Source organism: Equus quagga, chromosome 16 (genome assembly GCF_021613505.1).
Source record: "Equus quagga isolate Etosha38 chromosome 16, UCLA_HA_Equagga_1.0, whole genome shotgun sequence".
NCBI classification, from domain to species: domain Eukaryota; kingdom Metazoa; phylum Chordata; class Mammalia; order Perissodactyla; family Equidae; genus Equus; species Equus quagga.
In genome coordinates, this window is record NC_060282.1 from 32,077,699 (window position 1) to 32,149,787 (window position 72,089).

A 72,089-nucleotide genomic window follows, 5' to 3' on the forward strand; every position below is an offset into this window, starting at 1 on the left:
TCTTGGACCTTGAAACAGAAGAATTCTGAATCATCAAAACTTTGTACACTAAATTGTCTTTTACTTACAAATCACCCAAATAAAAGTGACTCCAGACCTTTTCAGGATATTCAAAGCTATTACATAGGATCAGGGGAATAATAGGAAAATCCTTATGTATATGTCTGTCTCTTTGAAACTAATCACCTGTAGGAAATGTCAGTGAAAGGATGGAGTACAGACCCAAAGTGTTCAGGGTGTACTCTGTTCCCCTTATGCTTAACCTTGTGACATGCATTAGCCCTGTGATACCAGGACTCTGGAAAATTGACTAAGTAGCACTCCTCACTATGTGTTCACCTAGGACAATGGTGTAGGAATGCATTAAAGTGTATTCACCTAGGACACTTAGCCACAAGAGACAATGCAAACAAACTGTGTTGAAATCCAGCATCCATTTTTATTCTATTTTTTTAAGATGCAAACTCTCTGCAGGTCTCTTTGTATACTTATGTACAACCAAATAAAAAAAGAATTTATTCTCCTCCTAAGAAGTATGGCTAAGCAAGTCATTAAGGGTCAATTCTAAAAGCATTTCTCTAGGACCACTCTGTGCTTGTTGAGCTCATCCTCCAAGGTCTTCTTCCTCATCCAAGCCCTACACTCCTGAGTTCTTAGAAGGGGTCTGGCAGTGGTGGTGGTGGTGCTTGTACCAATGCATTTACTCAAAGTCAGATGTTATTGGATCCTTATTTTTTTTCCCTCCAACCTCACCTTCACCTAATTCTGTACAACCCGCTCCAACTCTTTCTAGGTGGCCAATATTAAACACTAGTATGCATCCTTCCACATTTTTCCCCATCATCATAGAATTACACACATGTGCACACACATGCACACACATGTACCTGGGTTTGAGGAATTATTTTACACAAGTAATTTTCATATTGTAGTCTACATCTATCATTTCACACTTAACACATGGAAATCTCACCAAGAAAGTTGACACAGATCTAACCCATTCTTTGGTCACACGTACATATTTGCTGCTTTAGTCTTAAATTCTACCTCATCCAATAATATTGCCAGTCCCTTTTTTTTGTTTGCCCTTGTCTGATTGCTCTGTCCATCCTGCTATTTTCATACTTTATCACTTTAAGTGTGTTTCATTAAACTGAGTATATCTGTTTTCTTTTTTTTAAAACCCAATCTCTCTGTTTCTATCTTTCAATAAGAGAATTTGGCCAAGTCATATTTAATGTAACAATTTATATCCTTTATTATTACTTTATTCCTTACGTCTTACTCATGTTTTACTTTGTTAGAGCTTACACTTCTTTTTTTTCTTCTGCCAGTTATTCCATCTTTCCCCTGAATTTAATTTGAAACTCTATACTTTTACATTCTACCAATATTCACCCTCTCTTTCCAACACTCTTCATCAAATACTTACTTGTCTCTTTGTATATGAAACCAAAATAACAACTATTTCTCCTAACTGAGATGAGCTATTTCTCTACCATGTTTTCTTTCCCTTCCCCAACAAGACCACTAAAAGACTTACATCTTGATAAAGAATTCTGTAGAATGCTTCTCTGTGCTTTACTCCACCAACACCTAAATTCTTAAGGTTTTAGGCAAACATTTAGTAACTGCAGTTTCCTTTTTCTGTATGTCCCTTCTTTTTCAAGAATTTCTATCTAGCACTTAAATTATGCATTCAATTATGCATAATTAAATTATGCATAATTAAATTATGCATACCTTGTTACATTATCACCATTTGCATGCATTTGATACTATTTGCATATATCTACATATATTGATATACATTTTAAAGTTTATTGCTTGCCATTCTTTCTTCTCCTCTTTGCCTTCACCTATGTTGAGATGTCTTCTGACATAAGGTTTTTTTATAAGTATCTTTTCCATTTGGAGTATGTGCTTGACATATTCTCTGAATCCTCACAAACCCTCAAATCTTTCTCTTCCCTTAGCAGACGCATTATATCGACATCCTCAGCAGGCAAGCGTTTCCTCCTAGTGGTCTGTAGCAGTTAGTTCACCATCTTCCTGCTTCTAGAATCCCAGTATCATTTTTCCTCCTTTGTAAGTGGTCTATTTTTCAATCTGGAAACTGGAAAGGTTTTCTCTTTGCATCTTCTACCTTCTCAAAAAATTTTCTGGGCCTATTCTTCACATTTTCCAACCTTTTCTGTTGTCTTTTACATTTTCTTGAGTTTCTTCTAATTACTCAGTTAAGACCTCGCAAAACTAAAAATTTTCCAATTATACATTATTTTTTCACTGAACCCGCCCTCCTCTTTCAGTCTGTTACCCACTCTCTCTGTTCTCTTCTCCTCACACTTCTTAAATGAGAAATATGCAATGAGAGTTCACACATTCATTCATTCTCCAGTATGTGTTCAGTGCATGCTGGGTGTCATGAATTCTTTCAGAATCTGGGGATACAATAATGCATTTTATAAAGACAAAGTGCTTGCTCTTATTGAACTTGCCATTTTCATTTTCTCTCTCCCACTCATTCTTCTACCCACTGAAATCTGCTTCCACCCTTCCGCTCATCCAGGGCTGCTCTAGCAAAGATCGGGAATGAACTGTAATTGCTAATCCTCTGCCTACCTCAGCAATCTGTAGCATTTAACACTTTGCTCAATGTCTTGATTGTGATAATGTGACTGTATCAGTTAGGATGACTTCCACTGCAGACAAAGGAAAACTCAACTAAAATTGGCCTAAACAATAATAATTTATAAGTTAATATCACTGAAATTTTCAGTTGAGGCAGATTTCAGAGCTGATTTGATTAGGCAGCTCATCAAGAACCTGGTTTCTTTCCTTGTATTCTGCCTCTCTGGTGTCAGTTTCATCCTAGGCTGCAACAGTTCCAAGCTTCACATTAACACGCCACACCTCTCCGAATGAGAAGATTGTCTTTCAGGAGTTTTTTCCCAGAAGCCTCCAGCAAATTTCCCATCATGTCTGATTAAATTTAATTGGGTCTTTGCCCCTTCCTAAACTCTCACCCTGGAAATGTTATGTTCTGATTGTCCTTAGGCTTGGGTTATTTGAACTCATCATTATGGCAATGGTATACGATTACTCTGAATGCCTATGCAAACCAGGGCTCATCCCTAGAGCCGGGTTTGAGTCAGCTTCTTAGAAAACACATCAGCAGCATAATGGAAAGACATGTGGATACCCAAACAAAAATCCGGGTACTGTTAGGGGGAAAGGGGGAAATTATTGCTGGGTTGACCATAGACAAATGCCAATCAGTTTCCTCCCAGACCATGAATTAAATTTTGTGGCTTTCTAGAGTTTCATTACAGCAATTTTGGGTATTTTAATTCACTACTTCATGGCTTTAACTACCAACCATATGATAGGAACTCTCAAATTTATATCTGCAATCTCAACTTCTTTCCTGGAATCTAAATTTGTATTTCCAGCTACAAGATAATTACCTTGGCTCATCAGTTCTTCAGACTTAACCTGTCCAATACCTGCATAGACGTCATCAGTAATTCAAGACAGAAATCTCACAATAATCTTTGACAATCATCCCTTTTGCTTGTTAATACCTTCTCCAAAATTGGGGAGCTTCTTACTCACTGTACCAAATAATTGAAACTTCTATATCAATATGCACCTTACCTAGCTGCATATTACAGTCAGTTAGGCACCTAAGAGTTCTGTCAAGGAGAAACTTAACCTTTAAACTCTGTTCCAATATCAAGTCAACATGGTAAGTCAGCTAAGCAGTATAGAAAGGTTAACGTCATTACCCTTTGTTCTTAGGCCTTCCTAGGAGTCTTGACCAGAGCTAAGTAATTAAAAACACCTTACTCTTTCTTTAGATCACTCTCTGTTCTCTCTGGATAGAATTTTCTTTTCTCATTGGGCTCCTGCATGAAGTCTTCCCTGACTCACGTCCAACCCTCTGACAGAGTTACTGACTCTATCTTTCCAAACACACAGACTTCATCCTCTAATACAGAAATTATCTACCAATGTCGAGACACACTGCATCATAATTACTCAGTTTTATGTCTATCTCCATAGCAGATAGCAATGTCCTTGTTAGGTATGTAAAGACACAATAAATGTAAGAATGGAAGGAGGGGTGTGTTATAGTAATAAAGAGTAACCTGTATTGTGACCTTAGGTATTGTCTTCAATTTTTAGTAGACAGATTTTTATATGAACAAAACAGAATAATTTGAGAAGGAAAACAAGGATCTAAATCTAAATTCTTCTATTAATTACAATACATATTAGGGCCCCAGGCCCAGCAAATTCTCTTTTCGCTCCAGGTCCAACATCAATAATTTACAAATATGGATAATTCTACTCAGCCAAAATTTGTAGGCTGGCTCTGGAGCATTGTGAGATATGCAGTTCGGTGAAATATTATGTCTCAAATGAAGCACGTTACATGGGTAACGTGTATCTGGTTTCACGTGCTGCAGTACAGATCTGCATAGGCACTAAACTAGACACAAAAATCACAAGAGGATAGCAGATATCTTTCTGACCCATTTAACAAACACAACTTTTTCTCATTTATTGGAGACTGAGCTCTTGTTTCACTTTCTTATTGCCTATCAATCAGCTTGAGAAGACATCTGCAATTGTATTTCCTTCATAAAAACATAACTTCTGGCAGCAGTAGCAATGCTCATCTCAAAGCCCCATCCTAAATTACCTTTGTCAGACTGTATAGAAAGTTAAAGGCACACTTTAGTCTTATTTGATTAAATCAGGGAATGTGCCAGCTAGCCAAAGAATGGAAAGTCCTTTCCATTTACATGCTCCATTAACTGCACTTCACTGAAAAAATAAATCTCAGTGCAATTCTTTACCTCTGCTCCTCTAATTGCTACTTACAAATTCTTTTCTCTCAATCACGCTATCTCTCATAAATCAGGAAGCAAAAGAATTTGCGGCTGAGTCCCTGGCTCTAATTTGACATGATATGCCACTATGCCGCTATTAATGCCAAAGACAAATAATATATCAAGTTACCATGGGAACCAGGGCATGAAAAGGTGAAAGCACTTCCTTACACAAGGTGGGTGGGACTTCTGTGGAGCCCTGTGCCGCAGCAAAATCAGAGGCCATGTCATTTTGGCAAAATTGCTCAGACTCAGCCCATTCCCAACCCCAGAGATGTATTGATCCATCCTGCATCTCCTGAAACTTAATATGTAATTGGTCCATACCTCCAAAGGAGAAAAATTACCAGATAATCATTCACATTACAAATAGATTCTTCATTGTCAATTCACTTTCAAAAAGCATAGCATATGACAAAATACTAAAAGACCAACTTGGAAAAGAGATTAACTGAGGGTTATTATTACCAATAAATAGTATATTTGGGGGTCCTGCCTGGTGGCGTAGTGGTTAAGTTTGCACACTCCATTTCAGCGGCCCAGGGTTCAAGGGTTTGCATCCTGGGTGCAGACCTTTATACCACTTGTCAAGCCATGCTGTGGTGGCATTCTACACACAAAATAGAGGAAGACTGGCACAGATGTGAGCTCAGGGACAATCTTCCTCAAGCAAAAAGAGGAAGATTGGCAAAGGACGTTAGCTTAGAGCCAATCTCCCTCACACGCACACACAAAAAAATAGTATATTTTGCTTTATGAAAGTACTCACCCATCTCAAGGTTCTGTAAAGTGTATAGTATTCTTACCTTCCAATTCTTATGTATACATAGAAGATACATAACTTCAATGTTGGAAAATGTGGTCACGTTGTTAAAAATTGGTCAGAAATAAAAACTAAATATCTTTATAGTTATAAATCAATGGGAAGAAATTATCCTATTTTCCAAAACATTAATTCACACAGTGCTTCAGTGATAAGGCTTGTTTCCAGTGGAGTAAAACGACTCCAGCACATGCAGCCATGCCTGTGCCTCCTCCACACAGAGACAGAGCTCCTGTACCACTCTTCTGCCCCCCGAGTACTTCATTGTCAGCCTCTCCACTTATATATTATTTGCTCTGATTTGGCCTCATGCAGACATAAAATGCCAATTATAAGGAAAGAAATTGTTGAATTTCCACCATAAGGAAAATATTTCTTTAGAAGAGAAGAAAAACAAAATGCAAGGCACAGTACTAACATGATAATATGTCATTGTTTTGGAGAAAAGTCAACTCAATTGTACATATGGTATTGAATGATATCATTCATTTATTTTCCTGCAAAGTTTTCTCCATTTTGATGATTTTTAAATCATTATGATTTTAATCATTTAAAAACGATTTCAAGAGCTGAGCTGAAGTAAGCAACTACATTCTCTTTTGTTATTGTTCTGTAAAATTTCAAGACGAAATTGCACAAATGAGTTGCTGGTTACCAGAGCAGACAAATCTTTGCCACACATGTTGATTTCATTGGGATTCAAATTATTGCTAACAGTCTTGAGTTGATTAAATTCGAAACATATTTTACGGAATATTTTGGTCCTTCAATTTTAAAACCATGTGTGCTTTAATGAAAATTTTAACTCAGGAAAATTTAATTCTATTTGAAATCAATAAGATTCAAGTGAAGTTCTTGATGCTGATTAGCAAGTTCAGCTACACCTACAAAATAATGCTGAGCGAGATGATCATCAGTTAATATGAGGGCAGAGTTAGAATTAGTGCTCTATTAAAGGAGTGGAAGCAGTCGTCTATGTATACAGCAACAAGTTAACTGTGAAACTTTGTGGATCAGAGCAGATTAGAGGGTGCAGAGCTATTGCAAAGGGTCTTCCAATAATTTGGCACACCTATCTTGCCTCTTTAGTAGACTAAATACATATTATCTCTCACATATCTTTTCTAGTTGTGTGCATATGTACGAGTGTGTGTACGCAATATATTAATAAAACACAAATTCATTGAATAGGCTTGCTTTTTCAATTCTTTTTAAGTAAGTCATTTCTTTAGATGACTGTTCAAGTATTAGGTGAACAATGAAGATAGCAAAAGACATTATGCTAGAATTAATACTAATAATAATAGATAAAATATATTGAGAACTTACCATATGACAAATGCCCTGCTATAAACTACCCCAAAATCATCTCATTTAATCCTCAAAACAACTCAATGAGGTAAACATAAACCATACCTCATACCTTTTCCAAGGTCATATAGATTTTCTATTGATCCGTTATAAAGCAGTTTACAAAAGAATGCAAGAAAATAAGACATACTGAGAAACTTTTGTTTCAGCTTTCATCACCTCAAACAGTAGTCATCATAGACAATACAGGAAGAAAGAGATGCTTCCTATTTGTGCCAGGTTCAAGGCCAGATAGTCTGGTAGATAGATAGAGTCATACAGTTTAGGTGCTAAACACGGTACCAGGCTCAATCAAGCAAAACCAAAAATACAAGAGGTAAGACTCTTTGTTTGTAGCAATCTTATATATTGTATTATTATTCAAAATATTCACTGCACCTCTGTGGGAGGATTATATATGCCATTGTGTTGACAACAGGTTTAGACATGTGACTTGCTTTGGACAACGAAATGTGAACAGAAGGTGATGCATATCATTCCTCAGCAAGCTCAGATCCAGCACAAGCATCACCATGCTTCTTTTTTCCCTCTATTATGAGCACAGCAATTGCCCTGAAAGAAGCTTCTCCATCAGCCTAGGTCCAGGATTGAAGACACCACATGGTAAAGCCCCAGCCAGCCCATGGGGAACATTTAAAAATGAATGAGAAATCAACTTTTTGTGTCTGTGTGTGAGGAACATTGTCCCTAATATAACATCTGTGCCAATCTTCCTCTATTTTATATATGGGATGCCTGTCACAGCATGACTTGATAAGTGGTGTGTAGGTCCATGCCTGGGATCTGAACCTCTGAACCCCAGGCCACCAAAGTGGAGCATGTGAACTTAACCACTACGCCACTGGGCCAGCCGTGAGAAATCAACTTTTGTGGTTTAAAGCCCCTAAGTTTGGGAGGTCATTTGTTACTGCACATTGACTTTGTCTACCCCTTACTGATACAAACAATAGAACAGTGAGTAAGAGGATGAGATCAGCAAGCTGCCTGGCCTCAAATCACAATTCTGCCACTATTGTTTATGCTATTGAAATTCAGTTCCAAAAGTCTAATCTTTGAATAAGCCAAAGTGATTGTATAACAAGTTAGATTTGCTCCCTTGAATACTCTCACTGGCTAATATGGAAAAACAAGTAGGATAATTTACAATTGGTTTACGTTAAGCAAAATAGATTACAAAGTACATACATCTCAAACATTTTTGTAAAAGTTTTTCCAATACATAACCATGTTTTAAATTTCAAACTATAAGTGACTTTGGTGCCCTAATTCCTTCCAATAATTTGGTGCCCAATCCTTCCCATGAATTGTGTATCTACTTCTTTCTCTTTCCATTATTGCAATGATATACCACTAAGATTTCTCTATTTCTGATCTTCTTCATACTTTGGAGTCCCATACTCCGAAAATAATGGTATGTGATTTTCTGGTATGTCATTTTGGCATAGTTGATAATTCCTTGTTTTTCATTGCCTATCAAACTTATAAGTTTTGATAAGGAAAAATAGAGCATCTGTTCAGATAATTATATCCCATATGCTTTCAAAATGATTTGGAGTTGCTTACAGAAATATAGATACCACACCAGAGCCAAAAGCAAATTGGGAAATGAGTGCAAAGGAGAATAAAGGCAGGCCTATTAGATGGATTCAGTACATAAAATTGAATCCAATAGGAGCTTACATGGTGACTAAAGTGCTTTGCAAATTCAGTTTTGAGATTCTTAGTGCCCGAAGCAAAGACAGATACATAATCACTTATCAGATGCGTAATGTCCCAAGAATTTTAAAAAGCAATCACTCAAGAGAAGCACAACTTTTCATGTCAAGGAAATCTGTCAAACATCTCTGTGAGTCAACATAAAAAGAAAATATGAGATAGCATCCTTAGCAATGTCCTTATCCTACAAACACAATAGCAAAAATACAGGAGATTTCCTACTCTGTATTCTACTAAGACTTGAATTTCATTGTTATGTCTTGAGAAAATATCCAATCCAAGCTGATAAATTTTTCTAAGTTATTTATTTACAGTAAACTTATGTAGCCATTTATATGTTCCTATATAATATTCCGTGTGGCATTTCTGAACCAAATACAAAAATAGAGATTGAAACGTTGATCATCGTTGTAGATAGTCTGTGGTGTGTGAGCTACAATTTACTTAGGATTAGATGATGGAAAACATTCTGGTTTGTCTTCAAAAGAATTTTGCCTATGCAAGATCAAATTCTTTTATTCAGTTCAATTCAAGATCATATTCTCTTATTCAATTCAATTCAAGATCATATTTTTCTAGTCAATCCAACAATCTCTACTTTCCTTGCCATCAACATTTTTTTCTATTGTCATCTCTCATTGCACAGTTTTATTTTTTCTAATTTCAATTTCCTGAAGTCATTCTTCTTTCTATAACTGCCATCACTGGCTGGTCATTCTCTTAAGGTGACAAGCACATAAAACTATCCAATGCATATAATTCATTACACATGTTCTCTCTGTGTGTTCATATAGAGATTATACAATAATATTGCCATTGGCCCTTCTCTACAAAGTGTTTTATGCTCTGTAGAATTTTCTGGTCCTGCCTGTCTTCCTACATAAATGTCAATTATTTTCATAATAAAATTGGGCGTTGGTGAAGAGTATCAACAAAAACAGTCTAGAAAAAGGGAGGAGGGGCAGGAAGATCAGCAAAATAATGTATGGATTTGAGTACCTCTTTGAAATCTCAGACTTGAACTTGGGAAAGTGGTTTCCAGAAGCCATCTAATGAACTGATATGAAAAATTTTCCTTTAGATTTGTAAGGTCACCTTGGTTCTGCTACTCATTTCTAAATACATAATGATTTGTCAAATGCTTCATTTTGGAAATATAATATCGAGACATGTTGTTCCTATCCTCAATTGTTTGTTTGACCCAGAACAAGTTGGTTTATCTCCTTGTGCCTCTGTTTCTTCATCTTTAAAATATACGTTATAACAGGGCCTGCCTCATGGGGTGGTTGTGAGGATGATTACATGGGTTAAAACTCATGAACCATTTACAGTCGTGCTTGGCACAATGTGACTACTATAAAGTGCCTGCTATAATTACTATTTGTGAAAAATTTCTTATAATTCCCTAAATTTTTTCCTTATCAATTATTCAAAAGCATAAAATGATAGAAATTGGCACCAAGAAAATTAAAACACGCTTTTAACTTTTTAGATAAATGCCAAATTCTACCTCATTAGGAAGAAATGAAGCTGTATATTTTCCTTCTCTTGCACACACTGTTTTAATCAGAAGACACCATGACATTTCAATCAGTGATAATTCAAGAAAGATTTGTTTTTGCTAACGTCTTTTCACAAATTTGTGCTTTCTGTTAAAGTCCTAAATAAAGCCAATTCCAGTTTTAGACTTTTTTTAATTCGAAGACCCCTGCCTTCCATTCAGCTTGTCCCTAAAGGCCCTGTTTACCAATCCCTAGATTGCCAGCAGGTTACAATAAAAAGAGCACTGGTCTGGAAATCAAACGCTTATCCTGAACTGGCTGCATCACCCACTGGTTCTTTAGATTTAAACAAGGTATTTCCCCTTATTTGGCCTTAGTTTCCTGCAAGGGCTCAATGGAGATGATCCTTTATAAATATAAAATTCCAAATTCTCAGAAAGTTTTCACATTATCTACACTTGGACAATGTGACATTAACTCCTCCAAAGTTATGCATCCAACATGGAAACTGGTACTGAAGATGAATTCTCCTCATCTAGATCATTCATATATTACCCAGCTTTTTATGCTTTCTAGAAAGCACAGAAACTATTTCATATTTAAAGCTATCTAGTACTTTAATAAATAGAATATCCTTGACAGCATGGAAACTCTCATCCCTTTCTTTCTACAGAGCAAACACATAGATTTGACTGTTCTTTTTAGCTTTACAATCTTGTCTAGTTTCTGGCTGCTGCTTCCTGTTGGTCACAAATACAAGAGAGATAGTCATTGCCAACATTTGCTTCTCAAAATATAACTCCCCAAATATAGCTCCTTCACTTCTTTGTATACAAACATAGCTGTCTTCTAGGATTCCCACTTGTACACACCAATGCCAAGAAGCCATTGGTTTGTTTTCACTTCCAGGATCACTAGTATCTAAGACGTGTGAGTAACCAAATTATTCACAACTAGAACGCTATACTTTGCCCTCTTGGAGATACCATATGGGTCACAAAAGGTAGGAGACAGTTCCTAGAGTCACATTCTCCTCCTTAAAAGAGAAAACAGATAAACCAACAAAAGAGAGCTGTCCCCAGGACTCCCAGGGGATAAGGATTTGGTGAGACAGAATACAAAGCAGGAATCTCTGAAGGATTTGATTAAAATGTCCTGGAGCCAGGCCCACAGAGAAACAGAGTCTAGGTTAAAGAAGTAGAAAATTTGAGTATTAGTCAGCCAGAGGCACAGGGAGTTGGGCTACATCCATAGGTGCCATGGAGAGACATAGCCCCAGGGCAACAATGTTGTAGGGATAGCACCAGGAGGCCAAGTTGAGTCTGAGATTCCTCTTCTGAGCCACAACTGGAATTAAAGGGTCTGAAGTATCCAGGATACCCCACTCACCTACTCACCCACCCAACAGTAGAGGCAGAAGCAAACTCTTCTTGGAGGAAATCTTCCCTAAGGTAGGCCCACAGGTCTCCCAGAGATTGAAAGCAAGCCTGAGCTAACAAAGAAGCATCACCAAACACATGGAAAAATGAGCCATGCTGTGTGAGAATTAGCGGACAAGAAACAAAAATTTAAACTGAAAATATTGCAGATAATTGAAACTGTTTGATACAAGAGGAAATAGCTATGTGTGAAATTTGTAAAACAAAAATACAATTACAAAGGTAAGTGTATAGTAAAACTATGAGAGGTAAGCAGATAGAACTGAAAAGGTTGTAATTTACAAGAATAGAAAAATATAATTGAAATTGTATAGGTTGAAATTTAAAAGCACTGTGAACATCAATAAATAGATTAGAGAAAGAATAATAGGTTAAAAGAAACACAGAGGTCAGGGGATGCGACTGAAGGTTCCAACCCTCTAATAATACCTTGGTCTTTCTGGTGACTAGCCCCATCCTGAAGCTATCTAGGGGTCCCCGTGCACCTCATTAGCATACATAAGATACTTTCATCACTTTGGAGATTCTAAGGGTTGTAGGAACTGTGTTCCAGGAACCAGGGGTGAAGACCAGATATTTATTTTTTTATTATATCACATTTCCCTTTAATCTAATGTTGTCTTTTAATGGATGATTTTAGTTCATTTATATTTATTGTGATTATGTTTGCATGGCATTGCTTCATATCTTGAAAGTGGGACCTTCAGTCATTTGACACTAAACCAAGAGTATAATTGCTTTCCTACCATTGACTGACTGAATTAACAAAAATCAAACTTTTATTTATTTCTGGCTTTTTTTAAACTGATAATCTATATTCTAGAGAGGAAAAGAACAAAAGAATGATGTTTCCCCTCATTTTTTATCCTGAGCAATTACTTAAAGTTAATAAAAGGTAATCAAGGGATTTAAAGAACTGCTTGGCCTTTCCTTTTAGAGATCCTACAGAGAAACTGCCCTCTGGTTTGTACAGGAAGTCCTATACCAGAAGACATTTTAAAAACTATCAGAATTTGGCTTTCAACACAATTTCCTGGACACAATATTCTACTAGTATAGAAAGAGAAAGTAGTCCCCCTCATTTATCAATGTAGACGTGACAGGAACTCAATTTTAATTCACTTTGTCTTAATCCAAATTATTAATTCTTTCAACAAAGAATGCACATTGTAAAAGCATCACAGGCAATTGAGTCAATTTTGATTGCTAGCCATACAAGAAATTCTTGGAAAATAAGTGACTACAACCAAAGTTAAAAACAGCACTGTCTAGATTTAACATTTGTTATGGTAATTTGGAAGGTGGAGGGGACAAACAAACAAATAGAGCTAAAGTTCAAAACCACATGTCTCCTAAATAATTTAGATGTGGTTTTTTGCAGATCTGCCCCTTTGGGGTTTGTTATGACCGTTACAACATAAAAAACAATCATTCTTTGAATTTGGAAATTGACATTAAAATACAAAAGTTAACTCACTGACATCCCTGTTATCACTTTATCATCCTAAACCCAGAATTCAGCCCTTCCACTAGTCTCCATAGAAAATTATCTCCAAGAATTTCATGAATTTTCCCAACTCTACATAAGATTAAGGGGTTCCTGAGGAGTTGGATGGCCTCCCACCAGCTCTATGTTCTCCTCTCTTCATCCCTACATGGAAACTTGTAGACATGGAACATCTTCTGTTGCTTAGACCCCTTGGAGTTTCACTGATAACCTAAAGTAGTTCTTCCAAACAAATACAGCACTATCCCTAAAATAAGTCCATGGAAAAATCTTCAATTTGATCCACCTCCTTAACTTTCATTTCTCAATATGCTCTTGAATTCTCTTAGTCCTTGATCTTTTCATCTCCAAATTCGTTTGTTTGTTTTTCAATTTATTTAAATGAAAAAAGAAACCAGTTCACCCATTTCTCCCACCTCCCACCCCCTGCCTTTTTATTTGGTATTGATAAAGTTAATTCATATAGTGGGACCCGCAAAACGGGGGCAGCCCCAGCGGCCCAGCCCACATCACAAACTGAAACCTAAGTCAGCCTGCACTTAGGGGAAATGCCTCGCTGTCAAGGAAACCTGACACCAATCACAATCCACCAACTCAGTTTTAGCTAGCTCCCTTACTCTAGAAAACAGGACCTGCAGGCCTTGTAAGAAGTCCCCCACCTCCCAGCCAATCAGAGCCACAATATTCCCAATATTTCTTAGATCTCTGAAGTCAAAAGCAGTTATTCTGCAAATAGAAACTTGAGTCAAAGAGTCACAGAATCTCATAAGGGACCTCTGGTAGGCAGAATAACAAACCCCAAAACCTCTATGCACTAGTTCCCAGAGCCAATGAATGTTACCTTGTGTAGCAAAGTGGCTTTGCAGATGTAATTAAGATTATGGATTTTGAGATGGGGAGATTATGCTGGATTAATCAAGGTGGGCCTAATCTAATCACATAAACTCTTAAAAGTAGATAGCCTTTCCCAACTATGGTCAGCAAGATGTGATGACAGAGAGGCAGGAGAAAAGACAGTCACCTGCCACTGCTGGCTTTGAAGACAAAAAGGCCTACATGTCAAGGAATGCAGGTGGCCTCTAGAAGCTCAGAATGGCTACCAGCCAATAGCCAACAAAGAAATGAGGATGTAGTCTTGCAATAGCAAGGAAATGAATTCTGCCAACAAGCTGAATGAGCAAGGAAACAAGATTCTGACCTAGATCCTCATAAAGGAATGCAGCCTTCTCAACACTGACTTTAGCCCAGTGAGACCTGGGCTAGACTTACAACCTACAGAAATAAAAGATAATATATTTGTGTGTTTAAACCACTAAGTTTGCGGTAATTTGGAACGGCAGCATGAGGAACTAATATAGGACCTTAGCAAATAGAGAAATGACTTTCTCAAGGTCATACAACTTTTAGAGATAACACTGGGGCTAGGACATTGTTTGATTCCGTTTTCTACTAATTTACTATTGGTTAAATTGGAATACACCTTTATTTTCCTAGTAATAAATATTGAACTGCTTCCCAAGAGAGATTTAACAAATTATCAGATGATCTGAAAGGTAAAGATAATGGTAGTGTTAACGTAATATCAATTAGTTTTCAAGGAAAAGAATCATAAGAACTTTTTTATTTTGGCTTAGATGAAAAGAATTTCCATATTTTTAAATGTTTTATTGCATCTATGTCTCTGAAGAAAAGTTCACTCTATTGGCAGCAGAGCAGATGTAGAGCTCAATCAAAAAGGCTATTTGCTGCACGTATTAGGACTCTGAGAGCAGCAGGTCAGGTTCCCGAAAGAGTTCAGGCTAGAACTCTACATAGCGTACTGCTTTATTAATTTAATAAAATACTATTTTAAGATTTTACAAATATAAGAAATAAAGAAAAATATAAAGGGAAATTTTTTAAAGCCCAAGAAATTATAGAATTTTTAAATAGACCATATGGGGCCTATTAAAGTTGGAAAACCAGCAAATATAATGGAAATGAACTAGGACTTGGAAGCAAAAGATTTCTCTTTGTGTAGACTTGGGTGAAAATGCCTCTAAGGCTCAATATTCTCATCTATAAAGTAGTGGAGGACCAAACATGTTCCTGCCTGTGTGCCATATTATTTTAAGTACCACATGATATCACAGAGATGACGATATATAACAAGATATAACAGATGTGTAATGGGTTCACAGAAAGTACTCTGGACTAGGAGCCAGAAAACCCGAGACTTCCCAATCTGCCATTGACATCATATAAGCCATTTCATTCCTCAAAACTATAGTTCTACCATTTGCAAGATAGAAATAATATAACATTCCCTTGAGACTTCACAAGATGCCATGTTCGAGAGTATTTTCAAATAAGACAGCTATATATACCTGAGACTTTTTTGGTACATGAAAGGGACGGCCCAATCTCAAGGAGTCATGTCCAAAGAAAGCCAAGTACTTTCTGAGTAAATGATGTGATGATGTGTTGTGGATGGAGTTGATCTCTCAGATACATAAATAATATCAGTCCTAGATTTCTATGTAAAGCCACAAGTTTGGATTAATTTCCAAAGGAGCTTAAACTTTAAAGGAAATAGATTTTTTGAAAGAGAACCATTATGTATCTACGTAAGACTAACAGAGGAGAGACCTATAGTCAAGCTAAAAACAAAAGGCATTGCACAGAAACTTTCTGGGAGTCAAGAAGTAAACAGTAACAACATTGAGACACTGAAGAGGACTGCCACATGTTACCTCTTGAAGAGTGGTCTCTGTCTCCCATGTGTTTTCAGAAATACCTGAAAGGGTCATAAATATCCCAGTGATGAGAAATATCACACTGCTGGCTCACTCATCTCTTTGGATGGAATTTGGGATTTATAACACTTCGTTATATTAAAAAACCTGAAAACAAAAGACTTTTTTTTTTAAGTATTTGATATCTAAATTGAGAAGCTTTGCCTTACAAAGATGATTAGAAGACTCTAATACTCATATTTAGAACACAATTCCACAAAACTAATCTCAGATGGGCCGGGTATCTCCTTTCTGATACAAATTAAAAAGAAAAGAGGGTGTGTTCTGTTCAACGGGGTGAGAATCCAGAAATTCTTAGAAACATTCATTACTTATACTTCTCACTATTGAGGCCCAAAATGTTGACCCACAGTTAAGAATTTTCCAGAAACCACCCTGAAGGCTATCATACTGTTTCTGGACAAATTGTAGTTATTTATCCCTCTTATTTTATAGTTGTTTACAAACATTAAGGTTTCCATTCAGAATTAAATTTTTAATTTCTCAAAACGAGTAGTAGAACAGCTCTTGGAAAATCCACAGTATGAAATCCTCATGTCTTCAAAAAGATACAATTTTTAATACAATCACCAGATCACCAAATAGAAATGGATAGTAAAATATTATTTAAAAATTTTTAAGAAAACACAACTATAATAATTGAATTGAAAAGTTTAAAAATAATTCAATTATTATAATAGATTCATACACGTTAAATGACTCCTTAAAATCTTTCCCATCCATTCCTTATTTTTGAAATTACTCAGACCTGGCTTTAAATATGCTCTCTGATATTTATTCATTATGGAAACAGTTTCCTTAACCTCTTCAATTTACAATGCACTTGGTTAGAATATTTACTTAATAAGACTGTGGTGAAGAATAAAGAAGATAATATGTGCAAAGCTCCCACCACAAAACTTAGTACATAATAAAGCACCATAAGTGGAAGATATTTTTGTTTTATTGGTCCATAACCTTGAGAAATAGAGGAAAATCCCTCTACTTTCACAAATTAAAGATCTTGAGAGTTAGATCCTAGTACCCACTTCAGCAAAATCATTGTAGTAATCAGAGCAACATTTTATAATTATATAGAACTTTATCATTTAAAACACTTTATAAATATCTCATTTGATACAAATCCATAGCAACAGCCAATTCATACCCTTTTAGGGAGGAGACGATTGAGACTCAGAGAAATTAAGCGACTTTTTAGTAATAACTTTTAGTGTAGTAGACATATTTTGGTTGCCTAGGATTTTTCTTTATCCTGGAAATTCTCCTGCCCTCCTCTTCATTTATAGGGTTCCTAGGAGAACTTCCAAGTCTTACCTAAATCCTCACTTCTGCTACACAGCTGATTGGTTCAAGAGTGGGAACAAGACTCAAGTGGAGCCAATAACAGCAGCCCACATTCACAGTGGCCAGAATTGATTGGTCCGAGGGTGAACATCTGACTCAATCTGAGCCAAAGGGTCTCTCCTCAAGATTCTTTGGATTTAAGCCAAGAAAGTTTCTCTCTGATAACAGAGTTGTCATATGTTTAACTCTGGAGCTGGTGGCATCTACGAGTTCCACAGAATGGGGAAGGTTATTATGAGCCAGAGGAAAGAATTAATACAAAAATAGAAGTGAAGGTGAAAGAGTCCCTCTCCCATTTATCCATGAGATTCAAGTTCTTCATATTCCTGTCCTTGAGTTTCATAGGGTACACTAGTATCTTCATTATAAATTCTGCTTTAGCTGAAGCTAGTGTGTATAGTTTCTATAACCTGGAGCCAAAAGAGGCAAAAGTGGAGTTTTCTTATACTAAATTTGGGGCCTTTTTCACTAGACAGACTACTCACTGATAATAACCATCACTGTTCTCCAAACACCCCCTTTTGCCATTCTTATGCATTTTGTCTTTGGTCCTAAGTAGGAAAAAGCTGTAAAGGGTGGTATTCAAATTCTATGCATGCAGTGAAGACAGTACAGGATACAAGAAGGAAATGGTACAAAACAAAGAGAGAGACCCATGGTCCTAAAACTGCTTCATCTAGTATACACTACAATTCAGCTAGTGAATACTGAATTCCTTAGACTTACCCTGCTCCGTATAACCCCAGCTCATTCCACATGGGTTTTTCTGTTTGTTTGTCTTGCTGCTATTTAGAACTCCCAATCCCCAACCTACGACCTTGGCAGCTCTTCACCTAGCTAAGTGTTGTTACTCAGGTCTCGGCACAGAGAAAACTTATTCCAGAAAGTCTTCTCTAATCTCCAAGTCTGGGTTCTGTGCATCTCCTCCATGCTCTATGAGCACCTGTATTAAACCCATCATAACACTTATCCCTTTGCAGCAGAATTTCCTGATAAAAGTCCACCAATATATTGTAATCCCAAGAAGCCAGTAACTATTCTGGTCAATGCTCTGTCTTCAGTAGTTAGGACTGTGTTTAACATTTAACACAACAAATATTTATGATAGTCACTCTTTGTGAATAAATTTCTTGGAGGATTTTTATAAACTTCATATCACCCTCACCTTGAAATGAATCACTGATAAGATATCTCATTTACTAATGAAAGCATTTGGTTACTCACTTGTATTGGATGGACATTATTTTGAAAACCACTCAATTCTAAGATGCCTGAGGTCCTCTTCTGAAATCCCATTAAAAGAGTACTAAAGGCAAATTTAAATGGGCACTGAAATAGGAATGGTCTTCAAAGCATGTTTGGACAATTTTATTTATATTCATAATAGAGAATGAGAATTAATATCTATTTTCCACCAAAGGACAATAAGAATGCCAAATATTATCCCTTAGAAAAATGATTTGCCACAGGTTAAATTGAAAATTGTTAACTGTCATCTAACTAACCAGTTGACTCCTAGATTTTGGCAATACCATTGTAGACTTTGTATTCTCAAAACCAAAATGTTTTGCCTTATGTGAGTGGATATAACTATGCAACCAAGTCTCTCTCAGAATATATTAGGAATGACAGTGATGAAAATAAAAAATAACAGTTAAAGAAATGAGTATGTTATTCAGATTCCACCAGCAATTTAAATGGTATGAAGCAAATGATCCCCTCACTGGGTGACATCAGTCTGACATAAACAAAGGCACCAGGAGAGAAACCTATCTAAATGTACTGCTGTCACAAGGACTTAGGGTGAAGAGAGGCAGAAAGGAAGCCCAATGTTTTCATTTCTATCAACTGTTTGATGCAGTGTTTTCATCCTATTGCTGATCTTGGCCCTTACGAATACTCTACTGTTTTTCTTAGGATTTCTAGAAATAGCACATCTCAAATTACAAGGGCATTGTGTACTCTAGGCCAGGAGAATGGCAGTGCCTAGTAACATGGTATGTCTAAGATCATGTCTGGCACATAGTATATGTCTAATAAATACTTTCTGAATAAATGGATAAATAAACTATTCAATTAGTTTATTACTTGGCTGCACACTGAATTTAAGTTTTGCATATGCTTTTTAATTGATTGTGAACAACAATAAAAACTTAGGCAATGTATGAGAGCAAAGCAGAATGGGTAGCTTCTAACAAGTCTTGAGTTTAACACCCACCTCTCCCAAAATATGCCTACTACATCTGTCATTAGAATCACTTTTGGTTTGTTTGCAGAAGAGCTCTAGTCAAATCCAAATGAAACCTATAAAAAAAAAATCATACTTAATACTGAAACTTTAAAAGCATTTCCTTTAAATTCATGAATGGTTAATTCCTGCCATTATCACTTTTAATCCATTTAGTCCTGGAGATTCCAGCCATCACATAAGATGGGAAAAATAAGGTTTAAAAGGATAAAGATTGAAAAGGAAGAAATTAATCAATCATTCATCACCTACATTATTCACATAGACACCACAAAAGAGAGCATAGGTAATGTGTGATAATTATTAGAAAAACTATGTCATGGACATAAAGGCAGATTTTTTAAAATTAGTCTTATTCTGTACACTAGCAACAACAGAAAATGAAATTTTAAAAACAGCATTTTAAATAAACAAAAGAAAACAATAGACAGAAATAAGAGGAAGGATGTACTGAAATGCAGTGTTTCTTCAACTTGGCTGTGGCTGCCCATTGGATCCCTCAGGGAATTTTAAAGAGTTCTGACACCTGGGCCCTACTCCCAGAAAGTGTGATTTAATCGGTCTGGCATGCAGACTCACCTTGCAGGGGAGAGGGCGGTGGCAAATCTCCCCAGGTAATTCTAATGTGAGACAAGTTTAAGGAGCAATGATTTAGCGGATGCTGCAGGGCCTACCCAGATCCTCATGACAGGGTAGAATCACCTATTTCCCCAGCTGCTGGGGGTAGTGACAACTGATAGGTTTCAGATGACACCTCTCTGGGACTTTCCCTCAAGCCCTTTAGCTGAAGGCCAATAGAACTGAAGCCCCCGGGAGAGGGCTCCACAGTCACTTCTTTCTATCCCCTTCTCCAAAGAAAACCATTAACTGGAAATGGGTGTTTTGTATTAACATGCATATGTTTCACTACATATGTATGTGTCCCTAATGATACATAACACTGAATTATATCATACTGTATATATTCTTCTTGCTTTTTATTGCTCAACTGTTTGTAAGAGTCATTCACATTAATAACTAATTCTAATTCATTTATCTTTAAAGCTGCATAGATTTCCATTATAGGCATATGCTATGATTTTTTCATTTTCCTGTTGACTCGTTGTATTTAGGTGATTCCATTTTTATTAAGGAGGTCATTAGAGGATTTGGGGATGCCCCAAACAATTTGTAATTTCTTTAAATATACAAGGAAAGGATAGAAGATCTGGGTGGGGTGGAAAGCCATTGAATATGTAACTATAGAAGAGGAGAAAAAAGCAAAAATGAGGAAAAGCAGGAGAAGGGATTCAGATAAAAGCAAACTGGGATCCGTGTCTCCTAAGGTCCAGCCAGAGGACCATTTTCTTACCTATATTTCTGTCAAATCTTCACCTTCATTCTCTTTGTCACAACTACCCTAAGACACTTTTCAAAAATCCTCCTCATCTTCTCCTGAGGCAGCTCTAAACTGACACGTGAGGCGAGTTGCATCCTACCATAGACAACTTCTTTTTTTTACTGTATGTTGTCGTGTTTCCTCTGGCTTGTACATGGGATTGCAATCCAGAACATTAGCAGAAGAAAGCATGGTACCGTGAATCATGGCCTACACTTTGTAAAGGGTGAGAGCCTAAGTTTTATAGTCAGACTACCTAGGATGAAATGACACTGTGTAAGGGAATTACTCTGCCTCTCCAAGTTTCAATTTCCTCATCTGTAAAATAGAAATATAATTTAAAGTAAAATACTTCAAGGGTTACAGATATGAGATATGCAGGTAAAGTCTTTAGATGCATACCTTGTCCACAGTAAGTACTCAATAGATGCTAGCTTTTTAAAAAATTGGTCCATATTCCTTATAAAACCCCACATCAACTACAACTACAGAATATTAGTTGTGATCACTGCCGTAAACTAACCCCCCTGGTGGAGTAATCTTCTTGGGATCGGGGCATGCTGAATTCTGATTGTATGAATTCCTTTATTGTCCCCTAAGTGGTCCAAAAGTCAGTCAGTGATGCACATTCACAAAAGTGAACTTAAGGTAACCACTCATGAATTATATTCATACACATTTTGTATATTACCCGATACACAATGTTTTTTGGCCATGTCTATTTGAATAGATTCTACAAGTTATATGCTCCTAAACTTATTGTAACACCTTAGAAAAAAGTGCTAAAAGTATATTATGTAGTTTATGCTTTATAAGGCTGATAAATCTAGTGTTCATATTTCCACAGATGGCTTCCTGGAAGGTGAGACTTCCCTGGAATTGCATGCAAAATTTGACTTCTATCTGTGTTTTTTCAAGAGTATTTTTTTAGCTTTCATCATATTTCAAGAAATATCTGTGATACAAAATTGAACAAATCCTAGTTTCCTTAAACTAAACTTGGCTAAGTGATAAGCAATGATCTAGTGTTTCCCTTATGTGTTGGTCCTGGTGGGCTGTCATTTATAAGATCCTTGCATGTGCATGCCATTGATCCATAACCTAGTTCATCTTATGACAGACCACATTTCTGCTCTTGTCAATCGTTCTCACTACAGAGATGCACTGGATGAAACCACTTCTATACTGTCACAGCTAGGGTGAAATTTTATTCTATGTTGGCTGGACAGTCCTATTTTATACCTGTCCTCCAGCATAATTATTAGTAGCACCCCTTTCACTCTCAAAAGTGCCCTAGTATGAATGGTATGATTACCACGAACACAACTCAAGAATGGCTAAGGACAAGACTGGCCTTTGATGAGGCACCTTCATCTCTTAGAAAAAAAACAAGTTGAAAGCAATTTCCAAACAAACATAGCTAGTCTCGCCAGCAGCCAAAAGAGATGGACAGCAACCAATCTTACCTATCTTCAGTAAGTGCTTGCCCCACACAGGGGCTACAGGCCCCTACAGCAGATGTTTACTGAGGAGGCAGAACGGGGGTAGGTGGTTGGAAAGAAGCCATTCTCCACACTGCAGATTGCAGGAGAAAGAAGCTGTCCTATGACAGCATGATGAATGGTCACTTGCCCCAACATTGGCCTTTCACTGGCCAAACCACCTGACCTCTGAACTGAAACAACTACTTTTAGAATTCAGATTCTCAGAATTCTTAGTAACTTGTCCAGATCCCGAAACTAACTTCACAATTCCCAGAAACAAAACATGCTGTGAAAATTCCTGAAGGACCACCAGTAATCAGTCCTAGATGTGCACTTTAAATGAAAAAATGTCTACTGTATTTTCCATGCCTATCTTTCATGACACTAAGAACGTACGAATATGAGAATAGAAACATAATAGATGTTGACATCATGGTCAAAAATGTTACATTATAAGATATCATCAAGTGAAATTTGAACACAGCGCTGTTTGAACATTATATTGAATGCGGCCACAAAATGAATCAATGTCTACCTTGGTGATATGGAACTCTTAGTAATACAAAATGCTTCAAAAAAAAAAAGAGAGAACACCCCATGTTTCAAATTCTACTTGTTCACAAAAACAATTTAGAAATATAATAAAGTGATGATAAAAATGAATAAGAAAATAAAGATACAAGTTTTATATCCAAATTTAGAATTATGTAAAAAATTACATGTGAAGTGGGAAGATTCTATAGGATGTGAAAATATCCTCAGAAAAATATCCTTTCTTTTGGAAAATAGCTAGAGCTGTGAGTAAACTGAATTAATGCGAACATATGATGCCAGTGAGGGTTAGGTAAATACCACTGGAATCCACCTGGCTTAAGGAATAAAAATCTTCTTTTTGAAAGTATTTTATTAAGGGAAGAAAACCATTCAATTTTATAATCTCCAAGGAGAAAAATCCTAAGGAATAAGTAACCATCCTACAGAAAAGTCAAACACGACCTGCATTTTGATAAAAAGTACTAATGGTTTCACTGAACATCCTTATGCTGCTGACATTTCTCCTACAGCTTGAAGTGAGTGAAAGTTCAGCCATAACTGGCCCCTAGGGACATGCTCCTTGCTCACAAATCCAATGTCACCATGTGAAGTCCAGTAGTTGTATGTTAACCTCAAAGGGATGGGTGTTTTTCATTTGACTTAAGAATGTAATATGTAGAACATGAGCTGGGAACACAGTTTAACCCAGTTCCCACCCAAAGCCTAAATCCAAATGTATCCCTCTTGGGTTTTATCTGCCTGATTCAATAGAAGCTCTGTCAAGTTAAAAGAAAGCTGTGATGTGTGATATGATGGACTATGTGGACTCCTCCCCACAGCAGTCAAGCCAGTGCCAAAAAATATGGAAATTTTATAGGATGAAACCATGTCCTGCCTGGACCTCCAGTCCCCATTTATACCCAACCATGGTTTGTTTGGCCATCTGAAGCTATTTCAAAAGACACACTATTCTATCAACGAGAATGTAAGCAACGTTATTTACAAACGCCACCTACAAAATTTACCAGCTCTTGTTCCTTCCATATGCTTTCATCTTATTAGGCAAACCTGCTTCCTATTCTGTTAACATGGGCCAATGTCTCTGATGAGCATGGTGGGTTTAGAAAGGGACATCTTACTTGGACACCTTTCCCACAACTGAGCTGGCTCCAGACCATTGTTTTGAGTCTCTGGAAAGCCAAAGGAAGCAGTACTTCTGATACAACCTCAGATTCATGCCTAGTCTCTAGTTGGTCAAGAAGATAGGGTTTTTACACATCCCCAGCTAAAACTTTTGTCAATGTGTTGGTCTGACTGCAGCATAGCACCTCATGGAAACTGGAAGTATCTGACTTCCTTCTTTCTCTAAATATCTGCTCTTTTTTAGAGAATGTTAGGAACCCAGAGACTGCATGAGGAATATACTTTCCCCCAGTTTCAGGTGTTTATGAACTGGCATCTGAATATTTCAAGTTATCCAGAAAACACATTAAACACTGCAGTTCTAAAATAGTCTTTATAAAAATTACTAACAGCATCAGTGAACAATTATTTATAATACAAATGGGTATTTATTCACATCGAGTATCTAGTAACTCATAATAAATCTATGTAAATAGGTACTAAGCATAAACGTTTATATAGCTACATCTCTCCTTCTCTTTGATTGAAATTTGCCCGCTTAGGTTTGCCATGCCCTAACGTAAATTGAGAAGAATTTTTTCATTGTAGCTAGTTTCCTTTCTACAATGGTGTGATGGTTAGTTTTAAGTGTCAACTTGAATGGGCCACAGGATTCCCAAATATTTGGTTAAACATTATTCTGGGTGTGTTTGTGAGGGTGTTTTTGGAGGAGATTAGCACTTGAACTGGTAGATTGTCCTCCCTGGTGTGGCCCTCATCCAATCGGTTGAACTTCAGTTGAAGGCATGAATAGAACAAAAAGGCTGACCCACCCTAGAGTAAGAGAGAACTCCTCCTGCCTGACTGCCTTAGAGCTGGGACCTGTATATTTTCCTTCCTTCAAACGCAAGCTGAAACATTAACTCTTCTCAGGTCCTGAGCCTGCCAGCTTTTGAACTGGAACTTATGCCATCAGCTCTTTCTGGTTCTCAGGCCTTTGCACTCAGGCTGGAACTCTTCCATTGGCTCTCCTGGGTCTCCAGCTTGCTGACTGCAAATATATACATATATTTGCAACACATTTATATACATACACATCCTGTTGCTTGTGTCTCTCTAGAGAACCCTGACTAATACACGTAAGGAAAACCATCAAAATAATTACAAAACCACCAAATAGTTATAAAACTTAGACTTTTGAATTCAAGTCTAATCAAATGAATAAATATATTCTTAAATATCTAGTGTGCCAAAAGCTGTCATGGTGGACACAGAAGAAAAGCACAACAATGCTTATAGTCTAGTGAAGGAAAGGAGACTTACAGTCTAGCTATGGAAAGAGACACTAGCTGAGAAAAGAAGACTTATGCACACGAAAAAGCAAGGCAAAATTACATTAAAATATAATTAAGTGCTAAACGGCAAAGAAAAGAAAAAGATTTACTTTAATGTAAGAAAACAGACACAATACATATAAATGTTAAAGGACTTGTATCCAGAATATATAAAGACTTCCTACAACTCAATAATATTAAGACAGACAAATTGGATTTCTTAAACAGACAAAATATTTGAACAAACATTTCACAAAAAAAGATTCACAAATGACCAACATCATCAGTCATTGAGAAAAATTCACATTAAAACCACAATGAGATACCACTACACATCTACTTGAACGGTTGAAATTTTGAAAGATTGACATTACCTAACATTAGCAAGGATATGGAACTATTGAAAATCTCATACATTAGTGGTGGGAATATAAAATGGTGCCAAGAGTTTGACAGTTTGACAGTTTCTTCTAAATAGACATTTACACATGATCCAACAAGATATCTCCTCCTAGATATCTATAAGAGAAATGAAAATATATGTCCACACAGAGTCTTGTCTTGAATGTCCATAGCAGCTTTCTATGCAGTAGTGAAAAACTAGAAACAACTCAAATGTCTATCAACAAGTGAATAGAAATACAAACTATGGCACGTTCATGCAATGGAATACCACCCAGTGATGAAAAAGAGTGAACTGCTGAGATATACAATAAATATGAACCACAAAAACTTAATGCTAAGAAAAAGAAGGCAGACACAAAGAAATACATATTGTATAATTTCACTTTTATGAAACTCTAGGAAGACAAATCTAAATTATAGGAATAGAAAGAAGATAAGTACTTACCTGGGACTAGTGGTGAAAGGTGGAGATTGACTGGGATGGAGTATAAAGAAACTTTTGGAGGTGATGAAAATGTTCTATACTTTAGTTGTGATTGTGGAACATGAAAGAGTTCATCATCTCCTTTGAGTCTTTGTTCAAACGTCTTCTCAGTGAGGACTTTTCTAACAACTCCATTTAAAATTTTAGCTCTTCTTTCCAATTTCTGACCTCCTCATCTTGTTCGATTTCATATAATGCTAAGTATCAACTAATATAGTATGCAACGTACTTATACTACATATTTATCATTTATTCTTCAACTAGAATGTAAGTTCCACAAAGCCACAGATATTTTACATTTTTTGTTCTGTTTTGTTCACTAATACATCCTAAATCGTTATGTGCATTACACATGGTATGTGGTCAATAAACCTCTGTTGGATAAATTAATAAAATTCCAAAGAAGAAATTTTTTCAGAGTAATTATAACAAGCCACTAGATCAAAAGTATTGAGATGCCTTTGGGAAAATCATATTTTTCTACATTGTCACATCCAGGTAGTCTTTCTCAAGTGTGTTCTCAGTGTTACTGATTAACTTTAGACAACCCAAAGAATAACATACATAATCTTGGTATTGTTGTAGATACAGGAGAAGCGTTGAGAAAAATACAAAGAATGATGTAAATCTAAAGATCATGGTGCCATATTCAGTGATACAACAAAAGAAATGACACAATCCATCCTGATAAAATGTCACTTTAATCATGTTTACTCTTAGGAATGCTTTAGAAGTTAATTTACTTTTAGGACCATTCAAAGGGATTTACTTACCTAAGTGCCAAAGGAGCTTTATTATATTTACTATAATCAAATTATTTAACCTCCCTGGATCAGTTTTCTCATCTGTGAGATGAAGGAGGTTTTCAGACCAAGCAGAACCACTGAATTTTGATGAAGCTCCTTAGATTCTAAAGGGTATGCTGCAAGTAGAGTTGGGCTTAGGTAGTTAATAAGAAATTGTTCAAGTTATGTTATCAAAATGTCAGAACATTAGAGAGAAGATCCACAAAGTCTACCTGTTCCTCCACCTCCCCAAGGCTAAACTGTTCCACTCTTTCTTTACTCTATGGGTTATCACAGTGTTTCTCTAATAACTCCAGTCTCCTCTTTTAAACTTGTGTTAACCAGAGTAATCCTGCTGCTAGCAACCAAGAGTTCTAACCAATAAAGAAATTGGTCCTTGGAAGTCGGTATCACAAGTGTCAAATGCTAAAATGTGAGATAACTGAGCAGAGATTGAAAGACAAACAGTGAGGTTTTCCTACATCAAGGGCTGGGAAAATTTCAATTCCTGCCACTCTAAATAGAAATTTTGTTTGATTAAGCAACCATCTGTTGTGGTTGAGATCCAGATCATATGACTAAAGACAGGAATTCCAGGCTGCTAGATAGGAAATGTCAGGATCAGGGAGTGTTAGCTACTTCTTTCAGATTTTGATAGAATGTTGCAAGAGAGGGATGCACATAGCCCAAAGTATTCCAGCTGAAGGGGGCCGGCAGGAGAGTTATAAAGCTTTGCTAAGAGGGGTCCAATAATCCAAGATGGCCAATGATCAGGCGTTGTAATAGTGTAATTTGTTTTCTTACTTCTTATTTGTGCTTTGGCTAGGAAAAGACAAAAAGGGGAAGCAGAGGAGTTGAGGAAGCTGTCAATAAAATGATGATAGAATTTTACACAATACAAAAAGATAAGAAGAAATGAAAAGAATGAAGAATTCCATCAGACAATAAAGAGATTCCTTTAATCCAAATAGTGAATAAATTAGTTAAAGTCTATGTAGGGGATAAAAAAATCCCATCGTTTCCATTCAGGCAATTAAAATTTGGAGACAAGATTAGAAAAGAGATTGAAGTTGAAAATTGGGTGAGAGCTAAATTTACTGGATTGATAAGTTAAATCACAGCTGTAATTGTAGGCATTTAGCTCTCTGTTGACAAAGCAAGAAGAGCCCTGCCATTAAGAACAAGACCACCCTATTGATATTATATTTTAGAAAAAACTCATTTGGGAAGGCACAAACCCAGGACAGGATCTAGGTCCTAGGATGTGGGTCATACTTCTCAAATCTTTGGTCAATAACTCAAATCCGTAGTCACAAATATTGAACAAGTAATGTTTACTCGTATGAGGCAATACATTTCCCCCCATGTAGATAGGTGAGTTTAAAACCACAAGAAGTTGTGAAAACAAGGGTAGAGATAATAAGTAAATTAAATCCATATTAGTAATAATTTGGGGTTAAGTTTAGAAATACGTTCTGCGATCATCAGATGTTATTTTAGGTTTTTAAATGCTTAAGATAATTTGATATTTTAGAAAAATCTTATGTATGTATTTATTTTGATGAACACTATATTCAATGTAACAGGCACTCTTTTGGGTGCTTAGTCAAATACCATATGATCTCACTCATAAGTAGAAGATAAAAACAACGACAAACAAATACATAGCAGTGGAGATAGGATTGGTGGTTACCATAGGAGAAGGGCGGGGGAGGGCAGAAGGGGTGATTAGGCTCACGTGTGAGGGAATTAGTTTTTGGGTGGTGAACATGATGTAATCTACACAGAATTCAAAATATATTACAATGAATATCTGAAAGCTATATATTGTTGTAATCCAATGTTACTGTAATTAAAAAATAAAGAAACAAAATATTGAAAAAAGAAATATTAACCAATTTAATACTCACAACCACCCTGCAGCGTACTGTTATCAGTGCAATTTATAAAGAAAATGAGGCACAGAGAAGTAATTTACTTAAGGTTATACAGGCAGTGAGTGGCAAAGCTGGAATCTGAACCTAAGATAGCTGAGTTCCAGAGTTCATACTATCATCCACTCTCCTATGTGGACCCTTTATTGACTTAGTAGACATATAGTTTTACTTAAAAATTTTAAATTGATATTAGAAATGTGATTTTACTTTGAAAAGTATAAAGATAGAGATCAACTTGTAGACTATTTTTAATATTAAATATGATCTGATTTGTTAAATTTAAAAGTTTACGTAAAATTCTTTTAGAAGAAGTGTTGAAATGTTTAGAAATAGTCTGCTAGTTAGATATGTCAGTCTGAATCTTTATAGTGTTGAGAAAACCAGATATCAACTTTTTGAAATATTTAAAATAATACTATAGATGGTAGACTTACACTTCCCATGATTTCAGAATTAATTAAAATCCTAGTAACTGTAAAGAGTCCTTTACGTACACAAAAGTTTTCATCTATTTTTTTAAAGATTTTTTTTAATTTTTCCTTTTTCTCCCCAAAGCCCCCTGGTACATAGTTGGGCATTTTTAGTTGTGGGTCTTTCTAGGTGTGGCATGTCGGATGCCACCTCAGCATGGCCTGGTGAGTGGTGCCATGTCCTTGCCCAGGACTCGAGCTGATGAAACCCTGGGCAGCTGAAGCAGAGCGCAGGAACTTAACCACTCGGCCACGGGGCTGGCCCCTCTTCATCCATTAAAACGTTTCATTGATATAGGTGTAAAGAAGGGCCTTACTACAATAGTTCACATGAAATTATTTCTGTGGATTCCTGTAATTTTTACTGTATTTTCTAGGTATTTACTGTTATTGTCTAACATTATGCTAATAAAAAAGCTAGTACATTTAGATTGTAATAAATTTCTATTGTAAATCCTACATTCACATTACATTTATATATCCTCACATATCAATCCAAGTAAAGTTTAGGATTCTATTAACATAGAAGAGCTTAGCTAATTGTAGCACAAAAATTCAGATCTTCACATGGGTTAAATATGTCAGGATTTTCTGACTCTCTGGGAGCACGCTTTACGATCTCTTACTTTATGTAATCATACCTTCAGCTTTCCTTATTTGCCATTTAAAAATCTTCATAATCTTTAATTTTGTAAGTAGATATTTTTCTACACATCACATCACTATTTCATTATGACAACCAGACAAGATACAAAGAATTGTAGACAAAGTCTCATCAGCTCATATTTGCACTGCTTCTCTCTAATTAAACCTGCGTGGTTAGGGTAAGGTCTAAGCAGAGATGCAGGGTCCAGGTTCTGCTGTTAAGAAATTGTTTTTTTAAACAAATACACAGACATAATGTGCCTGATGACACTGTACAAAGTCAACACAAATATTAAGTCTCTTAATCCTGATAACAACCTTATGAAGTGGCTACTATTATTATCCCCATTTTACAGATGAGGAAGCTAAAACACAGAGAGTGTAAACAAACTGCGCCTGATCACACAATTATTGAGTGGTGGAGCTGAGATTTGAACCCAGGCAGTCTGGTTCCAAGATGCAAGTTCACAAAGCCCAGATACAAATATTCAAAAATTCAACAACATTTTTAGCGTTGCATACGAGTATGAGAGTCTTCTAAAAAGAAAGTCCAAAGACTTAATGCAGTTATAGTGTCAGAATAACACCAATCCTGAGAATAGGCCTCTTGTTGCTCCATCTTTATAGCAATCTCTTGGAAATAAGTGAATAAGTTGTTTTATCCACCTGCAGAAATATACACTACAAATCCCCACTCACAAGGGGCAATAAAAAAGTATTGTTGATTCTTTCCAGCCCAAGACCACCAGGAATTCCCCTATAGGCAAACAAAGTTGGCATTGTCAGTGGACTTATTGCAATGAGGGAGAACACACACCGTGAAGAACCATGGGGAGATCTCAGTAAGAAGGGTTTAGAAAGGATTCATAACAGGATTTTGGCTTGTATTAGGTGATTTGGGGGTAGGGTCATAGAAGCAGGGCTTTCTTTGCTCTCTTCAGGAAGTGAGAGTAAATCTATGATTGGGTATCTTAATTTTTATTATGAACTAGTCTTGTAACCACAGCACAACAAAGCTGTAAGAAACTGCTTTGAATTTTAGTGTAGTAGCAAAGAATAGTATTTACAATTATCTGAAAAGGCTCTACTAAATTACGTCCCCTTTTTCCAACTACATATCTGCCTGAGGCTGGCTTTGGCTCACGTGCTTCGACCAAAACAATATGTTGCAAAAGAGTGAATGCAGAAGAACATATAAGAATCTGTCTGTCTTAAGGCGGACATTGAAGAGATTTGAAAAAACATAAAACAATGCTTCTCTCCACTCTAATTTTTTTGTTTTGGAAGATATAGTTTACTTTTTATAAAAGTGTTATCTGAAATAATGTGATGGGCTTATGTCATTATATTAGAGAATTAATTAGTAATTAAAAACTTTCTCAGCTTCAATTTCTAATGTGATAAGTTCAATAAAATAACCTATGTCAATAAAAGCTCTTTGGGGTCCTCAATAATCTTCAAGTGTGTTAAGGGATCCTGAGAACTGAGGATCGCTGATCTAAGCAAAGGGAGCAACATGTGCAAAGTTCACAGGCCAGAAACATTATAACGTCATTGCGAGAACTGAAAGAAATTCAATATAGTTTAACCATAGAGTAGAAGGAGGGAAATTCTACAAGAGACAAAGTGGGAGAGGTTGGCAAGAATTAAAGAAAAACACCTGTCAATATGGTACAAACTTTAGCATCTCATTGTTCACCATTAGGGCCCATCATATTTTTTTTTTTTTTTTTGATGAAGATTAGCCCTGAGCTAACTACTGCCAATCCTCCTCTTTTTGCTGAGGAAGACTGGCCCTGAGCTAACATTCATGCCATCTTCCTCTGCTTTATATGTGAGACTCCTGCCATAGCATGACTTTCGCCAAGGGGTGCCATGTCTGTACCCGGGATCCAAACCTGAGAACCTCGGGCTGCCGAGAAGCGGAATGTGGGCGCTTTGCTGCACCACTGGGCTGGCCCTGGCCCATCACATTTTTTAACAGTTCTCTCATTTTTTTGTCAGCACCCGTTGGTTATGAAGCAATGTCACTGTGAGATCTGCATTTAGGCAATAAAAATAATAATAATAATAATCATTTGGAAGAACTCCTTCGCCCTCTCCCTCCCTCAATTCTTTGAGAGCACACAAAAGTTACGATTTCTTCCAAATGGAGGGACTTGGTAAAGAGCAAGAGATTGAATGAGGCAGAGATATTTACTGTATGCTTATCTGAGGTCAACTAGCTAACCTCAGGAGAGTATGCTGCATGAAAACGAATATGTTGTTAGATTCAACATCATGCAAAATAATGACTTAAACTATCTAGAATTTTATAAGCTAAGCAACTGACTACCTGACATCTCACCTCAATGTTTTGATTTTGCCTTCAACTTAGGCAGGAAAAGGGTTTCTCCCTAAATAAACTATAAAGAGACAAACTTAAAGCTCAGTCCTTCTCTAGAAGGAAGTGGTAGACAGGTTCCTAAATTTGAGGCTGGTTTCCATATGGATATATGAACATATTTCATTGTACTGTAGAAAACGGACACCTAGTTTTTCTGTAGCACAACCTAGATAAATTTTAGTCATGAATTTTAGAGCAATGAATTTTAGTCATATTCCATTTGTATCCAAGAACAGTCCATCATCAATTTGTTATAATTGCTGTTTTCATATTAAAGGACATGGCATTGAACTTGATAAGAAACTAAGATCTACGAGGCTAAAATAGCCCACATGACAAAGCAGCATGACCTTGCATACCAAAAAAAACCACCACAGGGGAATATGTTGAAGACAGAATTCATCAGATATTAACTTTTAACAATTTACCTAATTCAAGATCTCAAAATTTCTTTACTTTTAGTTCCTAGAATTATTCTTATTTTATTAATTCCAATGGGAAAGATACACAACACAAACATGCGTTAAGATTAGTACAAGTTGGATTATCTGACAGTTATTTGACAAATAATTGCCAGATTCTTCTCTAGAAACCACTGATTTAAAACATGTACAAACTGACCTCATCTTACTGATGCCTTTTCCTTCTTGCTTCAGTTTTCAGAACTGTTATATTTTAACCAAAACTAACCTCCTACCCTCCTCTGATAATTCTCATTAATCTTCCTGGGAAAAAAAAAATAGCTCCTTTTTTTTCACCACAACACTAATATAAGCCATACGCCTCAAAGATAATGAACTCACTAGGAAAATGAGTTGGGCAATGGTTTTCCAAGACGTTCCACCTTAAAATCACCTAGGAGCTTTTTAAAAATACCCATGTTTGAGTTCTACCCAGCAGTTGTGATTTAATTATTCTGGGTAAGTAGGTGCTTAAGTATCAGTTCTTTTAAAACAAGAGTCCTCAGCCTGCATTCCATATTAGAATCACCTGGTGCATCTGACAATTGGCCAGACTTTCTGGGGGTGGCACCAAATGATAGTAGTGTTTAAAAGCTCACAGGTGTTTCTTAGTGGCAGGGCAGGTTAAAAACTTCCGGTAGAATTTCTTCTACAAAAGTGATGAGAGACCCCAAACTCACCTTCTGCAGAGGATCCTATGAAAAGATCAGCTCCCTGGCCTTGTGTTCCTGGAACACGCCGTGCTCTGCAAGTCTGTCGACATGAAGCTGTATTGTGGTCAGATCCACAGAATACAGTGGGGCTGTCATATCCGACGGACCGAACAAATTCCAGACCCATACGATTGTAAAATCTAGTGCTAACATGAGTTGTGGTTTACTTGAATATTTCCACTTTGAAAAGAAGTTACAAAGAAGATACAAAATTCCTAAAGGAAAGGGCAGGAGTTGCTACTACGTGAAAACCAACAATACAAAAATAGTAAATAGAGATAAATAAGAAGGTGATTATTTATAAGAGGAATGCAACTGAAGCACAGTAAGAAAAAATGCTGCCTGACAGTATCAGATAAATTCTCAGCCTCTATTTCCTCACACAGCTATTGGAGGCTTCCACGTAAATGTGCGAAGCTCTACACCCTTGCTACTCAAAGTGTGGTCCTAGGACACGCAGCATCAGCATCACCTGGTGGCTTGTTAGAAATACAAAATCTCAGGCCCTGCCTGAAACATACTGAATCTAATTCTGTATTTAACAAGTTCCCCCAAGTGATACGTATGCACGTTCAAGTTTTAGAAACTCTTCTCTTCTTTGTACATCAGCATTGTTGCTTTACTAAAGTAGTTATTATGGAATGCTTTAACAACCAGTCCTTTGATATGGATTCATATGAACAAAGAAAATAAATTTACACTGAGCTTTCCCATAACATAGATTTTTCTGAAGCACTGAGCATCTCTGCTGAGTTATCCACAAGCACATGCTACAACCTTACAGTCTGATGGTCGGAATTTGGCTACCTGGCTAGTCAATTTGTTAGGAGGAATTCCTACTCTGAACCAGCTTAGAGTCCTGCACGCATGACAATGACATCTTAGTGGAAAGGGCAGCTTAGATTAAAGTGTCTTACATTCAGTTGTCCAAGGAAAAGCCTGTGCCCACATCACAAAACACGAGAAAATGTATATAAATATATACAATGGAGTATTATTCAGCCTTTAGAAAGAAGGAAATCCTGCCATTTGCCACAATATGGATGAACCTGGAGGAAATTGTGCTCAATGAAATAAGCTAGACACAGAAACACAAATATTACATGATCTCACTTATATGTGGAATCTAAAAAAGAAGTCCAGCTCATGAAAGGACAGAGTAGAATGGTGGTTTACAGGGGCTGGGAGGAAGGGGAAATGGGGAGATATTGGTCAAAGGGTACAAAGTTTCAGTTATGCAAGATAAACAAGTTCTGAAAATCTAATGTACAGCATGCTGACAATAGATAACAATACTGAATTGTGTACTTGAAATTTCCTAAGAAGGTAGATCTTGAGTGGTCTCATCAAAAAAAAGGAAAAGTGTTCTCACAGAGAAAGAGAGAAAGCAAATCACTGTATGAGGTGAGGGGTATGTTAAGCAGCTTGGTGGTTGTAATTCTTTCATAGTGTATACATATATCAAAACATCAAGTTGTACACCTTAAATATAAACAATTTTAATTGTCAGTTATACTTTAATAAAGCTGAAAATAATATTAATAATAAAGAAATCAAAGTCCTTTCTAAGGTCACTTGGAGAAAGACACTAAGAAATGGAGCTGAATTTTGAGTATCAACTTTAAAAGACAAGATCTTGCCCAGGAAAAGAACAGATAGGGGATTTTGAACCTCCACAAAAAGGGTCAATTTTTAACCCTTAGCCATGTCACATTTTTTTCTTAGACAGGAGCCTTTTCTAAGAATTATTTTCCAGCCTATTACATAAACTACAGTGGTTACCCCGTATTTTGGTAGGCAAGAATCTCTCTTCGCAGTAGAACAGGAGTTTCTCAATCTAAGGGAAGTTGTTTTTCTTGAGATTTGATATGAAAGATGAAATTTGCTACATGTTATGTGACCATCCGTCGTTTGTCTGAATAGGAGGGAAAGGAAACACACACCACACACACACACACACACACACACACACACACACCCCTCTCCATTTTCATGAGCCAGATGCCAATGCAGTATATATTAGAAGGTAAAGTTATTATTTTTTTCCTAAAATATCTATATAGAATGGTCATATGGCAACTCTCACAGGCTCCAACATGGAAAGAGATGACAGAAAAAAAAGTTAAAAAATACATCTACAGTTAGTTAGCAGCATATTAGTGGAAACTAAGTATTCTGTGAGTATTCTCAAGACATACTTTACACACGAACATTTGGCCTGCCCCCAAATAAAGCGACAAACACCATCGTGAAAGCCTGTCTGATCGCAAATCTGGATGGGAATTTACCATCTGCTTTTCTTGTAAACAAGCTTTACTCAATTTGACCAGCCCATGAAAAAAGGAAATCCAATTACACACAGAACAGATTGAGGAAAAGAGAAACTCACTCTCAGCAGGTTTGTAATTCAAATACAGCCAACTTCATTATGTATAAAGATTTGAAGTGTAGGAAGGAAATAGAAAAACACAAAGGTAAAGACTGAGGAATCAGCTTTTGTCTAGGGCTCAAAGAATTTCAAAATTTTAACCCTTTCTCATCAGTAACTAATAGTGGTATCTTTGTGGGCTAGAACTGAAATGTTTTGCTCCAGGGCAGACACTAAATACACTGTCCAATTTGACATTCTGTTTTTGTCATTACATCTAGTTTCTTAATTACTGTTCAAATTTACTAAGTACCTCACTGATTTTTCCAACTGCTGCTTTTACCAAGTTCTGAAAGAAGTCTGATACCTTTTCCCTATATGATGGATTTTTTCCATTTTATTTTGTATTTTAGTCAATTTTTGTTTTATATATTTTTGAAGCCATAATTTTAGTCTAAAACTATTTCTTCTGAGTGAACGAACATTATTACGTTATAGGGGCCAGCCCAGTGACGTGGTGATTAAGTTTGCATGCTCTGCTTTGGTGGCCTGGGGTTCGCAGGTTCGGATCCTGGGCATGGACCTATGTACCACTCATCAAGCCATCAGACAGAGGAAGACTGGCACAGACGTCAGCTCAGCAACAGTCTTCCTCAAGCAAAAAGAGGAAGATTGGCAACAAATGTTAGCTCAGGGCCAATCTTCCTCACACACACAAAACAAAACAACATTTTTTCTTTATGGAATGACTCCATAAAGTACTCATATTTTAAAATTACCTTTAAAGTCGTTTTTTACCTTAAAGTTTATTTTGCCTGATACTAATTCAGTCACTTTCACTTTCTTCTGATTAGTGTATAACTGTATTTTCCCATTTCTTGTCCTTTCAAATTTTAGTATCCTTTTGTTTCAGCCTATTCTCCTATAAATATCACAGGTCAGATTTTTAAAATCTAGGCTTAGAATTATTATGTTTTAACTGAGGGTATATTTGATTTGTATTTGATTAATAAATTTTGATTTATTTCTACCATCTTATTTGCACTCTCATTGTCCTAATTTTTCTGTCTTTCTTTTCCCGATGTCTTGCCTTCTTTTGATTGATTAGAAGTTACTTTTCTTTTTCTCAATCCATTTATCCCTATTATTTGTAAATTATACCTTTATGTTTATTCTTTTGATGAGTTTCATACATAATTAAATCCAGGCCAAGTGTAGACTTAATCTCTACTCCCCAAATTTAAGAATCCTAGAACACTTTAATTTTGATAGCCCCTACTAACTCATATGCTATTGTTTTCCAGTATCTTAATTCTATCTTGTTATATTAATTTCACCACCATACATTGCATGATATATGTTAGGCTGTATTTCATTATTGTATGTTATGTGTTAGACTATATCTCACTATCCTCCTTTCCTCTTAACCTCTCAGATTTTTACCTTTTAATCTCTTTGTCTCTGCAGTTCTAAAAACTTCAATTAGAGCCAGCCCCAAGGGCCTAGTGGTTAAAGTTCAGTGCTCTCACTGCTTCATTGGCCCGGGTTCACTTCTGGGTCATGGAGCCACACCACTCATCTATCAGTAGCCATGCTGTGGCAGCGGCTCACATAGAAGAACTAGAACAACTTACAACTAAGATATACAACCACGTACTGGGGCTTTGGGAAAGGAAAGAAAAGAGAGGGGGATGATTGGCAGCAGATGTTAGCTCATGGTGAATCTTTCTCTGAAAAAAAAAAAAACTTCAAGTATACTCAGGTTTTTTTTTCATGACAAATGTTTGTTTAGATCTTTCTCACACAATTACTAACATCTTGGTCCACCATGTCTTCTCACCTCTTCGAGTTTCCCTACAGTGTAATTTTTCTTCTGCCATAAATACATTATTTAGACTATCCTCTAGTGTGGATTTATTGGTGATAAATGTTCTCAGCTATTGTCTGAAAATGACTTTATTTTACCAACATTCCTGAAAGATGTTTTACCCAGATATATAGTTTTAGGTTGACAGTTCTTTTTTTCAGCACTTTGAAGCTGTTTACTTGTCTTCTGGCTACTGCTATTAAGAAGTCAGTCGTACATCAAATTGCCATTTCTTTGCAGTAATCATTTTTTCTTTCTCTGTTTTCTAACATCTTATTTTTGCCTTTAGTATTCTACAGTTCACTCTGACTCATCTAAATTAGAATTTCTTCTTGTTTATACTGCTTTTGTAGCTTATCTTTGTATTTCTTCAATTGAAGGGTTAGTGTCTATCCAAATTTCTGGAAAATTCTTAGCATTTAAGCATTTATCCCTTCATTTATCCCCTTATTGCTTCGTTCCCAGTCTCTCTGGGATGTTTTCTGGGATTTTAATCAAATATGTGTTAGACTGTATTGGTCCTGGTTTATTGTTTTTTTTTTTTTTTTTTTTTTTTTGGTCTTATCCTCTCTTACACATTTTCTATCTCTTTGTGTACATGGTCCCAAAAAATTTAATATACTCTTCTCTTATAGATTTCTCACTAAATTTAAAGTGGTTGTTCTTGATATATTTTTAGAACAAACAGATTATATGAATCCAGGTAGCAAAACTGCATGAGGAATAACCTGAGGCACAAATAATCAAGGGAGATATTTTCCCCTCCAAGCTATGCCAAAGTAATGTCTTCTGTGTGACAGAAGTGTGTGGGTCTTTGCAGTTCCAGCTATAGCAGAGTCTCCTATAAGATTCTTCATATTGAGGAAATACTAGATTTTATCTCATCTACATCAAACCCTAGGAAACTTTGAAAACTGGATTTCACTTCTCTTCTTCTTTATTTTCCTTTCTCTTTTTAATTAAAAAAAATATATTGACTTCCTTTCTTCTTTTCTTCATCAACTAGACAGTCTCAAATGAGATGGTGTCCTAGGGAGCAGTCTGTTGCAGGAGGGGATTTACAGCCAGCAGAATGAGAACTCTGACTAAATCCATGGAGACTGAGATAACAGCAACTGGTTTTCTCATCAGAGGAGGAGGTACAAATATCAAAAAGGGAAAAGCTACAATAAAGCTTGTGTTGTTGAATTTGAACTGGAGACGATGTGAACTTATGGCTTTAAATGTGTATCTAGGTTAATGAATAAATGTAAATGCATGTTGCTGTGAATATGTGGGTGCACATATATACATACATGTATTTCCTAATCTTTCCACTGGTAGAGCTTAGGAAGAGTGATGCCTCAATAGAACCATGTACAACTCCTGTCAAGATCTTGGTATCTGAATACCACTCTCCACTAAATGGAATGAGGGATCATTGGAAAAATGGATGAATCCAGGGCTAGGGCATAAGAAAAGTAAGATGGTCCTGGAATATCTTGTACCAGATAATAAGGAAGTATGCAAATAATGGAGGCATGGCAAAAGAGCACAGAAATCAGCCTGAAGATACTCCCAGTGACCGAATCTGGGAAAATTAAAGAATCAAAACAAATAGTGACAGCAATTATATCTAACCTCATAAAATAGGAACCCAGAAGTCCACAGTAATATAAATAAATTAATAAATAATTATAAAGAAACCTCTTAGTGTGGAAGCCAGTTAATAAATACTGAAGGAATACTAATATTATAAAAATCATCATTTGACAACCGTACTAGTAATAATTAATTCAAGCAAGAAACATTAATGGATGCTAAAATTAGTTGGCAAAAGTTAGTTAAGAAACAGGATAATTATTGAAAAGAGAAGAAGATTTGGGAACAACTTTACAGTGGAGAAACCTGGCTGGCACCATCTTAATAAAGTGATCAAATTTAACATAACCAATAATGGGACAAATGGACATTATGTGCCACCCAAAAGGATTCAACACTATTTGGACAAAAATACATAATCTGAGATTGGTGGTAAGGAAACACTAAACTAACTTAAATTGAGGGAAATTCTACAAAATGACTAGTCTAGAATCTGTGAAACCATCAATGTTATGCAAGTCAAGGACTGAGGTACTCTTCCAGGTTGAAAGAGACAGAAGGACACGACAATGGGTGTAATGCATAATCCAGGTTTGGATCCTCTGCTATAGAAAAATGTTACTGGGACAATTAGCAAAATGTGAATGGGGTCTCTGGAAGAACAATAAATAGGAGTCCTTTGTGCTATTCTAGCATCCTTTATCGTTTCAAACTATGTTGAAATAAAATATTAAAAATCAAACAACCTGAAGCTCAGGGTCACTCAGGGTATAGCAGAAAACCTCAGGGCAAAACTTCACCTCCCCGTATTCCTGCTTTCACTTTGTCTTTGGCTTGTATGGATTTGTTTTCTTGTCAGCTCAGTGATGCATTTGAAAAGCTATTATGTCTTACCCAGCATTTTCAGTTGTTTTCAGTGGGAAAAATATTCACAGTATCTAATCCACAATGCAGCAGGAAATTTTAGCCTCATATATTTTAACGTATTTTTGTTCCCTTTTTTCTATTCTGTTCTTAATATCAATGTGTGTGTGTTATCTTCCTGTACTTTCTAGCATATTTTCTCTATTCTCTTTTTTTGACTCTATGTTCTTTTTTATTCATTTGTTCAGTTTCCTCAAACTTGTCTTTCATATCTCCAATTCCATTTTCAGCAGTATCTAATCCTCAGTTTTCTTTTTGCTAATTCTTGTTTTTCATTTCTGATATGGTTTTAATTCTCACATTTCTTTCCTGACTTCTGTCAACTTAATATTTTGATCACCTTCTATTGTCTTATCTCTACTTTAAGCATTTATTTGTTTATTTTGTAAACTAACTTTATAAAGGCTTTCTATCATAATTTTTGCCTGCTTCGTGATAAAATATTTCTTATCTGAACCAATTTCCAGTTCTTTATTTGCCACATTCCTGTCTGTCCAGGTTATTTCTCATACTATTTTGCGAGGTCCCATCCTAGCTACTTTCCAGTTACTACTGGATTTTAGTGCCAGCCGTGTTGTTGAAAGATGGAACAGGGGAGAGCCTTGGAGAGCGAAATAGTCAGTAAGTAGCTTTGATTTCAGCTAGTTGTCTCTATATACTTCCATCCTCATTAGTTCTCTGCCAATGAGCAAGTTTCAACTCTGGGAGAAGAGGAATTTTTCCTGGCTATAATGACACCCCTTAATCCCATAAGCCATTATATAGTGATTTGGCCTAATTCTCTTTAGCTGACAAAAATTTATGGATACGAAACTAATTATAAGCAACAGTTTACTGATGTGGCAAAAAAAATAAAACGGGTAGTAAAGATGGCATGTCACTGCATTTTCACCTTTATCACCATCCCCAAACACTCTGTAGTGTCACACAGGGAAATTCATGTGGTGCATTGGACACACACAAATGCATCTGGATCATACTAGCTTGTTTTGCTCAAGGAACAGGAGGAAGGTCAGAGTGTTCGCAAACTATTGAGCATCTGTGAGATGAAGTCAAAGGAGTTAGTAATGGCCAGCTCACATAGGGCCACAGGCCATGATAAGGAGTTAACATTAAATTGTAAATAAAATAGGAAGCTATTGGCAGGTTTTAAGGAGGGAATTAATATATCATCTACCTGATTTCACAAATAGGGAGTAACAAAGGAAGTAGGTTGTCCAATTTGAATGCAATTTTTATAATCTAAATAAGAAATTGGACTAAGGTGGTAGTAGTGGAGAAAGAGTGAATGGGTGAATGTATAAGTTGGGAGGTACAACCAAGAGGACGTGCTGTTGGTTGAGATATGGGAGGGGAGGAGAACCAAAAGAAAGGATTCAATGATGTCTTGTAGTAATGTCTCTAAACAAAGGGGAAAATGGAGAGTTATGAGTAAGAATAGGAGAAAATTTTTCAGGGGGAGGATCAGTATTTAAAGTTGGAAATAAATATTAAATAAATGAATGAAGGCACTCCAGTCTCTGCCCTCAAAGAGCATATACTCAGTGGGGAAACAGACAAGCAGAAGGAACTTTCAATAAAACGTGATGAGTGCTATAATTAGGAGTACGTAGAATGGTATAGAAGTACTTAGGAAGGACACCTAAAACACGCTTTGGAGGTCAGAGTGGACTGCTTGGAAGAAAGGACTGTTATTTGAATGAAGATCCAGTGGTGAGAAAGAGTTTAGGGCTTTTTGGAAGCTTCGGGATGGCTGAGACAGAGAGCAAGGAAGGAAATAGTGAGAGAAGGGATGGAGAGGTGAAGGCAGACAGATTGCGAAAAGCCTTTTAACCCACATTCAGAGTTTGGTGCTTATCCTGAGGGCAACAGGATGTCAGGGAAGGCTATATAAGTAGACAAACCCAAAAGTATTTCCCTCCTGCTCATATTTCATTGGCAGGAACCAGTCACAGACCTCACACAGCTGCAGGGGCTGGGGAGTAAGGGCTCCTGCACGCCCAGGAAGAAAGAGCAGGGAGTTAGTGAGCACTGGCAGTGTCTACCACAGTTAGACCAATTGTTATATGGAGCATATGTTCTATACCAAGGATCCAAATTCACTCTCCTTCAGTGCAAAAGACACAGGGACAAGAGTGAAAAAATTGATTATTAAAATAAAGTGCCAGTCTACGTGTATATTTGCCTATTGCTGTGGTATATGAATAAGAATATGTACACTGTCATCAAATCTATATGTTACATTTGAGACGATTGATTTTTAATATGCGCTCTGCACCAAATGCCTGAACAGCTGAAACTGAGGAACAGGGAAAGCCCAGTATGGCTGCCAACTGGAAGAGATTTGCCAAATATGTAAAGATACTATTGACAGGGAAAACAGCGGTTTCAAAGCTGATCTCCAAACAGAAAGCCCCAAGTGGGGATGCTTCAAATTGCTTTGAGGGGTTCCAGCTGCTTCTCCCCGTGCACTCCGTCTGTGAGTGCGCCTCGGAGGGAACAGGGCACAGACTGATTTTTAACGATGGTTGGGATTCTCCTTAGTACTCTGCAAAAACTAGTTAGTTTTTAATACTATAGGGAAAGTCCAATCTGTAGCTAGTATGAATCTCCGTTAAGCAATTTGATATTGCTTGAACTCTGTTACTTTGCCTACTATTTAGGTGAAGGAACATGGCATTGGTTTGAATAGAAACCCACTTAACCCCAGGTTCCACCACCTACTAGCTGTGTGGTCTTGGGCAAGAAACTCAAACTTTGCAAACCTCAGCTTCCTCATCTAGAATATGATCATAATGTGTATTTTACCGTGTTGTCATAAGGATTAATTTTTTAAGACTTGTAAAACACATAATACCACGCTTGCCACGTGGTGAGGGCTCAATTAATGGGAGCTCCTACAACCTCAGTTGTCAGCTCTCTGTGCTCAGTTGAAGTCTTGGGTAAAACTTACTTTCTTTAGGTTATTTAAATTCAAAATAACATCATTCTTATTTTAAATGCACAAAATAATGATTACAAACTGGGGAATTTTTATAAAGTTCATTTTACTGTACCAATTTTGTTATTTAAAAAAACACGAATCCTATTAAGTTCAGATCTCTTTTTACATAAAGTTCTGGCAACTAAAATCAAATGTTTGCCACATGTTTTCCCATCTGCTAGGAACTACAGAGGTCCTGGCATGTGGTGCAGTGACACCCACAGCCATTCCCACAGGCTGAAGGGCTTAAAAAACCTAACGTATGGAATCAGAACTCACTGTGCTTGGTGGCTTAAAACGGTTCCCAAACCTACAGCCCCCAGGCTGGGCTCAGTCCACGGATGGCCCCCTTAGGAATTCCCCAAATTCAGTGCTGTGAGTACTAGAGGCTTAAATGCAGATTATATGTTCTGCAGAGTCCCCAGAAGATCTGGTCTGTTCCAAGGTTCACGTGCTAGAACGGGTTACAAAGAAAGAAGTACAGAATTAAGAAGTGCCTGGACATTTGTGCTTCAATAGTAGCTATGTAAAACAAACAAGAGTAAATATAAGAGACATACAGTGTGAAAAGCCCTACATTAGTGTCTGTGCAGAGTCGCCAGGCTGCCGATATTAGGAAAGAAACAGGAGAAAAGAACGATGAAGGGAACTCAAGCCCTGAAATCAGGATTCAGAGAACGATGAGACTAAACTAGACAAAGTTACACAATCTCTGAAACAGTGAGGTTTAGCTCAGGAATAACTCACTAACTAGTGTGCTTCTAAGGTCCTTTCTTTCCTTCTGGTCCTACCACTTCTGCATATGTGCAGGTGGAAGGGCAAAAAGTCCAACTTCTAAAAACAAACTGAAGGGTAAGAATTTACCTTTGCTTTCATATTTTCTTCTATATTTGCAGAGATCTAGATTTAACCTCTCCTGCAAGGCAAGCATAGAAACATGTGAAAAAGGAAAGTAGAAAGGAAGGCAAGCGTGACACACACCACTTCACCAAGAGCTGGGTGAAGTGTCCTACCTTGGTCCCTGATGGAACGTGCGACTTCACAAAATTGCAGATCTTTGTGGCTTCGTTTCCTACTAACATGTACCATGGGAAGGTTTGGCTAGTTGACCTCTTAGTGAATGACCATACATCCCAGAACAGTCCCTGTTTACACTTGTTTCGGAGTTCTCATAGCATCTTCTCTCATGCCAAAACATGTCCTGGTTTAGTTGATAAATAATGTGGTCCACTCTCCCTCTTAGGTTGTCTTTTTGAGCTCTAAAATTCTATTAATTCTGCTCATTTATTCTTCTACATATAGAGCATTCATATACAGTAATGCTCTCACCAGAAGAATACTAGCTGATGCATATGCACCTATCTTGGTAAGCATGTTAGAGTAACTGTTCCTTCCACATAGGTCCTTTCAGATGCACTCCTGCTGGAAGTCTAAGATATCATCTCTTTTACAGGATCAAATTCTGGAAATCCTAATTCACTTGAACTTTTTGATGAAGTAAACAAATGCTACTTATTTGTTTTCCTGATAGTAAAATACATCACTATATACCCAGTGGCCTTTCACAGATTAATTAACTATAATGATTAATTACTATGTCCTAGACTATGCCACACTTCTTATTTACAACTAACTAATGTGCTTTACAAAGGTCAGGGTTTTGTTTGTTTGTTTGTTTGTTTGTTTGTTTTGAGGAAGATTAGCCCTGAACTAACATCTGCTGCCAGTCCTCCTCTTTTTGCTGAGGAAGGCTGGCCCTGAGCTAATATCCATGCCCATCTTCTTCTACTTTATATGTGGGACGCCCACTACAGCACGGCGTGCCAAGCTGTGCCACGTCCACACCCGGAATCCGAACAGGCAAACCTGGGCCGCTGAGAAGCGGAACGTGCACACTTAACTTCTGCGCCACCGGGCCGGCCTGAATGTCAGGGTTTTTAGACGCTATAAATCATATATGTGCACTATAACATTTTCTGTGGAAGTAAGATTTTTCAAGGATGTGTCAAGGTCAAAGGTACTTTGAGCATAAAAATATTTAAATAATTTTAACATTTTCTTTCCCAAGCTAAGGAATATAATGATTAGTTACATATGTTTTAATGTGTCGAAAAATTGTATAATTTAAATTTTCTGTCTGGAATTTTTTTAAAAAGCTGAATCTCAAACTTACCAATTAAATTTTTAAAAACTTTATTTTAGCATCACATAAGCCAAACAAGTCTACTTCTGGGCCATATTTCTTATGCATAATTGATGATCCTCCTTGGAAATGCAGACTTCCTTTCTTCTTTTTCCACTTTTTGGCAGCCATGATTGTCTTCTGGGACCCTCCTCTCTCTGTCTGAGCCTCCTCCATCCCTCCCCTAACAAGCCATCTCTGGCTTGCCTGTCTCTCTTCTGAACCCTTTAACTGGATCTGCTGGTAATTTACAAACATGATAACTGCTTTCAGCAAAGCTGAGCTTTAAACATTAGCACGGCAGTGTTGTGGGACAGCTACATGCTGTCTTATGCCATCAGAAGAGGAGCTAAGATGAATTATTTGATTAATCAAGGCCATTCATCATGATACCTTGCACTCTCATCTTTTCTCCACCAATTAATCCTCACATTTGTCAGCATTCCAGAAGACAACTCAGACATGAATCTTAAATTCATTTATCATGCAATCTGCGAACTCCAATCTGTAAACTCCAATCTGTAACTATTTATTACTATTAAGATAATTTCCTGTAATGATTATAAACTTGCTCCATTCCATATGTGGTTCAAAAATATTTTTAAATGATTAATTTTGTACTTCAAACTGGAATATTAATAGAGTTTTGCAAGTTATACTTCATACTCAAAGATCAAAGTACTTTGGAAAATCTAATCGTCTAATAACTGAAGAGAACAAAAAAATGAAACATACTTTCAGATATGATTAAAAAAATAAATAGGAAATGAGTATTTAAGTGATCGAGGCTTGTAATAATTATACCTAACATTTACTTAACGTTTTCTCTGTATCAGGTCCAGATCTAAGCACCTTCTGCTGTATAAACTTATGACTTAAGTCATCAGTTTCCCTGAGCTAACATTTGTGCCAATCTTCCTCTATTTTGTTTGTGGGTCACCACCACATCATGGCTTTGATGAGTGAGGTCAGTCCGTGCCTGGGATCTCACCCCATGAAGCCCAGGCCACCAAAGCAGAGCATGTGAACTTAACCACTGTGCCACCAGGCCAGCACCGAGTACCCACTTTTTAAAATAAATATTGTGTAACTCCTACTTCACCATCCTAAAATAAAATTTATAGAAAATATAATCTTCTTACAGATATAATTAGTAGATAAAAACTTCCTAGTTATATAAAGGAGAAATAAAAACAAAGCAATTCATAGTAAAATAACACATAACTCAATATATAAATATTCACACCAGAAGAAAGAATGATCTACACAGGGAAAAATGCAGACTGACACAGGTGTGCTGCATTTTTGACTCAAATACCACAAGCAGCATTGTCATCAGTGATGAGATTTATCATAATGATGAACGACTCTTGGCAAAGTTCCAAATGAAACAAAGTAAAATCTTTCCTCTATATGTAATGGTTGCATTCTAGAAAATTCAGTTGATATTAAAAGTGCGTAAAAATATCATGTGCTTATATATAAAAAGGTAATTTGGTTCTTCGTTCAGTTGGTCATAAATATGTTCTTTACATATATGAATGTCTGGTGAAACTTCTAAAAGTCAGCAGCACAAGGGACAAACATTTGTTAATCAGAACTCTCCTGAACATTGCTGGACATCCAGCCACCTGAGTCCCCACTCAGTGAATGCCAGCAGGGCCTTTCAATCATTGGGACAACCACAAAACACCTCCCACAGATTTCTAAAACATTGCTTAGCAGTGGACTGCCCCAGATGAGTACCACTGCTGTGGATGAGAGAATAGATGATACGCTTAGAGCAGAGAAGGCGCCACCTCCATGAGAGGAAAATAAAGCAGAAGACCAATTGAAGATGGAAATGTTTACTTTAGAATGTATGATATAAGGCAAACTGATCTTGAGCTTTAAATAGATACTGAAAATCAGGTCTTCCAGGGTCTTCTGGCATTTTGTTTAGACACTTTTCTTTCTTCTCACCAGCGTAAGACATCCCACCTGGCACAACTGAGTATGTGCCTCTGGTCTGGCTCCTTTTCCTAAAAGATAGTCTTGGAATGGGCTCAGTCTACTCTATGAAGGGAAGTTTATTTGCTTTTTTTATTCTTTCTGTCAAACTTTATCACCTTCCCTCCTCTGACCTCTCTGTCCTCATCATTCTTCCATTTTTCCTAGCAGGTACTCTGAGGAAGCAGAAGAGGATAGAAAGTAGCCTCAAGAACAAATATTTCTGTGATGCTGAGACTAGTTGATATAAAAGGGGTCTATGACTCTTCTAATAATTATTTCATTCATTCAACAAATATTACTAGGCACAATAGATATACCATACACTAGGTTTGGTACATACTCTCCATCTAAAAGGAAATTACATCATAGTAGGAAGACAGATAATAAACAGGCAGTTTCAAAATACTGTAATAAATACCATGGGTAAGCCCAGGATTATATTGATACTATGGAAGTTCACAGAAATAACACATGACCCAAGCTTGAGTAGAAATAAACCTAAAGGACTGAAAAGTAAGGTAAGGAATAGAGAAAACGGCTTTTTAGTAAAGATGGTAGTATATATAAAGATTCAAGGTCAAGAGAACTGAATGGAGTCAGGGAACTGCAAGTAACTCAGTGCCAGTAGAGGCAGGACAGAAATGACAAGTAATGAGGCTAGACATGTTAGAAGAGACCACATCATTCTGGGTGATATTTGCCATGCATTGAAGATTGGACTTTATCCTGAGAGCCATGGAATCCCACGGCAAGCTTTCGTTATGAGATTTGCTTTTTAGAAGGACCATTCTGGCCCCTTGTGGAGAATAGATTAGAGAAGGGCAATCGTAGAGTCAGAGAGACCAGTAATATGGATCTTGAGTTGTTACAGGCAAGAGATGACGGTGGCTGGGACTAAAGTAGTGCCAATGGGGATGGAGAGAAGTGGCCAGTTTTGAAAATTATCATGGACATAAGTGAATAGGACTAGGCAATTGTCTGAATTGGAGACATGAAACACAGGCAGGCCTGTGTCTGTCAGCTTGGTGGAGCCATTGACTGAGATGGAGACCACAGGAGAAGGAGCAGGTTGGGTATAATGAGAATGCTGGGGGTGCATTTTGAGGCAAAATATCCAATTGCAGCTCTGTTAATAACATACCTAATTTTCTCAGTGATTAACTTTTCTGTTTGGAGCTGTTGAATTTTGTAATGATAAAGCCAAAGAAGGCTTGGCACTGAACTTCCTCATTTCAAAAATAAGGCAACTGAGCACAGACTAGGACAGAAAGCAACTTAATCCCAAATGAACAACTACTCAATTGAGGCAGAGTGATATAACTGAGAAAAAGACTCGGAATCAAATCCCCGATCTGCTACTTGTCAGCTGTGTGATCTTTATAAGTCTCCCTGTCTACTTCTACTTCTTTGTGTTGTTGTGAAACAAGTTAAATCATAGGTGCAAAATGCAGCACAGTACTGGGTACAGAATAAGTACAGTCACACATCGCTTACCCATGAGGATATGTTCTGAGAAATGCGTCGTTAGATGATTTCATCGTTGTGTGAACATCATAGAGTATACTTACACAAACCTAGATGGTATAGCCTACCTCAAACTTAGGTTCTATGGGACTAATCTTATGGGGCCACTGTTGTATATCTGGTCCATCATTGACCAAATCATTGTTATGTGTCCCATGATTGTACCCAAAAATATTTTCTTTTTTCCTCCTTCCAATGAATTTGATCATTCTCTGGATAAATGGCAAAAGGATGATTTTCCTAAAATTTAGTTTTCACTAGTCTTCTACTTGGGCATTGGAGTTGGGCAGAATAAGATTTGAAGACAGATTCTGACACTCTACTGGACAAGTTACCTAATGTCTTAAAACTTGATTTCCTCATTTGTAAATATGGCGATACAACCTACCTCATTAGTTTTTCCAAAGATTAAGTGAGAGAACGTGTGAACATACTTAAAATAGTACCAGTCATGTAGTAGATGCTCAGTAAATCCTTTCATGTAGACATATATGGTTGAAATTTTAATCTTACAGTTTAGAAAGGAGATCAGGATGAGAGATCTAAATGCTCCTCAAAATAGAAACTACAGCTGATTTAAGACTGAGATTGGGAAGGGAGGCTGCCAAAGGGGAAATCTACTACAAAGTCTTAAAAGGAACCTATATTTAGGAAAGATAGAGGGGTTAGTCAAAGAGGAAAAATAAAACCAAGGACTACAAGGTAAAAACTTTTAACAGAGTTTAGAGAGGAAGGAGGGATTAGTCAAGTAGTAAATAAAGCACAGAAGTAAATAATGAGAGGAGCCAAGAAAAGACTATAAAGTGTGCAAACTGGATGTGAAGGGTAGGGACATTTAAGAGAACAGTTTCATAGTGCTTTCATAGTGTACAAAGTGAAAAGGTCAGTCAATATGCAGTGCAATTCAGATGTTGATTTCCAGGGTGTATACGTGTGACTGAGTGAGGTTTTTTGTTTTGTTTACTCATTTTGGAGTGAGAAGGGTGCTGCCTTGTTTTGTAGTCCAAGAATACGGTCTGCACAATTTTTGCCTTGGAACCGTTACTGTGAATGGATGTTGTGGTGTCCAAACTTGTGGATCATACAACTTGATTAATGAAGATTTTTGAGCCTGGAATCTCACAATAAATGTATATTTACACATGTACTATTGCATAATTAATTTTATTTTTATATAAATTTTTAATATATTTTAAATATAATTTATATTTTTATAAATATATTTTTATATAAATATATGCATACACACCAACACATTTTAATAGGTAAGATGAAAAGAAGTACAACTAGAAGTTCTAAAATTTCTTTCCTTACCCCAAAATTGTTTGGGTGTATATCCCACAATTGCACTTGATACTACTGGGCTAATTGTGAACAACAAAATTTCAAACATGTTCCATGAATACTTGAGTGTAAGTCATATTTTCACTGGCTGAAAAAGTTTGGTAAGTATTTCAATTATTTATATTCTTTATTTTTTACATGTTTGATCAAAGTCAGCTATTTGCTATACTATGTAAGGGACATGTATAATTTCTCCATGTACTCATTCTTTTACTTTATATACATTGATGCAAGATTATTCCCTGCATAAAAATATATGATAATTTCCAATATATCTGTTCATTTAACAATTTTCCCCATAAATCCTCTTTCACAGATTGTTGCTGTTCCACCACTGCTTTTAATTTCTGTGTGCCTGATATATCCTTCCATTCCTTTTACTCTTAGCACTTACTGTGATTTAATTTTAATTTTGTCCCTTGGGAACAGAATGTACTTGAATTTGAGTGTTTTCCTCTCTCTTTTTTTAATATGAAAAGTGTAATCTATTTAAATTTATTAAATTACAGAAAAAATTGTTATTTATGTGTATGCATTTTAATACATCCCTTGTTTATAATTTTTTTTTATAAAGTACCTTGTTTCTGCCTTTTGCTTTGTGGACTTTTGCTATATTTTCTCTGCTTTGTCAATTAGAAGTTATCTAAAGTGTTTTCAAAATTCAAAACATGCTTGAAATCACTGTTTTCAATGATCAGTATCAAGAATGCACTAGAATCCCTTAAGTCTCCTATGTAAATAAGAAACTTAGCATGTTTTACTTCCCTTAATTCTCTGCTAATTAGTTTTTATTTATAAAATATAGCTTTTTAAGGCAAAGATTATTTTTATTTTGTATGTTCTCTTTGGGCATATTTTCACATTTGCACTACTTTTGTATTTACATTTACAGCAAGAATTTAGACTTGTATCTGTGTCACTGGTATCAGTGTTTAACATCAATGTTTTTATGGCCTAATTTGTCCTTTTATTGTTTGTTAATTTATGTCCTGTTCCAATGTGTATTTAAGTTTTTAAAGACAGATGGTTGATATAATTTTTGTATCTTTGCTTTTATGAGAATCTCTTTCCCTTATTTCATATAATTTTGTATACTCATATTTTTGTATTTCCTATATACCTTGGAAAAAGAGAGGGAATTTGGGAGTGATGTCAGCACCATGGTGGTGAGAGTCATTCCTCTTTTCTCTCCCCTTTGATTAACAACTATTTGGACATCCATAGCTGAACAAAAGTGCCTCTGCACATTAAATCTGGACACCTGGGAGGTTTCTACCCACCTGAGCACCCAAAAGTGGGCAGATGGGACCTCAGTAGGGGCTGTGGATCCAGGGGAATCTGAAAGCCTGCCCCACCCCCACTCATTTTGATAAGAAGAAAGGGAATCTGGAGAGTGCAAAACTGGGCAGATACCCACAGGTGAGAGAGAATTTGTGGAAGTCCAGCCTGCCTGAAGGGAGAATCTGGTACACAATTGGAATAAGCTAGAGAAAAGTTTGGATGCTGAGGAGAGGATCAACTTGCCAAGGGTGCCCTCTTCCCCAGGGCAACACTGCAAGTTGCTAGGCTTTTGGCAGTGGCAGCTGTGACTCCTCTAACAGAGGAGGAGGAAAACAGCAACCTCTCCCATGGAGGAGGTGAAAAGCAAAAGTGGTGAGTGACTTTCTGGCTGTCCCAGTTGTGTGGATTGCAGCTGAAGAAACCCACGTCTCTCCAGCAGCACAACAGATTTCTGAGGAAGGATCTCCATGACTTGGCAGAATGAGAGGAAAGGGAATGAAGCAGATATGAAGGAATGCATTTCCTGCTGTCTGTTTCAGGACTTCAGCAGGAGGTCCATCCATGGACCTCTGGGAGTAGCCCTACTTGAGGATCCCCTCACTGGGCCTGCAGGCACCCCCAAAGCTCCAGGTGCTATGCCCACACCTCCATCGACTCTGCTGCTGGCTCCTTGTGCACATTCCCAAATGCAGCCCAGAGAGCCAGCTCCAGTAGGAGAAACCACAAACTTGAGCTGTAGTGCCACCTTCTGGTTTTCAATAGCCAACCTGTTGATTTGTAAGAATCAAAGAAGACATAAAACTTTAATGAAGGATGGGTTGGCTACTTAAGATGCAAAAGCAGAAGTGTACACCTTAAAAAACTATGAAAAATCAAGGAAACACGGTATCACAAAAAGAAAATAATAATTCAGCAACTGAACACAAAGGCACAGAATATTGAAATCTAACTGATAAAGAATTCAAAACAGCTGTTATGAAGGAATTTAATGAGCCACAAGAAAACCCAGAAAGATAATTCAATGACCTCAGGAATAAAATTAATGACAGAAGGAGTTATTTACCAAAGAGATTGAAATTATATAACAGAAAAAACAAATTCTGGAGCTGAAGAATTTAATAAATGAGAGGAACAATGCAATAGAGAGCATTGGTAACAGGGCAGAGACCAGGTGGAAGAAAGAATAAGTGACTTGGAGGATAGGAATACAGAAATAATTTAATTAGGAGAGAGAACTAAGATTTTTAAAAAGTGAGGAAACCCTACAAGAGCTATTGGATTCAATCAGAAAGGCAAATATAAGAATTGGTGTACCAGAAGGACAAGGGAGGGGAAAGGGGGCAGAGAGTTTATTTGAAGAACTAATAGCTGAGACGTTCACAAACCTGGGGAAGAACTTGGATATATCAGTCCATAAAGCTAACAGAACAACTTATTATCTCAATGCAAAAAGACCTTCTCCAAGACACATTATAATGAAATTGTAGAAAATTAGTGATAAAGAAAGAATCTTAAAGGCAGCCAGGAAAAGATAAAGAAAGTAACCTACAAAGGAACCCTCATTAGGCTATCAGCAGGTTTCCCAGCAGAAACTCCACAGGCCAGAAGAGAGTTGAAAGACATGTTCAAAATGTTGAAAATTAAAAACTGACTGCCAAGAAAACTTTTTCCAGTAAAGTCATCCTTCAGGTATGAAGGAGAAATAAAGGTTTTCCCAGACAAACAAAAGTGGAGTTTTTTACTACTAGATACTGGTTTTGCAAAAAAACACTGAAAGAGGTTCTTGAAGCTGAAATGAAAAGATTCTAAGCAGCAATTTGAAAATATATGAAAGTACACAACACTCTGGTAAAGGTGAAAAACAGACAGTAAGAATTAGAAAACTGTAACTCTAGGAGAATAGTGTGTCAACCACTTAACTATAGTATAAAGGTTAAAGGAAAAGAGCGTTAAAAATAACTATAGCTACTATCATTTGTTAACAACTATACAGCATACAAAAGTAAATTATGACATCAAAAATACAAAAAAGGAGGAGTAAAAAGGTGGAGACTTTATAGGAAATGAAGGTAAGTTGCTGTCAGCATAAAATGGACTGTTTAATCTATAAGATATTTTATGTAAGCCTCAAGGCAACCACAAAACAAAAATCTAGAATAGATTCACAAAATATAAAAAAGTGGAGACAGAGCACAACACCATTGAAAACCACTAATTTACAAAGGTAGGCAGAAACTGGGAGAAAAAGAAACAATGGAAACATGAAACAACCAGAAGGCAAACAATAAGGCATTAGTAAGTCTTTATGTATTAATAATCATTCTAAATAGATTGAATTCACCAGTCAAAAGGCACAGAGTAGCTGGATAGATTAAAAAAATAAGATCCAACTATACGTTGCCTACAGAAGATTTATTTCAGGTCTAAAGATACACATAGGCTCAAAGCCAAGGAGTGGAAGAAGATATTCAAGTGGACACCAAAAGAAAGCAGGCATAGCCATACTTCTATCAAACAAAATAGACTTTAAACCAAAAATGCTAACAAAAGACAAAGGTCATTATATAATAATAAAGGGGTTAATACATCAAGAAGATATAACAACTGTAAACATAGAAACACTCAACATCACAGCAACTAAATATAGTAAGCAAATACAATAATAGTAGGAGATTTCACTATCCCACTGTTAGTAATAGATAGATCATCCAAAGAGAAAATCAAAAAGGAAACATTGTACTTGAACCACGCTTTAGACCAAATGGACTTGACAAGCATATAGAACATTCCAGCCAACAAAAGAGGAATACATACTCTTCTCAAGTGTGTACAGAACTTTTTCCAGGACAGATCATTTGCTAGGCCACAAAACAAGTCTTAGAAAATTTAGGAAGACAGAAATCAAACCAACTATCTCTTCTGACCATAATGTTATGAAACTAGAAATCAACAACAAGAAGAAAGCTGGAAAATCTACAAATATTCAGAGACTGAACAGCACACTTCTGAAAAAGCAACAAGTCAAAGAAAAAATCAAAAAAGAAATAAAAAATTGTCTCAAAACAGATGAAACTGGAAACACAACATATCAAATCCTATAGAATGCTGCAAAAGCAGTTCTGAAAGAAAAATGTAAGCACTAAGTTCATATATTAAGAAAGACTCAAACATCCTAAACTTACACTTCAAGGAATTAGAAAAAGAAGAAAAACATTAAGCCCGAAGTTAGCAGAAGGGAGGAAATAATAAAAATCAGAGCAGAAATAAACAAGACCAGAAAAATAATAGAAAGGATCAACAAAATTGAGTTGGTTTTTCGAAAAGAAAATAACAAACTTCCAGCTAGACTAAGGAAAAGAGAGACATGATTCAAATAAATAAAATTAGAAATGAAAGAGACATTACAACTGATATGACAGAAATACGTAGGATCACAAGAGACTACTATGAACAGTTACACACCAACAAATTAGATAACCTAGAAGAAATGGATAAATTTCTGGAAACATACAACCTACCATGACTGCATCAGGAAGAAACAGAAAATCTGATTAGACCAATAATGAGTAAAGAGATTGAATCAGTAATCAAAAACCTCCCAATACAGAAAACTCCAGGACCAGACAGCTTCACTGGTGAAACCTACCAAACATTTAGTGAAGAATTAATGCCTACCCTCCTCAATCTCTTCAGAGAAACTGAAGAGGAGGGAACACTTCCAGACTCATTCTACAAAGCCAAAATTACCCTGATACCAAAGCTAGATAAGGACACTACAAGGAAACTATAGACCAATATGCTAATATCCATACCCTGATGAATATAGTTGCAAAAATTTTCAACAAAATATTAGGAAACCAAACTCAAAAAACACATTAAAAGGCTTATACATCATGACCAAGTGGGATTTATTCCTGAGATGCAAGGATGGTTCAACATAGGCAAATCAATAAATGTAATACATCACATTAACAGAATGAAAAATAAAAATAGCATGATCCACAAATAGAAGGATCTGCAACTAAGATATACAACTATGTATGGGGGGGATTTGGGGAGATCCTCATGATAAAAAAATCTCTCAACATGTTGGGTATAGATGGAACATACCTCAACAAATTAAAGGTCATATATGACAAACACACAGCTAACATTATACTTAATGCTGAAAAATTGAAAGTTGTTCCTCCAAGATCAGGAAAAGATACAAGGATGTCCACTCTCCCCACTCTTATTCAATATACTACTAAACATACTAGATAGAGAAATTAGCAAAACAAATAAAGAAAAGGCATCTAAATGGGAAAGGAAAAAGTAAAGTTGTCATAATTTGCAAATGATATGATTCTATATATAGAGAATCCCAAAGATTTACCCAAAAAACTGTTGGAACTAATCAACAAATTTAGTAAATTTGCAGAATATAAAACCAACATACAGAAATCAGTTGCGTTTCTATACACTAATGATGATAACACTTGAAAAAGAAATAAAGAATACTATCTCATTCACAATAGCATCAAAAACAACAAAATACCTAGGAATAAATTTAACCAAGAAATGAAAGATACATACAATGAAAACTGCAAGATTTTGTTGAAAGAAACTGAAGACAAAAACAAATGGAAAGACATCCTGTGCTCATGGATTGGGAGAATTAATATTGTTAAAATGTCTGTACTACCCAAAGCCATCTATAGATTCAATGCAATCCCCAGCAAAATACCAATGGTATTCTTCACAAAAATAGAAAAAACAATTCTAAAATTTGCATGGAACCATGAAAGATCCTGAATAACCAAAGCAATGCTGAGAAATAAGAACAAAGCCAGAGGTATCACACTTCCTGATTTCAAATTATATTACAAAGCTATAGTAATAAAAACAGTATGGTATTGTCATAAAAACAGACAGATAGACCAATGGAACAGAATAGAGAGCCCAGAATTAAACCCCCACATATCCAGTCAACTAACATTCAACGAGAGAGCCAAAAATACTCAATGAGGAAAGGAAAGTCTCTTCAATAAATGATGTTGAGAAAACCGGATAAACACATGCAGAACAATGCAATTAGATGCCAATCTTATACCACTCTCAAAAATTAACTCAAAATGGATCAAAGAGTCAAATGTAAGACCTAATACCATAAAACTCCTAGAAGAAAACAGAGGAAGGAAGCTCCTTGACACTGGCCTTGGCGATGATGTTTTGGATATGACACCAAAAGCACAAACAAAAAAGCAGAAGTCAACAAATGGGACTACCTGAAACTTAAAAGCTTCTGCACAGCAAAATAATTAACAAAATGAAACGGCAAGCCATAGAATGGGAAAAACTTCTTGTAACTATATATTGGATGAGGGGTTAGTATCCAAAATATATAAGTGACTCATATAACTCAATAAGAAAAAAACAATCAGATTCAAAAGTGGGCAGAGGAACTAAATAGGTATTTTTCTAAAGAAGGCATTCAGAGGGCCAAGAGGTACATAAAAGGATGCTCAACTTCACTAACTATCAGAGAAATGTACATAAAAACCAGAATGAGATATCACCTCACACTTGTTAGAATGGTTATCATCAAGAAGACAAGAGATCACAAGCATTGTCAAGAATGTGGAGAAAAGGGAACACTTGTGTACTGTTGGTGGGAAGGTAATTGATTCAGCCACTATGGAAAACACTATGGAGGCTCCTCAAAAAATTAAAAATAAAACTACCATATGATTCAGCAACTCCACTTCTGGGTATAAACCCAAAGGAAATGAAAACAAGATTTTGAAGAGATATATGCACTCCCATGTTTATTGCAGCATCACTCACAATAGCCAAGATATGGAAGCAGTCTAAGTCTCCATTATGGATAAAGAAGACATTGTGTGTGTGTGTGTGTGTGTGTACACACACAAGCGAATATTATTCAGTTACGAGAAAGAAGGACATCCTGCCATTTGCAACTACATGGATGGACCTTGAGCTCATTACGCTAAGTGAAAAAAGTCAGCGAAAAATAAGTACTGTATGATATCACTTATATGTGAAATCTGGAAAAACCAAACTTGTAAAAACAGAGAGTAAAATGGTAGTTACCAGGGGATGGGTGGTAGGGGGATAGGACTGACGTTGTTTAAGGGTACAAATTTGCAATGACTAGTAAATAAGTCCCAGACATCTAATGTATAGAATAGTGAATATAGAGAATATTGTATTATAATCCTCAAAGGTGCTGAGACTAGAACTCAATTATTCTAACACTGAAAAGAAATGATCATTATAGATCATCATAGAGGTGTTATCACTACAATAGTAATCATATTATAATACATAAATGCAAATTAACATGTTGTACACCTGAAATTTAAATGATGTTTTATGTCAAGTATACGTCAACAAAAAAGATAAAAATTTTTAAAAGAAAAAAAATTGGACCACAATTTTTTTCCAGGAGTGCAGAAGTATTGTGTTCTTATAGTCTAACACTAATGTTGTAAAAAAAAAAGAAAAGTGTAAAATTAGTTTCATTTCAATTCATTTGTAATTACCCTGGTTTGCTTCTGTTTTGTTTTTTCCATCTGGACACTTAGAGCACTCTCTCTCTGAAATTTAAAAACAATTCATCAGATTATGTCTAGGGGTTGTTTTCTTTTCATTCAGCTTGCTATTTGGTGACCCTATTTTATTTACAACTAGACCTTCCTAAGTCAGTAAAGTTATATGCTCTCATACGTTTGCTTATTACTTTTCATTTTTTCTGATCAGGAACATTTCTTTCAAATGCCGATAGAATTTTCTGAATATTGATTATGCCTTCACTGCATCTGTTAAAGCTGCAAATTATGCTACATCATTTTTAGTTTTGTACAAGATTTTTCTTATTTTTAACTGCATAAGTCACTCCTTTTTCATATTTCTTGTCATAAATATATTTACATATTAGTCCTCTCTTTTTCATAGAATAATTTTTCCTGTATTTTATTGAAAACCCAAAGCAGACGGTTTATAAAATTTACTTTTCTTTTGTGTTTTAAATAATTTTTAGAAGTATGATTTTTCTCTATAACTTGAGAAAAATGTTCTCATTCTTTAGATTGTGGAATCTATTCATAAGTCAAGTGTTCCTTTCACCTGATTTCTTATCTTTCAGTGAGGAGAGCTCTACTCAGGCAGAGTGCAAAATTACCTGTAGGTTGCTGGAGTATATTATGCTAGATCATTCTAAAGCTGACAAAGCCTACAAAATCCTTCTCTTATTCAAGCCCCAGGAGAAGTTCGCCTGCAGCCGGCACCTTGAAAATCCACACTATTACGCTTCTGATACAGATTCTAGAGCCGAATTGCCTATGTCCAAATCCTGGCTCCACAACTTAGGAATTTTGTTATCTAAGTGCCAGCTTTGGAGAACGCCCTCTGAGGCTGTGGTGGGAGAAGTATTTTATAAGCTTCAATTTTCTCATCTCTAAAATAGAGATAATAACATTTCTTCCCTCACAACGTTGCTGTAAGGACAAAATGAGCTACTATATATAACGCTCTTCAAACAATGCCTGGCACACAGTTACTGTTATATGGCATGTTTGCCATTTTTAAGAAACTTTAGCCTATAAAGGATCATGTAGAGAGTTGCAGACAGCATTTGCACAGATCTGTGCACTGGCAAATAGAAACTAAACCACCAGAGCAGTAGAGATATAGTTAAAGTCGCTCACCGAGACAGCAGAAAATCTCCATGCCTGTTAATAGTCCACTCCACACTGAGGAAACTGCCTGCTCAGAACAGACTCCTCATTGGGCATGCTACCCCTGATATCGTGTTTTAATAATTTTGTCAATCTCAGGATGCATCTTCTCATGCCAATTAAAATCCTCACTTGGAAAATGTGTCCATAATGATCCAAGTATTCTCATTATCTAGATGGCAATGCACAACAATGAAGGAAAGACAGCTGTGTTTTTGGAATCTGAGACATCTGGAAGGATAAAGCAGGGCACTGAAGAAGCAAATAAGATAGGAGATGGAGAGATGAAGGGCTGTGGGCTGAACAACAGAACAGACTTGAAATGATTATTAAAGAGAAAAATACCCGTGATGTTTCAAAAACAGAAAACAGGTCGCAAGAGGATACAAATGCTAAGGAGGCAATCATCCCACAAAGGATGAAGGCTAGCCCACTGGTGCTGTCTTGGTCACCACTCACACAGAGAGCACCTCTTGTGTGCCAGACACACTGGAGGTTCAAAGCACCATCAGGTATAATCAACGGCGAATGCAGACTAAGGGCTGTGCCCCTGTGCATATAAAAGAGACTCTGTAAGGGAATATAATCAAGAGAGTGGTACCGATTCGTGGTGAGGCAGATGGACAAAGAAGGAAGAGAGAAAAAAGGATTATGCTCATGTTATTTGGCCACAAACAGCCCACCCATTCTGCTCATGTTATATAATTATACAAGGTAAAAATGCCAAGGATATTGCAGCCATTGAGCACAGCAGGACTTTTGTCCCTTTGCTTGTTCTTCTTCCTTCACTGTTCCTTTATCATCAATAGTGGTTTTTTGTTTCCAACCTAAGCATCATAAATTTTTTTTAAAAAATTTTTTTAAAAGTAAACAAACTGCTTGAATAAAATAGAATTTGACCTATGGATGCTGAAGAAGTTAAGAAACCATCACAGATTCTTTCCATCTTCCTCCACTCTAACCAGATCAAGTACAGAATAAACCTTTTTCTATAAATTTTGTTTGAAATTGCTTCAATAATTGGCACAAAGTGAAAACTCCTTTCCATCTTAATCATCTGAATAATTGTCTTAATTCATGTCCCTTTACAAAACTGCCTTGTTTCCTCCTCAATTCAATACATGGCCTTGCTCTTACTGAAAGCAGGCATGATTTGGAAAGAACCTGGTGCAATACTCACTGTGTCCTCAAGATGGCAGGCGGGGACTTACACCGAGTTTAAGAGTTCTAGTGAAGACTTTTTACAACTTTTTTTTTCTGATTCAGATCTCCTTTGATTGACTCCATCAACAAACTTTCTTTTTTCCCCCCAACTTTATTGAAGTATAACTGAAACCTTAGAAATGGTATATATTTAAGATGTACATGAGGATTTGACATATGTGTACATCGTGAAATGATTACCACCATCGAGCTAATTAACACATCCATCACCTCACATAGTTATCTTTCTTTTTGGGGTGAGAACACTTAGATCTACTCTCTTGGAAAATTTAAAGCACGCGATACAGTATTGTTAACTATAGTCACCGTGCTGTACGTTAAATCCTCGGAATTTACTCATTTCATAACTGAAAATCTATGTCCTTCGACCAACATCTCCCCATTTCTCCCACCTCCCAGCCCTGGAAACCACCATTCTACTCTCAGCTTCCGTGAATTCAACTTTTCAATAAATCTTTTTGAATACGCATTAGGGGCCAAGGATTATACTAGATTTTGTTGGGTAATACCATCCAGTTTAAAAAATTACCCTTCTTTGCCATATGATTTAGAAAAAAAGAACTCTGGGTATTTTGTTTCATGGAGAAAGGCAAGAACTTTCGGTCAGCATACTAATATAATTATATGGTGCACAGGAGGCTGCAACTAAAAAGTATGAAGAAAAGCAGCACATAAAGCGATAATCAAGATAGAAGACTGGTTGTGTCTGGCAATTTTTAAAAATCCTACAGGGATTACCACAGAAAATCTGAAGATTGACTCCAAAATCCCAGCCCTTTTTGTTTCCAAAAGTATTTCCTTTGGAATTTAATTTGCTTACAATAATAAAATTGTAAAATATATATTTTTTTCAGAAACCAATGGTAACCTTGCCAATTGAGCCGAGTCTGATTTACCAAGCCTAAGAAATAAATCTTCACTATAATACAAAAGTCAATAAATAGAGCTATATTTTAAAATAAAAGAAATTTGAAAGGTCAAGAGATGCCAGGGAAAATGTTCCCTTTCCAGATCTTGAAATTTAAAATCTGATCAATTTCCTTTCCACCATGCTGATACTAGGCAATCTCAATTTAAGCAAAATTATAATCACTGAAAAATAATATATAATATAGTCTATTTTTACATCTTCATATATTTTCTTAGTGTTCTATACCATTGAACATTATAAATTAATTACTAAAAGTAAAATCACAAAAGGTAAATTTAAAAAATAGTATCCAAAATTGGAGAAGACTGAAATAACATGAATACAAAATGCTAGATGGTGTCACGGATTCAATCCTGGAACAGAAGAAAGGGCATTAGTGGAAAAATCGGTGCTATCTGAATAAAGTCTGTAGTTTAGTTAATAGCATAGTATCAGTGTTAATTTCTTGGTTTTGACAAGTGAACCAAGGTTATGTGACAGGTTAACATTAGGGGAGGGGAGATGGGTGAAGGTATCCAGGAAGTCTCTATATTTGCAACTTTTCTGTAAATCTAAAGTCTTTCCAAAATCAAAGGTTAAAAATAAATTAGTACTCAGCCTATCCAACAGGCACTACTGAGCACATACCAGCTACTGTTCTAGATGCTAGAGACAAACCCTACCTAAGCTGTTCACAGCCTAATAGGGAGAGATTAAGTATTAATGCTAACATGAAGTTATATCACAAAATATCTTTACCAGACTTTTTGAAAATGTACCAGTCATTCTTGCTTTTATTTGGAAGAATTAAAAATCACAGAGAAATTAATATGGGTGAAAGAGAAAAGAGAAATGGTGTTGTAAGAAGCAAAGAGAGGTCAAGTTGAGAAACAAAAAGGGTAATGGCAAAAGCAAAGAACAATTGGGTGCATGAAGTACACAATCTGGTCTGGTAGTGGAAACCCTCTCCTTCATTTTTTATTTTTGGACTTGTTCCTGATTAAAACTATGCATTTTTTTAAACAGCTGTGAAGCAAATATGACTTACATGGCACAATTCCCATGGATAATTTCATGTACTATTATCTTGTTCCGTGTCCTACCATTTCGGCTTGTGTGAGTGGGGCATGTTTTACTCCATCCTTCTAACAAAATGCTTTATAAATATTTAGGGGAGAGAGATTAGAAAAGAAAAAAGCATAAGAACAAAAATGTTGTGGAAGAGATGGGGAAAATAGGAGAAAGATGTGAGGTGGGAAAATAAAAAAAGGAAAGACAGCCTGCCTCATCTAAAAACTCACTCCCCAAACAAACAAGTTGGGACCCTGGTATAAGCTGAGCCAACCCTATTCACGCTTCAGCTGTCCCCATTAATTATCAATGGCTGGCCCAGTTAATGAACTCTATGCAGAAAACCTTTAATAGCTTTCTGAAAAGGTGGACTCACAAACCCAAGAAAGTTATATTTTCTTTCTCCTTTTACTAGTCAAGAACAATTTAGGCTGCTCTTGTCTCTTCAAACATTGAACAAAACGTTCTTTTCTTGAACACATTGCAGTCTGTCTGTAATGAAATGTATTTCAGTACCTGGGGACATGGGACATGATACAGGTGAAATTTATCATCTTTAAAAAAATTGAGTTGAGAGCAGCTCTGATGGCCTAGTGGTTACAGTTCAACACTCACCATTTCAGCATCCCAGCTTCGCTTCCTGGTCAGCAAACCACACCACCCATCTGTCAGTTGCTGTGCTGTGGTGATGGCTCACATAGAAGAACTAGAATGACTTACAACCAGGATATACATACGTACTGGGTTTTTGGGGAGGAAAAAAATAAGAGGAAGATTGGCAACTGATGTTAGCTCAGGGCAAATCTTTCCCTGAAAAAGACAAATTGAGTTGATTAGCCATCTAGAATTTCATAATAAATAAGATAACTATTTTACTGGAAATAATTTCTCATTCTAAAAACTCTAATTTCACAAAGTAGAAAATGTCCAGAGAAAGTCAATCAAAATTATCAAAGGAGAGAGAATGCTAAAATTTTGGAAAATGTAAGTCTATAAAGGTAAAGCTGGAAAGGGAACAGAAAAATGAATAAAATGGTCACAACGTGGATTAACAGTGTAGGGGAGGAAGACATTTCCTCTACCTGCTGTGGGTTCCTCTGGCTGGAGAACAAATTAAATTCACATGAGACAGAATAGCAGGAGAAAATTAAACAAAGCTTTATAACACGTATACATGGGAGAGGCTCAGGCAACCTGAGCAACTCACCAAAATGGCTGACGCCCCTACCTTAAATATCATCTTCAGCTAACGACAAAGGAGGATGTTGGGGGTGGAGGAGGAGTTCATCATGGGAGATTACCACATAAGTACAGTAAACAAATGCAGATTTAAGTCCTTGCCTTTGGCATTGATTAAGAGTTTCTAGAGATAAGGTCATCCTCCTTTCTTCCTGGTACAGAGAGGGAGGCAACTTTACAGGTGGAGATTTCCCTTACAAATGTAAATGTTTCCCAACAAAGGGCAAGCGAACTCCGCTCCTCAGAGTTGCTTTTATTAAAAGTAACCAGCCCCAAAAGATCCTCATGCCAAAGAGACGTATCTTGGGGTGGCCAATTCCAGGCCCCCACAATAGATTCATTGAACAAGGTCTGTAATGCTAAAAGACACTTTTAACCCTGACTGGGGTGGAGTTGGGACATGCGAAAGCTTTCCTTCTTTCAGCTAGGTAACTTAGGAGGTGATAGCAATTGGAAATTTATAGAGATTAATTTGAAACTGGTTTAAGAATTTCAACAAACATATCCTAAGTGATCACCTCTGTGGGTGTGTGCCCAACATCCCTTTTTTAGGAATTGTTCCCTCCACAACCTGGGGGGTTGTCACAGGAGTCGTCGTGTTACAACACATCACCTGCCCACTGGCCAAGTTTCCATCCTTGGGAATTTGTACCTGAGTCAAGAGAATTGAGGCTGTCTTTCCTTGTGTGTCTATATTGTAACACCCAAAACCTGGGAGTTGTTGGTGGGTAGCCATGTTCCCCAGTGTAGACGGAGGAACAAAGGAGGCTGGTCTATAGCAAGAGGGAGAAATAAACCACTACAGAGTGAGGAGTAGAGAGAAAGGCCAGAGTCTTGACAGGGGCTCACATCCCTGAATCCTGCCTTTCCTGAGGCCCAGAAGCATTCCCGCTCTTGGGTTCCATGATACACCCAGTCTCTTATAATGAAATCTCTTGCTGAAATTCATTTGAATTGATTTCTCTTCTTTTTGACCAAAATAATACCAACTAAAACAAATGCTATAAACTATTCTCCCTTTCTAATCTTTTTTTTCTCTCTCTTATATATTCAATCTCTCTATGTGTGACCAATAAATATAACAGAGAGAAATCAGTTAAAAACAGTAGTGTCCCTGCTGGTCAATAAGTGGAGAGTTTTAGCCACAACTACAACTATTGGAGTTTCAGGTGGGAGTGGGTGGGATAGTGTCATCTGATGACGCAAACAAAAAATAACAACGAATAATGATTTTTAGTGATGAGTCCAGATTTGAAGTAGCACTCAGCCTGCAAGGTTTTCTCTTCTTTCCAAATCAACAGAGATCTCTACAACCTCTCCCAATGCTGTAGTGCTTCCCAGAGATGTGGCATCACGTAGGGCATGCATTAAAAAGAGCCAAATCTCAGGATTCAATATCTGCCCACACCTTATCATGATAAATAGGAATGGACATATCAAGTCATATAAATATAACTGTTGAAAATTGTCAACTGAAATATGGCTGTTAGTATGTTACCTCTGGTTCCAGAAAGAAAAAAGAGTGGCACCATTGGTGTAGGACATGGACCAGTCCACGGATCAGCTGATGATACAGAAATGGTCTTGTTAGTACCCAATCTACTCAACAGCATCATTAAACACCTACCAAGTGAGAATTAGGACCAAAATACTTTTTAGTTCTCTGTCACAGGATTTCACCAGTTCCTTGGGTCATTAACAACAGAATTACCTTCAACTGACACTGTCATTTCTGGGAGGAAGTAGAAGTCCTAGCAAATGGGGCTGCTTGGACTAGATGATCTCGATTTTTCCTTCCAGCTCAACACGCTTCTGTGTTTTTTATATCCTAAATGTGAAAGCACTTTGTGGTAGACTCCATTAAAAAGCTATTAGCAATGACAGTGGAGGAAGAAGGAAAGTGGTGACAAGGTAGAGGAAATCAGTGAGTATAAAAAGCCACTTATTTCATCAAAAAAGGAATTTTTCTTGTTAAAATGTTTGATGTATTTAGAATGTCAGACTCAAAAATATCTCTGTGGAGTGGGTGTTATGATTTGTAAAGCTAGACAGCACACCAAATTGACTCATTTTGCTCTCATAATACATCCACATATATTAAGAAATGAATAAAAGTATTTTCACATAAGGTGTGAATGTGTGTCTATTTTTTATTTTCACACTTTTTCTACTTTGAAATAGGAATACAGGCCTGTAGCCTTCTCTTACAATAAAATCCCAATCTTAACTTAAATCAGAGTGGATTAAATTTATGTGGGAATAATGAAATCAACTTTTCTCAAGAAATTACTATGCACCAGGCACCTGTCTCAGTGCTTTATGTGTATGTTACCCTCATGATATTCCTCTGTACCAAGTACTATGCTTATCACAACTCTTTTACAGATGGGCAAAGTGAAGCACAGAAAGATCTTCTAACTCACCCCAGGACCCACCCCTAGGAAGTTGCAGTGTTGAGATGTGAATCGAGACATTCTGCATTCAGAGCTGCACTTATAACCTCCAAGTTACTCTGCTACTGGAAAGGCATCAGGGATGGGCTTTTATTCTTACAAGCTTGTTACTGGCTCTGTGGGACTATCACAGACAACAAAATCGAAAACAACCCTTAGCGCCCCAACCCAGGTGGGAGATGCCAGTACAAAATTGGAATGAACTGTATGGAGAAGGGGCAACAGATTTTTGTTTACTAGGCAGATAAATAGCACAAGATAAAGGACCAAATACAAGTTTAAAGCCAATTCCACTCTCCTTATTTTGTGTTGTAGTAGGAATGGCAGGTACCAGAAAGGAAACAGTTGGATTGCTCTCTACTTTGCCCACGTGAAATTCAAAACTATTATTAGGCCAAGATCCACCAGGGCAAGCTCTCGTGGATCATTTAGAGACTGCCTCGATCACTCACTCAGTCACCCACGTGAGAGTTAATAGAGCAATACCAATGACCTAATGGGACTTGATGTCTTTTTAATACCACTTGCTGAGTTTTCTTAAAAGTATTTACTAATTTTTTTTTTTTGGTAATTTTCTTATCTTCTTAGCATCGTCTTTTAGAATTGGAAATTCTATGTAAGTTACTGGTGGAGGGCTAAAAAAGTGTATTTTACACAGAAGCCTGGCATATAAAAATATTAAGAGTGTGGAAGCTTCATTGAAGGGGCTTTGGAGCTCGAGAGCCCCCCTCGCTCATCTCTCTGTCTCCTTCCTTCCCAGAGGGAGTGGATAAAGGTCTTTACGAAACCCCTAGGCCTCCAGACCAGTTTAAAAACCACTGGCTGCTATTGAGTGGAAAACAAATGAGCAGTATTCCTTAACTCTGGAGCTGATATACAATGCATTCTGGGGACCAAGAAAGAAGTCATAGGGGCTGGCCCCATCGTGTGGTGGTAAGTTCAGCATGCTCCCCTTTGGTGGCCTGGGTTCACAGTTTCATATTCTGGGTGCAGACCTACACCATTCTTCAGCCATGCTGTGGCGTCGACCCACATATAAAGTGGAGGAAGATAGGCACAGGTGTCAGCTCAGGGATAATCTCCCTCAGCAAAAAATATAAATAAGTAAGAAAGAAGTCTTGTTTTGAGGACTCTGCCGGAGTTAGCCAGTAAAGTTCATTTCCCAGAAGGTCTTCACGGAAATGGTAGTAGTGAGGGAAGGGAAAATCTATGTCCTTTCCTAATATTCAGAAACACCCAGGCACATATTATAGGTCAAAGACAAGTCCTTGTGACTTGGGGTTTGAAGAGTGTCTTAAAGGCATTCTAAGGAAAGAAGGAGTCAAGCAGAGGAGGTTCTATGAAGGTTATTAGCTCATACAGGGAAGGGGCAGTGTGGAAGCATGGATGGCTATGGTCAGAGGCAGAGTGAAGTTCAACAAAAATGTTTCTAGATAATTATAAGGACAAAGAGGAGTTACTGAAATAAATCTGAAGATGACTGCCTAAAAGCGAGAAATTTGAGGAATGATAAGATTGCTGGAAGGGTCATCATCAGTATAGATTTTAAAAAGCCAGGGAGTATATTGAAGGAAAAAAGCAAGTCTGATGATAAATCAAGAGCTGAAACTATTACAGACCATCTTAATAAAGTTCAAAAGATTTTTAGCAAGTGAGGGCAGGATGAGCATCATATGGATGGAAAGCCTGGACACAGGTGGTCATGTTGTTGATGGTGCTGTTTATCCCAGTTGAGGAGCCTCACAGCATCTGTGTTAAATTTCATCTTGTTACAGACTTTTGCTCTGACTGATAAGATGCTTTTTAAGTCATATTTCTTTTACCCCAAAATTTCACCATTTCTTCCAGCTTAATATTATTCATGTAATCAACTTCGTGGGTCTCAGCCAGCTTTTTTTTTTTTTAATGTTGGCACCTGACCTAACATCTGTTGTCCTTCTTTTTTTTCTTTCTCCCCAAAGCCCGCCCGGTACATAGTTGTATATTCTAGTTGTAGGTCCTTCTAGTTGTGGCATGTGGGATGCTGCCTCAGTGTGGCCTGATGAGGGGTACCATGTCCAGGCCCAGGATCCGAACTCACAAAACCCTGGGCCGCCAAAGCAGAGCACGTGAACTTAACCACTTGGCTACAGGGCGGCCCCCTCAGCCAGTGTTTTTTTAAATGAAACAGAATAAGATAAGAAATTGAATGCATTTCATACAATAAGAGTTAGTACTATTTTGCGAGATTTTTATTCTAGTTAAATGTATGTGTTTATATACATTTATTATGTGTATGTGTTTGTGTTCTAAGTGACAATGTAATTTCTTTTTACTCTTGGGTCATGTTCAAGAAAATTTCGAGAGTCATTAGATTAGATAGGCTGGTTATGGTGATGGTGTGGGGGAAAGGGCATACACTTCAATAGAGAATGTGAAATGGTACAACCATTTTAGAGGGCAAATTGGTAATTAATACCAAAAGCATCAAAACTGTTCAGATCTTTTGATCTTCTAATTCTGCCACTCAAAATTTAGCTAAAGAAGAATTTGTTGAAGTACTTAGGTACATATATTTCTCATGCCATCATGAATAATAATAAAATCCTAGAAACAACCAAAGGATCAAATGATAGAGTAATGCTTTAAATAAATTTTGTGGCAGGTATACAACATACACTGAAAGTTGCTACCTGTTATTTATCAATATGGAAAGATATTCCTGATAAGATTACAATACAAATGGCATCATGTAATTCTTATCTTTTTTTAAAAAAGTGTGTCCAAAGAAAAATTTCTAGAAAGGTATGTACATGAAAGTCGTAAAATCAGTAACTCTGTGGGAAGTGAAGAAGCACTATGGATGAATTTCATTTTTTTCCCTTTTCTATTGTTTCAAACATTATCTTTTTTCTAAAATGAATATAGATTTTTATTTTGGAACATTGATAATTATTTCAATCCCATCCAGTCTGAGACACATGACTTCCAGAACCTGTATCTAGACATGAACCTCTAGTACTCAACCCACACAATTTCCTCCAGAGTATTTTGAGTCCTATGCGGTAGAGACTAAAGTTTGAAGTGGAAAAAGGGACTAGTATATAAAGCAGACAACAAGAAATTGACCCAACTGGAATAGGGGATGCTTTTCAAGAACATATTATAAGATCAGATGGCTAAAGGGAAATCAACAGGATACCAGGCCTTACGTTTAGGATTTGCAATATGGACTTGATCTTTGTAAGGTAATGAACCTTTCGTAGGAAGGCAGTGTCATGTTTACCCTGTCAGTACATCATATGTCCACTTGGTCCAACTTTAACACACTCTGTGGAAACTAATTCTGAAGGACAGAAGATCCATATGGCAACGTGAAGAGTGGTGGCATATGGAATGAGAAGTGAAGGTGGTATAGGAAAGTTCTTCATTAAACACTTTTCTCACAAAAGATCAGATACTCTTTTCCAGCTACTCTCGCAAGGACTTAAGTTTTTATGGCAAACTAAAGAGCATTGCATTCATCTATAAATGTCAGCTTGAGTCCTAGGATTAATAATATTCTACTTGATGCTCCATTTTGTAGAGGACAAGATCTTTAAAGATTCTTTCCTTGCAATGTTCCAAGCATTGTGTTTGGAGAGCACCACGCCTTAACGAAGTAAGACATTAATATGCTCGAAGGGAAACAAAATAGACTCAGTCTTCTAAAAGATAAGACTACAAATCATTTTGCCTTGATTAAACCTTCGGCTAAGGCTTGGCAAACATTTTTTGTAAAGAGTTAAGTAGTAAATACTTTAGGCTTAGCGAGCCAATTGGTCTCTGCAGCAACGAGTGGGAGTGGTTGTGTTCCAATAAAACTTTATTTTCAAAAACAGATAACAGGCCCAATTTTGCCCACAGGCCACAGTTTGCCATTCTCTAACTTAGACAGTATAAAGTAAACTTCACCAAAATATAAATTAATCCACATTCAGAAGTTTACCAAAAAATAATACCTAACTAAATGAGCAGAGACTACTTGCTCATTTAAATATTCTACTATTCAAATATGAATTGGTCAGATAAATGTCCTATTGGATTTTATCTCTAAGAAATCACTATTATATACTAGATTGTTATTTTTTTCCTAGAAAGTTTTCATATTTTACAAAATCCAACAGTATAGAGGTGGAGATCAGGTCTCATCTTTAGATACTTACAGACTTCTAATTTTAAATGTAATCGATATAAGTTATTGTAACCCTGTTGAAATCAAGTACATACTTGAGTGTGTAAATATGTAGCCTTCTTCTCTATAACAAGAATTGACTAGTTCTATAGCCCCATTTCTGCTGATGGTGGAAAACTGGTCAATTCTGGATCAGTTCTCAGTCCAGCCCAAATAGCTTAGTTCTGTGGTTCAGTCTTATTAAGATTGAAAACTCCCTCACTTGCTCTTGGGCTTTCTCCTTCACCTATCTCCTTGGTGGGCTCTGTAGTCCTAACACCAGGGAGGTGCTAGTATCAGCTGCTGAGTCTTTGTCCCATTTCTTCCGGAGGCGTGAGTGATGCATGCTCCCCCAGTGAACAGTGACCTTGGCATTCTGTGTAACGGACTCTACTTCTTCCCTCCTCCTTGGCTTTTAGGATCTGTTGAAATTCCAACCAAGTTTCCCGATGATTCCTGGGGTATTTGCCTTCACACTTTCTCCTACTTCTAGTTATAGCCACCTGCAGGCAGGCCTGGGAACACTCTCTTGCCAATTCTTCTCCCCACTCAGCCCAGGGGAACTTCAAGACCCTTCCGATTCTCTGAAGCACAGAGAAACTCAGGGAGATGAAGGACAGGGCAGTCTCTGTCCGTTGGATGCACAAACACATTATGTTTCCATTTTCACCGCCCCCCACTACCATGAGCTCAGTGGTGTGGGGGGAATAGGCACACTGCTACTCTCTAAGATCTCAAATAGGGAATAGGTTCCAGACCACTCTCCCTCAGATCCCCAAATCCTATGGCAGTGGGGCAGGGTGGGGAAGGTTGAGGATAGTAAGGCAGGGCATCATATCCCCACAAACTACTACCTAACATGTTTTATTTCCACATGTAGCTCTTTATATCTGATAGAGAGGACCCTTAGTTTTGCACATAAAAGATTTTGAGGTCCTTTACTTTTAAATTCGTCTGCCTTCATCAATTTTTCCTTGGTGTATTGGCGGGTTGATGGGGTGGTTCACAAACAAAACAAAACATTATCTCAGGAACAGAGGCTGAGAAACTTTGAGCCTTTATTCTATTCCCATCTCTAGTAGTAAGCAGCCCAGAGCCCATGATTGAGAGCTGGTGGAAACATGTCTCTTGGAAGAAGGAAATAGGAGATTAAGAAAATGTTTTCTTTAGGATTCTTCATTTTAAAAGTATTTTCAGGAGACAGGAATGTAATACAAACATGTGGAATAATGATTTGAGGACAAGGTGCTTGGGGAGGGGGGAATAACAAAAATTAGTCTTGAAGGTGACCTACAGCTGCATAGAATAGTGAACTTTTTATGCTGTCATATTGTATGGTGACTCAGCAGTCAGAAAAGACTCAGTTCAGAATCCTCAGTTCCATTTATTTGTTGTCACAGATGAGCTTTCTGTTCCTGAGTCCAACCATTCCAT